The sequence below is a fragment of the Nerophis lumbriciformis genome, linkage group LG12 (assembly GCF_033978685.3).
Source record: "Nerophis lumbriciformis linkage group LG12, RoL_Nlum_v2.1, whole genome shotgun sequence".
NCBI lineage: Eukaryota > Metazoa > Chordata > Actinopteri > Syngnathiformes > Syngnathidae > Nerophis > Nerophis lumbriciformis.
The window spans coordinates 193425-265513 of NC_084559.2; positions in this window are offsets into that span (position 1 = coordinate 193425).

A 72089-nucleotide genomic window follows, 5' to 3' on the forward strand; every position below is an offset into this window, starting at 1 on the left:
ATTAGAGGGGAAACAAAATATTGTCTCATAAAAGTCAAGGAGGAAGGGGATCAAGCCTCGCAGGCCAGCGGGAAACGATGGCTGTCACTTGGTTTTCATCGGCCAATTATTGACGCTTTTTCAGTAATCAGTGGCCACACCCGGCCTGCTTCTGGACATCACGTTGGAACTGGGTGGCTAAACTTTTACGGAGGTCCAAGCCCGTATCATGCAGGGGGAACATCTGCACAAGCAAAGTAGATAACGCTCGTTAGTCCGGGCTCTTCTGTACCAGGTCTGAGGTGACAGCCTGAGAGCGCCGCTGCTGACACGGGCAGCGTGGGCTTCATTTGACTTCATTAGTGCAGACCCGCTAAGCCCGGGATGCCCGCGGAGATTGCTGGGAGGCGGGAAGTCGCGGCGAAGGCGTTTGAGTGACATCAACTGCTGCGCTGTGAGGAGAGCGAACACATGGCGCTGACAGGCCGAATATGGCCCCCAGTTGTTACGCCGGGCCTCGTGCCAAAGGAGGGGAGCCGTGCGTCACACACCCATTCGCTGCATGAATGCCATGTGCACTGTGGCACATCATGGAGAAGGCCTGAGATCGCCCTAAATCACGTCGTGATACTGTACGATACTGCCGTCCTCTTCGTGTCCGCCGCCAGAGGGACTTTGAGTCGGGATTCGTTTTGTGCCTTGTTATCAAGGGCTTGCTGCTCCGCCGCTCCCAGTCTGTGGAACGCTCTCCCTGACCACCTGAGGGCACCACAGACTGTGGACGGCTTAAAAACCCTTCTTTTTTTTAAAAAAAGCCTTTTTTTTAGTTCTAGCTATTAGGCCAGTTGTCTCCAACCACCAGTACCGGTCTGTGACGCATTTCAGAATCAGAATCAGAATACCTTTATTGTCATTGTATGGAGGCTTAGACTGAATTTTTTTTTCCTCAACCCCGCCCAGCGTTTACCTGTTTCTCACCTTTTTTGCAAAGGGCGCCGGAAGTTGGCAGACCCGTCAGCGATCCGGTTCTGGCTCCCTGTAATGTTTGTCTGATCTTGAATGAGATTGTGCTGAAAATCTTAATTCCCCCCAAGGGATTGGGGTGTAACGGTACACAAAAATTTGGGTTCGGTACGTACCTCGGTTTAGAGGTCACGGTTCGGTTCATTTTCGGTACAGTAAGAAAACAACAAAATGTAAATTTTTGGGGTTATTTATTTACCAAATTTGCTAAATCTTCCACCAAAAATATTTTTCTTAGTGGAATATTTGATGTGAAGTAATGGGAACCTTGGATAGGTCAATAATTCATAATAACATTGATTTTGATTCAATATTATGTTTTGAGCAATGACAGTTTGAAAGAAAAAAAAACATCTTTGTTTTATTAGTCAACATTGCAACTTTTTCTAAATTACATTTAACCTTTAAGCTTTTTTATTTCACTTTTGTTATGTTTTTTTTTTTTTTTATAGTATTTTTAGAATGTGCCGTGGTCCTTTAAAACATTAGCTGTGGGCCGCAAATGGCCTCCGTGGCACACTTTTGACACCCCTGCTATGGATAATAAAAAATTAAATGTGATAAATCTATGGATAAAAAGCAGAGCCTGGCGACGCATGCGCGTTTATCATAACTCTCTCTCTCTCTCTCTGTCTCTGCCCCTCCCTCACCAATGCTGCTGTTTGTTTTGTTTTTAACCCCTTCTCAACCCTGAACGTACATTGAAAATACACGCAACCCTAACTCAAAATGCCGGACATTTGAGGCATTTAAGGAACTCCGCCCTGACAGCTCCGCAAAAGAGGACATGTCCGGTGAAAAGAGGACGTATGGTCAGTCTATCCTAGCCCGTTAGCTGCTAGCATGCCGTGTGCATACCTGCCAACTACTCCGGTTTTCCCGTAATTAGTACGGTTTTCATCAACCTATTCCGGGTTACGGTTGCAGTGATAAAAAATACGGTTTTTCATTAATTAAAAAAAATAATTTTTTTTAAAGTTTTATTCACGAAATCGCGTAACAACAATGACAATCGACACTGTTTCCCGTAACTTCCTATCGAGCCATTCCGAATGCCATGCGCGAGGCTATTTATAGCACCGCTGCCAAGCACGAGGCACCAGTTGCCATTGTTTCCAAACGAGCGAACGATCATGGAATCAGCCGGAGAAAAATCGCATACGAGTCTTAAACCGAAAAGAAAACTGCAGTCATTCCGTGATAGAATATTCAAAAGTCTATCCGGGAATAATTATCCGTTCCAAAAAGGGTGAAAACTACGCGAATTGCACCTTGTGCAGACAAGATTTTTCGATCGGACACGGAGGAATTAGCGATGTAAAAGACCACGTTGGGACAAAAAAACACAAGTCTAATGCCGTTGCTAGCGATACAAGTGGAAAACTTTCAACGTTTTTCGGATTTTAGCCACAAAAAGCTATTGACACCAATGTTATCTATTGGAATTGTTTAGTACTGTTATACTGTTAAAAGTGTTTATACTATTTATGCTTTCAAGTCCAAGTTGAAGAAATCTTGTTAAATGTTGACAGCCTAACTACCAAAATACAGAAGTATGTCCTTAATATTTTTGCAGTGCTATTTCTGTTGAAAAGTTCAAATGATTACATTAGAGATGTGATGTGCCACTTTTCAAGTGTCTGATGGCTTAAATTAATTTTCATGAATTTTTCATATTTTGAATTCTTTTGAAAGGCTTACAAAAAAACGACATTTGAATTGTAATTCCATGCTATTGACAGGACTTTTAATTTTAATGAAGTTAGCTTACCATGTTTACAGTATGATAATTGTGATAGAAAATGTGAATTTTAGGCACAGAATATTTTTTACAATTGAACAAGGCAGTAGATTATACAAGCTTGGACAGAAAGTTAATAATGACACCAATTTTTTTTTTTTTATGGAATTGTTTAGGACTGTTTTACCATTTGTTTACTGTAAAAAGTGTTTATACTTTCAATTAACAAATTGAAGTCTTGTGAAAGGTTGACAGGATAACTGGCATTAACTGTCAAAATAATTTCAAACTATTGAAGTTAGCTTACAGAATAAACATGTCAATCAACCCATATGATTTTTGCTGTAATATTTTTGTTTTGAAAAGTCACTGTGACTGATAGAAAAGTGATGGTTTTAGCAACATTTTAACCTGTCTGAATGCTAATAATCATTTTGCGTCGGGGGGCGAAGCCTGAACCCCCCACCAGGACTTTGTCCTGGACCTACCGGGGCCTGCGGCCCTTGGACCCTGGCTACTAGGTTTTTTTTATTTCAAAAGTTGGCAGGTATGCGTGTGTTGTGCCTCGGTGTGCATTGTTTACGCAACTTACTTAATATGTCCGTATGGAAACTCGTCCGGTACACCTCCGAACCGAACCGGAACCCCCGTACCGAAACGGTTCAATACAAATACCGTATTTTCCGCACCATAAGCTGCCCTGGGTTATAAGCCGCGCCTTCAATGAACGGCATATTTCAAAACTTTGTCCACCTATAAGCCGCCCCGTGTTATAAGCCGCATCTAACTGCGCTAAAGGAATGTCAAAAAAACAGTCAGATAGGTCAGTCAAACTTTAATAATATATTAAAAACCAGCGTGATGTGGGTGCGCATGGAGTCGTATATCAACATGGACGGAGCTGCGTGAAAAAAGCCACCCGGCCTCTTCACGTAAACTTACCTTAACCACTCGCTCATCTTTTCTTCATCCATCCATCCCTTCGAGTTAGCTTTTATGATGACGCCGGCTGGAAAGGTCTCTTTTGGCAAGGTCTTCCTTTTGAATATCACCATGGGTGGAAGTTTCTGGCCATTAGCATGGCAAGCTAGAACCACAGTGAAGGATGACTTCTCATTCCCTGTGGTGCGAATATTCACCGTACGTGCTCCCGTTGTATCCACAGTGCGGTTCACAGGAATATCAAAAGTCAGTGGAACCTCGTCCATGTTGATAATGTTCTCTGGCCGGATCTTTTTTTCAGCTATCTTGTTTTTACAATATGCACGGAAAGTAGCCAGCTTTTCTTGAAAGTCTTTAGGCAGTTGCTGTGAAATAGTAGTCCGTGTGCGGATGGAGAGATTGCGTCTTTTCATGAACCGGAAACCTGTCGCTTAGTAGGAGCCATTTTGTGGTCTTTACAGATGTAAACACACAAAGGAAATGAAACGTAATATCCGTGCGCTTCTTCTTCTTCTATGGGGGCGGGTGGTTGCTTACAGTAGAAGAAGAAGCGCTTCCTCTTCTATGGGGGCGGGTGCTTACCTTGGCGGTTGCTTGCGTAGAAGAAGAAGCACTTCCTCTTCTACGGGGAAAAAAGATGGCGGCTGTTTACCGTAGTTGCGAGACCGAAACTTTATGAAAATGAATCTTAATATTAATCCATATATAAAGCGCACCGGGTTATAAGCCGCACTGTCAGCTTTTGAGTAAATTTGTGGTTTTTAGGTGCGGCTAATAGTGCGGAAAATACGGTACACGGACCGTTACACCCCTACCAAGGGATTATTAAAATATTTCTGATTCTGATTCTGATGCAGGCAGACCACGTCTTTAGTTACATTGCTAGAACCTGCAAGAATGCATCCGGCAGACATATTCGATAATTGCATCCAATGCTCTGCGCGATTGGGGAATGAAGATGTTAGGCGATATGAAATGCGCCTTCAATCTTCCGTAGGTGACGTCAGCACGCTTATGAAAAATGTGCTGAGCCTATAATCATTACCACATCTATCTTGGGGGGGGGGGGATTTTTATCTGTGGACATCAATTCTAGGTCCAGGCCTATTAAAAAAGTGTCAGCATTAGAAGGGCCTTTCAGGTGAAGGATCTTGTTATATTTGTAAAAATGTACAGACATTTTATTATTATCCTGCAGTTATTTCCATATGTGTTCCTGTCCATGCCTTAGTTTATAGTAACTGTACTTAATCTGTCCTGAACCTTATTCAGGCAAGTATGCCAAAAAGGAATATTCTGAAACACAGAAAAAATGACCTCCATTTGCTGCTACATGGTTGTGTGAAAGAGGAAACTGGATAGGTTTGCACTTAAAAAACCGGGTCAGTCTCAGCTTGGCCTTTTCCCTTTCTCTGGTTTCCCTTTTTACTGGTAGTTAACAAACCCAGCTCTCATTACCAGACAGTATTTCATACCTGCAAGAAATATGTCATGATTTGAGGCTGGTTGTGCACTCGGTAAAGAAATACATTAATAATTGGGAGCACTGAGTCTGGGTAGGACTGGAAGGTAGCCTGAGGGTGGTAAGTGTTGTGTCTGACAGCAGCGAGCCCTTTGATCAGAGGGCCCCCCCGTCTGAAGACCGTTTCCACATCTGCACAGGGGGAACGAGCTGTAAACTGCCAAGAAGCATTTTAATGACAGTTGGATTATAAAATGAAAGCGGGCTCCAGATGGCAGGCAGTGCACGGGGTTGTGGTTCTGTGGAAGTTTCAACTCTTTCTTGTCTTTTATTATCATTGCTAAAATGTGGTGGAGAAAAAACGGCGCAAAGGCTTATTAGGCGTCCCGTTGTGACCGAGTTCGTTCCCCATGGCCGCCGTCCGAGCATGCCTCTATAAAAATTTTAGCTGTACCTTTTTAAATCATCAAGATTCACGTCGGATCAGTTCACCCAGGACTCGTCAAACCTCCACACTTGATTAGTCCTTGGAAAGCTCGCTGCTGGATGAGAGCGCTACCTACCCCCCCCTCCGACTCAACCGGAGTTAAGTCCTCGCAATTACGTAATTCCTGTATAATTTTATTAGCTGTGGTCCCTAAGTGATAGGATGAGGCTGACCTTATTAATAAAAGACTCTGCTTGTTTTCCATCTGGGTGCTGTTCGGGCAGTACAAGGAAAAGGCCATGTGGGCATTCACACTTCATAACTTGCTGCATTAATGGCCAGAAAGGAGACTCTGTTGTACTTAGTGTGAACTCACTACCAAGTTAGAGCCCTAATTCATTTAATAGGAATCTGGATTTAATAAGATCGGCCCCCACTGGAGTGTGTGTGTGTGTGTGTGTGTTCTTGTATTCCTACCCTTCTTGAGACGTCAACAAGGAAAAGTACCTTCCATATGAGGACCATTGCATCTAATAGAGAATACTAGAGTCCGTGAACATTGCTCCAAAGTCAGGATTTTTTTGTCGATTCGATGTGCATACACAAAAGTAAACATTGACAGGTGCAAAGACAGCAATATACAGGTAAAAGCCAGTAAATTAGAATATTTTGAAAAACTTGATTTATTTCAGTAATTGCATTCAAAAGGTGTAACTTGTACATTATATTTATTCATTGCACACAGACTGATGCATTCAAATGTTTATTTCATTTAATTTTGATGATTTGAAGTGGCAACAAATGAAAATCCAAAATTCCGTGTGTCACAAAATTAGAATATTACTTAAGGCTAATACAAAAAAGGGATTTTTGGAAATGTTGGCCAACTGAAAAGTATGAAAATGAAAAATATGAGCATGTACAATACTCAATACTTGGTTGGAGCTCCTTTTGCCTCAATTACTGCGTTAATGCGGCGTGGCATGGAGTCGAAGAGTTTCTGGCACTGCTCAGGTGTTATGAGAGCCCAGGTTGCTCTGATAGTGGCCTTCAACTCTTCTGCGTTTTTGGGTCTGGCATTCTGCATCTTCCTTTTCACAATACCCCACAGATTTTCTATGGGGCTAAGGTCAGGGGAGTTGGCGGGCCAATTTAGAACAGAAATACCATGGTCCGTAAACCAGGCACGGGTAGATTTTGCGCTGTGTGCAGGCGCCAAGTCCTGTTGGAACTTGAAATCTCCATCTCCATAGAGCAGGTCAGCAGCAGGAAGCATGAAGTGCTCTAAAACTTGCTGGTAGACGGCTGCGTTGACCCTGGATCTCAGGAAACAGAGTGGACCGACACCAGCAGATGACATGGCACCCCAAACCATCACTGATGGTGGAAACTTTACACTAGACTTCAGGCAACGTGGATCCTGTGCCTCTCCTGTCTTCCTCCAGACTCTGGGACCTCGATTTCCAAAGGAAATGCAACATTTGCATGGTTGGGTGATGGTTTGGGGTGCCATGTCATCTGCTGGTGTCGGTCCACTCTGTTTCCTGAGATCCAGGGTCAACGCAGCCGTCTACCAGCAAGTTTTAGAGCACTTCATGCTTCCTGCTGCTGACCTGCTCTATGGAGATGGAGATTTCAAGTTCCAACAGGACTTGGCGCCTGCACACAGCGCAAAATCTACCCGTGCCTGGTTTACGGACCATGGTATTTCTGTTCTAAATTGGCCCGCCAACTCCCCTGACCTTAGCCCCATAGAAAATCTGTGGGGTATTGTGAAAAGGAAGATGCAGAATGCCAGACCCAAAAACGCAGAAGAGTTGAAGGCCACTATCAGAGCAACCTGGCCTCTCATAACACCTGAGCAGTGCCAGAAACTCATCGACTCCATGCCACGCCGCATTAACGCAGTAATTGAGGCAAAAGGAGCTCCAACCAAGTATTGAGTATTGTACATGCTCATATTTTTCATTTTCATACTTTTCAGTTGGCCAACATTTCTAAAAATCCCTTTTTTGTATTAGCCTTAAGTAATATTCTAATTTTGTGACACACGGAATTTTGGATTTTCATTTGTTGCCACTTCAAATCATCAAAATTGAATGAAATAAACATTTGAATGCATCAGTCTGTGTGCAATGAATAAATATAATGTACAAGTTACACCTTTTGAATGCAATTACTGAAATAAATCAAGTTTTTCAAAATATTCTAATTTACTGGCTTTTACCTGTATATATTGACGCTTACATAGGTCTGGTGATAATGTTCTTCTTTAAACAAGTTGAAAAACTTATTTCCATTTAGTGGTCAATTGTACGGAATATCTACTGTGCAATCTCCTAATAAAAGTCTCAATCAATCAATCAAACAAAAGTTCTTGACAAATCCGTGCGAGCGACACGCATACCTGCCAACTACTCCGGTTTTCCCGGAATTAGTACGGTTTTCATCAACCTATTCCGGGTTACGGTTGCAGTGATAAAAAATACGGTTTTTCATTAATTACATTTTTTTTTTTTTTTAAGTTTTATTCACGAAATCGCGTAACAACAATGACAATCGACACTGCTTCCCGTAACTTCCTGTCGAGCCATTCCGAATGCCATGCGCGAGGCTATTTATAGCACCGCTGCCAAGCACGAGGCACCTGTTGCCCATTGTTTCCAAACGAGCGAACGATCATGGAATCAGCCGGAGAAAAATCGCAAACGAGTCTTAAACCGAAAAGAAAACTGCAGTCATTCCGTGAAGAATATTCAAAAGCCTATCCGGGAATAATTATCCGTTCCAAAAAGGGTGAAAACTACGCGAATTGCACCTTGTGCAGACAAGATTTTTCGATCGGACACGGAGGAATTAGCGATGTAAAAGACCACGTTGGGACAAAAAAACACAAGTCTAATGCCGTTGCTAGAGATACAAGTGGAAAACTTTGGATTTTAGCCACAAAAAGGTAATGACACCAATGCTATCTATTGGAATTGTTTAGTACTGTTATACTGTTAAAAGTGTTTATACTATTTATGCTTTCAAGTCCAAGTTGAAGAAATCTTGTTAAATGTTGACAGCATAACTACCAAAATACAGAAGTATGTCCTTAATATTTTTGCAGTGCTATTTCTGTTGAAAAGTTAAAATGATTACATTAGAGATGTGATGTGCCACTTTTCAAGTGTCTGATGGCTTCAATTAATTTTCATTGATTTTTCATATTTTGAATTCTTTTGAAAGGCTTACAAAAAAACTACATTTGAATTGTAATTCCATGCTATTGACAGGACTATTATTTTTAATGAAGTTAGCTTACCATGTTTACAGTATGATAATTGTGATAGAAATGTGAATTTTAGGCACAGAATATTTTTTTACAATTGAACAAGGCAGTAGATTATACAAGCTTGGACAGAAAGTTAATAATGACACCAATTTTTTTTATTTTTATGGAATTGTTTAGTACTGTTTTACCATTTGTTTACTGTAAAAAGTGTTTATACTTTCAATTAACAAATTGAAGTCTTGTGAAAGGTTGACAGGATAACTGGCATTAACTGTCAAAATAATTTCAAACTATTGAAGTTAGCTTACAGAATAAACATGTCAATCAACCCATATGATTTTTGCCGTAATATTTTTGTTTTGAAAAGTCACTGTGACTGATAGAAAAGTGATGGTTTTAGCGACATTTTAACCTGTCTGAATGCTAATAATCATTTTGCGTCGCGGGGGGGCGAAGCTGAACCCCCCACCAAGACTTTGTCCTGGACCTTATTATTATTAGCCTTTATTTAACCAGGTAAAATCCCATTGAGATCAAAGATCTCTTTTCCAAGGGAGACCTGGCCAAGAGGGCAGCAGCAAGGTTACATTAAAAACAGTAAACAAATACATAAAACATCACATTTACAACATTAAAACTTGCTCACATGACACATGTGCATACAGACAAGGTAGACTGCAGTCCTTTCACAGAAGCTTTAAACTCATTCAACGTAACTAGGGTTTGAAGTTTAATATTCGATTGTAGGTTATTCCAAGCCTTTGGTGCTGAAAACCTAAATGCTTTCTTGCCCAGTTCAGTTCTTACTTTGGGGACGACAAATTGCAGAACATTCATTGAACGAAGATTGTGACGTCCTTGTTTCTTTGTTAAAAGACAAGACAGATAAGATTGAGTGATACCCAGAATGGTTTTGTAGATGAAAACATACCAATGATTGAGGCGTCGAGCACATAAAGATGTCCAGTTAACCATCGAGTATAACACACAATGGTGAGTAAGTTGGTGATGAATCTCAGTGCCCCGTGGTACACACTATCCAGCTTGTGGAGACAAGCAGCAGTAGCATTCATGTACAACACATCTCCATAGTCAATAACAGGTCAAAAGGTTGCTTCCACCAATTTCTGTTTCACAGTAAAAGAAAAGCAAGACTTGTTTCTATAATAAAATCCCAGTAAAAGTTTCAGTTTTTTTACAACATACTGAATGTGCTCCTTAAAACTCAAGTGGTCATCAATTAAAAATCCTAAATATTTAAAAGCAGATACCGTATTTTCCGCACTATAAGGCGCACCGGATTATTAGCCGCACCTTCAATGAATTACATATTTCATAACTTTGTCCACCAATAAGCCGCCCCGGATTATAAGCCGCGCCTACGCTGCGCTAAAGGGAATGTCAAAAAAACAGTCAGATAGTTCAGTCAAACTTTAATAATATATTGAAAACCAGCGTTCTAACAACTCTGTCCCAAAATGTACGCAAATGTGCAATCACAAACATAGTAAAATTCAAAATGGTGTAGAACAATAGCAACATAATGTTGCTCGAACGTTAATGTCACAACACACAAAATAAACATAGCGCTCACCTTCTGAAGTTATTCTTCATTCGTAAATCCTTCGAATTCTTCGTCTTCGGTGTCCGAATTGAAAAGTTGGGCGAATACGGGATCCAAAATGGCCGGTTCCGTCTCGTCGAAGTCACCGGAGTCAGTGTCGCTGTTGTCCAGCAGTTCTGTGAATCCTGCCTTCCGGAAAGCTCGGACCACAGTTGTGACCGAAATATCTGCCCAGGCATTTACGATCCACTGGCAAATGTTGGCGTATGTCGTCCGGCGCTGTCTGCCCGTCTTAGTGAAGGTGTGTTCGCCTTCGGAGCTGTGTGAAAAAAGCCACCCGGTCTCTTCGCGTAAACTTCCCTTAACCACTCGCTCATCTTTTCTTCATCCATCCATCCCTTCGAGTTAGCTTTTATGATGACGCCGGCTGGAAAGGTCTCTTTTGGCAAGGTCTTCCTTTTGAATATCACCATGGGTGGAAGTTAGCATGGCAAGCTAGAACCACAGTGAAGGATGACTTCTCATTCCCTGTGGTGCGAATATTCACCGTACGTGCTCCCGTTCCACAGTGCGGTTCACAGGAATATCAGTTGCTGTGAAATACGGTAGTAATCCGTGTGCGGATAGAGAGATTGCGTCTTTTTATGAACCGGATCGCTTAGTAGGAGCCATTTTGTGGTCTTTACAGATGTAAACAGGAAATGAAACGTACGGTGATATCCGCGCGTTTTTTCTTCTTCTTCCGGGGGCGGGTGGTTGCTTACAGTAGAAGAAGAAGCGCTTCCTGTTCTATGGGGGCGGGTGCTTTCCTTGGCGGTTGCTTGCGTAGAAGAAGAAGCGCTTCCTGTTCTACCGGGAAAAAAGATGGCGGCTGTTTACCGAAGTTGCGAGATCGAAACTTTATGAAAATGAATCGTAATAAAGCGCACCGGGTTATAAGGCGCACTGTCAGCTTTTGAGAAAAATTGTGGTTTTTAGGTGCGCCTTATAGTGCGGAAAATACGGTACTAACATAATTTGTTGCCCATTTCTTGTTAAAATGTTCTCACACAGTGATGATCTTACAGTTTTTGATGTGGTAAAGAGCATACACTTTGTTTTCTCTGCATTTAAAACCAGTTGAAGATAGCAAAGTTGTTCTTGTACTCTGTCAAATGCATGTTGTAGATATTTAAAAGCCTCAGCAAGAGTGGGTGCTGTGCAGTATATGACAGTATCATCAGCATAGAAATGGAAAGTTGAGTTCGGAATATTCTGTCCAAGATTATTTATGTAAATAGTGAATAATAAGGGGCCCAACACAGAACCTTGAGGGACACCCTTTTTCACTTGCAGTACGTCCGAGGAGGGACCTTCTATCTGAACAGCCTGAGTTCTACTTGTGAGGTAATTTGCAAACCATCCAACTGCTTGCTGAGAAAAACCAATAGCTGAAAGACGTTTGATTAAAATGACATGATCAACAGTATCAAATGCCTTTGAAAAGTCAATAAAGAGGGACAGACAGCACTGCTTCTTGTCAAGAGCTTCAGTTACATCATTTATAAACTTCATAGCAGCAGTAACAGTACTGTGATTTCTACGAAAACCTGACTGAAATGGTGACAGAATAAAATTGGTGTCCAAAAAGTCTGGACCCTGGCTACTAGGTTTTTCTGATTTCAAAAGTTGGCAGGTATGGACACGTGTATCCGCCGTCTCAGCTGTGATGTGTCCTTAGCTCTCGCTGCTAATTCAAGATCCATTTGAACTGACGGGGCGTGGACTTAAACACCGTGGTGATAGCCTCCTCCTCCAACGCGAGCTGTGTTATTTTCTCCTCTCAGAGAGCGGGCGAAAGCCAATTTAGATTCCATAACCAGCCGCGCGCCGCGGCCCACTTCCACCCTCCTCGCGCCCCCGCCCGTGACATGGAACACAATTACTGTCTACGTCACATCAAATTACAAGTGTTTGCTTTGTTTGTTTGGCTCATTATGTGATGTGAAAACTGCCATCTCCCCACCCAAGCTACGTCCCGTCCCATTTGCTCAGCTCACGCGGCGCCCACGGGCCAGACGGCCGCCTAATGGACTCGTTTGTAATTGCGATGGGAAGAATGTGAGTTGTTGGATGTGTTATAATTTGACAGACGGTAGCCACTTTGCTTGGGACCTTGACTCCTCCACAACAAATCCCGCCTCCGCCTTTGCTACGCCGTCATTTTCTTCTCGTCTTCCCTCCGTGGAGAATAGTCAAAAAGAAAAGGTGATTGGGAGAGATGCTTTCGGCTCAAAGCTCCTGTTTCTGTCATATTTCTTTCCTCTTTACCTTCGCGTGGATCCCATAGGATGGAATAGAGAAAGTATCTCAGATGTGTTTGAAGTGCAGGACAGATGGGGGTGGGTGGAGGATGTCTAGGGACTGTAAAAAATGAATGGAGACGAGTAATAGGAGAGATGTTTTGAATCCTCTCTCCCATAACTTATTTATCAGGGGCCCTGGTGATGCAGGGAGGCTTCAGAGTGGTGCCTTAATGTAGCGTGGAATGAGTGGTAGGGGGCTGTTCCGGGAAGCGCTGCTGTAAAACAGGAGGGGAACATTAGCAGGAGAGTCTCTTAAGGCTCCTGCAAAAGGAGAGGAAACAATACGCACGGCGTCCCTTTGCCGACACGCAACACAGGGCGTCTGATAGCCAGGGACATACTTGCCAACCCTCCCGAATTTTCCGGGAGACTCCCGGATTTCTGTGCCTCTCCCGAAAATCTCCCGGGACATCCATTCTCCCGAATTTCTCCCGATTTCCAGCCGGACTTAAGGCACGGCCCCTCCATCAATCAATCAATCAATGTTTATTTATATAGCCCTAAATCACAAGTGTCTCAAAGGGCTGCACAAGCCACAACGACATCCTCGGTACAGAGCCCACATAAAGGCAAGGAAAAACTCACCCCAGTGGGACGTCGATGTGAATGACTATGAGAAACCTTGAAGAGGACCGCATATGTGGGTAACCCCCCCCTCTAGGGGAGACCGAAAGCAATGGATGTCGAGTGGGTCTGACATAATATTGTGAGAGTCCAGTCCATAGTGGATCTAACATAATAGTGAGAGTCCAGTCCATAGTGGATCTAACATAATAGTGAGAGTCCAGTCCATAGTGGATCTAACATAATATTGTGAGAGTCCAGTCCATAGTGGATCCAACATAATAGTAAGAGTCCAGTCCATAGTGGATCTAACATAATAGTGAAAGAGTCAAGTCCATAGTGGATCTAACATAATAGTGAGAGTCCAGTCCATAGTGGATCTAACATAATAGTGAGAGTCCAGTCCATAGTGGATCCAACATAATAGTAAGAGTCCAGTCCATAGTGGATCTAACATAATAGTGAGAGTCCAGTCCAGAGTGGATCCAACATAATAGTGTGAGAGTCCAGTCCATAGTGTATGTAACATAATAGTGTGAGAGTCCAGTCTATAGTGGATCTAACATAATAGTGTGAGAGTCCAGTCCAAAGTGGATCCAACATAATAGTAAGAGTCCAGTCCATAGTGGATCTAACATAATAGTAAGAGTCCAGTCCATAGTGGATCTAACATAATAGTGAGAGTCCAGTCCATAGTAGATCTAACATAATAGTGAGAGTCCAGTCCATAGTGGATCTAACATAATAGTGAGAGTCCAGTCCATAGTGGATCTAACATAATAGTGTGAGAGTCCAGTCCATAGTGGATCTAACATAATAGTGAGAGTCCAGTCCATAGTGGATCTAACATAATAGTGAGAGTCCAGTCCATAGTGGATCTAACATAATAGTGAGAGTCCAGTCCATAGTGGATCTAACATAATAGTAAGAGTCCAGTCCATAGTGGATCTAAAATAATAGTAAGAGTCCAGTCCATAGTGGATCTAAAATAATAGTGAGAGTCCAGGAGTCAAGGTCCCAAGCAAAGTGGCTACCGTCTGTCAAATTATAACACATCCAACAACTCACATTCTTCCCATCGCAATTACAAACGAGTCCATTAGGCGGCCGTCTGGCCGTGGGCGCCGCGTGAGCTGAGCAAATGGGACAGGACGTAGCTTGGGTGGGGAGATGGCAGTTTTCACATCACATAATGAGCCAAAATATATAAACAAGGAAAAGGGGAGCAGAGGAGAAAAGAAAAGAAACGGCAGATCAACTGGTCTAAAAAGGGGGTCTATTTAAAGGATAGAGTATACAAATGAGTTTTAAGATGGGACTTAAATGCTTCTACTGAGGTAGCATCTCTAATTGTTACCGGGAGGGCATTCCATAGTACTGGAGCCCCAATAGAAAACGCTCTATAGCCCGCAGACTTTTTTGGGGCTCTGGGAATCACTAATAAGCCGGAGTTCTTTGAAGGCAGATTTCTTGCCGGGACATATGGTACAATGCAATCGACAAGATAGGACGGAGCTAGACCGTGTAGTATTTTATACGTAAGTAGTAAAACCTTAAAGTCACATCTTAAGTGCACAGGAAGCCAGTGCAGGTGAGCCAGTATAGGTATGTTTATAAGTATATAAAGGTATATACAGTATAGGTATGTTTATAAGTATATAAAGGTATATACAGTATAGGTATGTTTATAAGTATATAAAGGTATATACAGTATAGGCGTAATATGATCAAACTTTCTTGTTCTTGTCAAAAGTCTAGCAGCCGCATTTTGTACCAACTGTAATTTTTTAATGCTAGACATAGGGAGACCCGAAAATAATACGTTACAGTAGTCGAGACGAGACGTAACGAACGCATGAATAATGATCTCAGCGTCGCTAGTGGATATAATAGAACGAATTTTAGCGATATTACGGAGATGAAAGAAGGCTGTTTTAGTAACACTCTTAATGTGTGACTCAAAGGAGAGAGTTGGGTCGAAGATAATACCCAGATTCTTTACTGAGTCGCCTTGTGTGATTGTTTGGTTGTCAAATGTTAAGGTGGTATTATTAAATAAATGTCGGTGTTTAGCAGGACTCAGGTCCATGCGGACCTGAGTCTGTCACGTCCGCTTGGCCAACCAAAAAGTAACCACAGAACACTATACCGTACAGTGTTCTGTGGTTACTTTTTGGTTGGTCAACGGTTTACGTTGTATTGCGCACCCTGACGGCAAGTGTGGGAGTCGGTTCTGAAGTATGAAGTAAAGAAACGTAACTTCGTCACCTCGCGTGGTTATTGACTCCAACCCAGAATATTGCACTGCCCATACCTATGCTCCTTCAAAGGCTGTGCTACTGGCTGCAAAGTATTGCACTTTCAAATACAACAATGAGTAGAGAGGAGTGTTGTGTGTGTATATGTGTAAATAAATGAACACTGAAATTCAAGTATTTATTTTATTTATATGTATATATATAATAAAATACACATACATATATATATATATATATATATATATATATATATATATATATATATATATATATATATATATATATATATATATATATATATATAAATTCAAGTATTTATTTTATTTATATGTATATATATAATAAAATACACATACATATATATATATATATATATATATATATATATATATATATATATATATATATATATATATATATATATATATATATATACTGTATATATATATATATATTTTATATATATATATATATATATATATATATATATATATGTATGTGTATAAATAAAATAAATACTTGAATTTCAGTGAATTCTAGCTATATATATATATATATATATATATATATATATATAGCTAGAATTCACTGAAAGTCAAGTATTTATTTTATTTATATATATATATATATATATATATATGTGTGTGTGTGTGTGTATTTTATTATATATATACATATAAATAAAATAAATAGTTGAATTTCAGTGAATTCTAGCTACATATATATATATATATATATATATATATTTATATATATATATATATAGCTAGAATTCACTGAAAGTCAAGTATTTATTTTATTTATATATATATATATATATATATATATATATATATATATATATATATATATATATATATATATATATATATATATATATATATCCATCCATCCATCCAGGATGAGAATCTGTATTGATCCGTTGTGGTGAAGAAGGAGCTGAGCCGGAAGGCAAAGCTCTCAATTTACCGGTCGATCTACGTTCCCATCCTCACCTATGGTCATGAGCTTTGGGTTATGACCGAAAGGACAAGATCACGGGTACAAGCGGCCCAAATGAGTTTCCTCCGCCGGGTGGTGGGTCTCTCCCTTAGAGATAGGGTGAGAAGCTCTGCCATCCGGGGGGAGCTCAAAGTAAAGCCACTGCTCCTCCACATCGAGAGGAGCCAGATGAGGTGGTTCGGGCATCTGGTCAGGATGCCACCCGAACGCCTCCCTAGGAAGGTGTTTCGGGCACGTCCGACCGGTAGGAGGCCACGGGGAAGACCCAGGACACGCTGGGAAGACTATCTCTCCCGGCTGGCCTGGGAACGCCTCGGGATCCCCCGGGAGGAGCTGGACGAAGTGGCTGGGGAGAGGGAAGTCTGGGCTTCCCTGCTTAAGCTGCTGCCCCCGCGACCCGACCTCGGATAAGCGGAAGAAGATGGATGGATGGATGGGTTTCATATTTCGGTGTGTAAAGGCTTTTGATGGTGTTCGAAAACATCGACACAGAACAAGTAACAACCTGTTACAATATCCCGACCTGTTGCATCTCACTGATCAATGATCGCTATCCTTTGTGACTTGGAGAAGAAGAAAGCGTAAGGTTGACTTGAGGTCAGTGCCATGGTGAACTGCAGTAATGGGTGGAGTTGTCCGGAGACATGTCTGATCACAGGAGACTAATGACTTCTGAACTGATCACTGAGGCTAATAAAGACTAGCTAATGACACAGCCTCTTCGTTTGTGCTAATTGCTCCCACTGGACCTCCTTCGTGGACTGTCTCATGAGCATCTGGTGCAGTTGCAAACACAGCCCAGACCCAGGCTTCAGCCTCAAAACTGGGCACAACACCATGAACTGTTGTCCTCCGGAGTCTGTTTGAAGACTCTGCTTAGATATGTTGTTTGTTGGTATTCAAAGGCTCCATACAGCGATGACCTGACCACCAGCTAAAAGAAGTACAGTCGTACTTCAACACACCAGCTTAATTGCTTCTGTGATGAGCTGGACTTCAAGAAAAATAACATACCGTAATAGAATGTTCTACAAACAACTGCAGTAGTTTCATGAAGTCCGTGGAGAGAGGACTTCTACAGTATCTCCTTCCAGCTGATTCTACGTTTTCTCCATTTTTTCATGGATAAATGTTGGACATAATTTCGATATCCTCGGCTGGCGTTACAGACTCTTCCGGCTTCAGTACGACGCATAGTAGCCGTGTTATGGTTGAACTGCTTTGCCGAATTGGCTACTCATGGTCGGTCATGTTTTGGATGATTTTTTACTTTAGTCCAGGGGTCGGCTAACCACAATGTTGAAAAAGCCATATTGGACCAAAAATAAAATCTGTCTGGAGCCACAACAAATTAAAAGCCTTATATAAGTGTTATAATGAAGGCACCACATGATGTAAGTGTCTATATTAGCTATGTTAGCCTACTATCAAAATGACTTTAAAAGTCTTGTTATAATGAAGGCAACACATGATGTAAGTGTCTATATTAGCTATATTAGCCTACTATCAAAATGACTTTAAAGTCTTATATAAGTGTTATAATGAAGGCAACACATGATGTAAGTGTCTATATTAGCTATATTAGCCTACTATCAAAATGATTTTAAAAGTCTTATATAAGTGTTGTAATGAAGGCAACACATGATGTAAGTGTCTATATTAGCAATATTAGCCTACTATCAAAATGACTTTAAAAGTCTTATATAAGTGTTGTAATGAAGGCAACACATGGTGTAAGTGTCTATATTAGCTATATTAGCCTACTATCAAAATTACTTTAAAAGTCTTATATAAGTGTTATAATGAAGGAAACACATGATGTAAGTGTCTATATTAGCTATAATAGCCTACTATCAAAATGACTTTAAAAGTCTTATATAAGTGTTGTAATGAAGGCAACACATGATGTAAGTGTCTATATTAGCTATAATAGCCTACTATCAAAATGACTTTAAAAGTCTTATATAAGTGTTATAATGAAGGCAACACATGATGTAAGTGTCTATATTAGCCTACTATCAAAATGATTTTTAAAAGTTTTATATACGTGTTTTATTGAAGGCAACACATGATGTAAGTGTCTATATTAGCAATATTAGCCTACTATCAAAATTATTTAAAAAGTCCTTTATATGTGTTGTAATGAAGGCAACACATGATGTAAGTGTCTATATTGGCTATATTAGCCTACTATCAAAATTATTTTAAAAGTCTTATATAAGTGTTATAATGAAGGCAACACATGACGTGTCTATATTAGCCTACTATCAAAATGACTTTAAAAGTCTTATATAAATGTTATAATGAAGGCAACACATGACGTAAGTGTCTATATTAGCTATATTAGCCTACTATCAAAATGACTTTAAAAGTATTATATAAGTGTTATAATGAAGGCAACACATGATGCATTTGACCCATCACCCTCGATCACCCCCTGGAATTTGAGGGGAGCAGTGAGCAGCAGCGGTGGCCGCGCCCGGGAATAATTTTTTTGGTGATTTAACCCCCAATTCCAACCCTTGATGCTGAGTGCCAAGCAGGAAGGTAATGGCTCCCATTTATATAGTCTTTGGTATGACTCACGATATCAAATGTGATTTCCCGTGCATATGCGAGGCAGAACGCTAACATTGTGTCGTGATGAAGCCGCAGTACGAAGCGGTCGCCATTTTCGAAGCAGCGAGGCCTGATGCGGCATTACAATGGACGGCAATTTGCATATCATTTCATGTTGGAGATATTAGATTAATGGCTCTCCGCCGGCGTGATGAATACTAATTTAGCCTTAAATCACGACACCGTGCAGACGTCAAACAACAGACAGGCAGCAGAGAGCAGCCAGACATTTTATAAGGTCAGCACACTGCAAAAAGTCAGTGTTCAAAAACAAGAAAAAAAAAATACAAAAATGAGGGGTATTTTATTTGAACTGAGCAAAATTATCTGCCAATAGAACAAGAAAATTTGGCTTGTCAAGACTTTACAAAACAAGTCAAATTAAAGCTGCAAGCAGCATTGGTCGGGCCCGCGTATTTGGCAGGTGCTAGTCCTAAATGTCCCAATACTTTTGTCCAGTGATAGTCCTAAGTGTCCCAATACTTTTGTCTACTTTTAGTCTGAAGTGTCCCAAGACTTTTGTCTATTGTACCTACCTTGTCTGCATTGTGTGGGCACGTTGGTGCTTCCTGCTTTTAAGCAGCCATCTTAAAAAAAACAGCAGCGCAGCAGCATCAGCGCAGCGGGTCTTTGAAGGGTCATAAAATCAAAACCGGAGCAGCGCTTCTGTCATTGTAATCACAAGGGTTCAATCTCTCTCCTGTGTTAGTTTAAAGGCGAAACGACAAACGCGCTCAGAGGAGATCGTTTTTGAAGGAAGGTGACCGGTTTTTACAAAAAATCTGTTTTGAAGGGGGAATAGCAAACTTCTTGTTGATTTTTGCTGGGGGTTGTTAATTGATGAAATGTAGGTCTAAGTGAGACCTACATAGAGATTTTTGTTTCATGTCTCTCTGACCTTCCCAGTGGGAGTTACAGGCAGTTTTGTCTTTTTTTTTTCTTCAGAGGAGCAGTTTTTTTTGCGTTTTATTAAAAAATTGCAGTAGAGCGCAATTTTGAGATTTGGGGTTAGGTTTTTTTATTAGATCGCAATTTTTGCCAGTCCTGATGTGTGTGTGATCGCTTCACCTGCCATCATGGAAAGAAAAAAAATTAAAAAAAAAATTTTTTTTAATTAAATTGTTATATGTATCCAGTGATTATACTATAAAGTTATTTTCCATTTAACTTCACCCGTTTTAGATTATTTTTATTCAAAATCGCTGAATTTTCACATTTGCCGTTCAAATACTGAGAAGAGACGGTGCGGTGAACAGCAGCCAGTTGAGGCACGTCACTCAGTGCCTCAACATGGATTGCGGACTCGGCTAACTGCTGGCCTGCTGTGCAGTGAGACTGTATTGCTATATGAATTATATTATACATTTCCATAGTTTAGTTAGCTGAGGTATATAATGTACAGTGTATTTTGTCAACAACTGTATGTGTGTAAAGTATTTCTTGTGCTGAGCGATCATAAAACGGCTGCAAAAGACGCACTGGCTGAGGCTCGCCTCGTACACCCCCGCCGTAGAATGCACGGCAACCCCTGACGGGAGTGTTGTATCAACTAAAGCCCACACTTAAACTTTCCACGTGCAAGATTGAATCTATTTAAAAAAGTTATTTCATAAGAAGCCAAAAAGTGCAAAAACAATAATGTTCGTGTTAGAGGAGTTGTGAATGACTGCAGGGCCACAACATTAGGTACACCTGCAGACTGCAGGTGTACCTTATTCACAACTCCTCCAACACGAACATTATTGTTTTTGTTTTGGCTTCTTATTAAATAACTTTTGTAACCTATTTTCATGGGCTTTCCTCTTTGTGATGTTAAGTTCCTGTTATGCGCTGTTATACAGTATATGCCTTGAGCTCTTATTTTGAAGGCGCTAAGAGCGGAAGTGATGACACGTTGGAGTGGAGCGGAAGTTTTTGAAAGAAGGTAAATAAAGTGGTCCTGGTGTAAACTGGAGCCTCCGTGTTTGTTATTTTGTAGTTTCATACAGTATAGGCGACATATATAAACCCTCGGTTACACTTTTTTAAATAGATTCAATCTTGCACGTGGAAAGTTGAAGTGAGGGCTTTAGTTGATATAACACTCTCGTCAGGGGGTGCATTAATCCAGCACAACAGCGGCTCATGGACTTATTTTATAAGTAAAGGTAAGACCATAATAACGTTTTTTTTATTATTAAATGTGCTTTTTTGTGTGCTACAGTTTGTATGTGTAAAGTTAAAGTTAAGTTAAAGTAGCAATGATAGTCACACACACACTAGGTGTAATGAAATTTGTCCTCTGCATTTGACCCATCCCCTTGATCACCCCCTGGGAGGTGAGGGGAGCAGTGGGCAGCAGCGGTGGTCGCGCCCGGGAATCATTTTTGGTGATTTAACCCCCAATTCCAAGCCTTGATGCTGAGTGCCAAGCAGGGAAGAATGCTGGTATGAGCTTTTAAACATAACCCGTTAACTGCTGCCAATCAAATGGTGAATAAGATACTCTTTAGGGTTCATATGTTTGTACCGTATTTTCCGCACCTTAAGGCGCCCTGGGTTATAAGCCGCGCCTTCAATGAACGGCATATTTCAAAACTTTGTCCACCTATAAGCCGCCCCGTGTTGTAAGCCGCATCTAACTGCGCTAAAGGAATGTCAAAAAAACAGTCAGATAGGTCAGTCAAACTTTAATAATATATTAAAACCAGCGTGATGTGGGCGCGCATGGAGTCGTATATCAACATGGACAGAGCTGCGTGAAAAAAAGCCACCCGGCCTCTTCGCGTAAACTTAAACTTACCTTAACCACTCGCTCATCTTTTCTTCATCCATCCCTTCGAGTTAGCTTTTTATGATGACGCCGGCTGGAAAGGTCTCTTTTGGCAAGGTCTTCCTTTTGAATATCACCATGGGTGGAAGTTTCTGGCCATTAGCATGGCAAGCTAGAACCACAGTGAAGGATGACTTCTCATTCCCTGTGGTGCGAATATTCACCGTACGTGCTCCCGTTGTATCCACAGTGCGGTTCACAGGAATATCAGTTGCTGTGAAATAGTAATCCGTGTGCGGATGGAGAGATTGCGTCTTTTCATGAACCGGATCCCTGTCGCTTAGTAGGAGCCATTTTGTGGTCTTTACAGAAGTAAACACACAAAGGAAATGAAACGTACGGTGATATCCGCGCGCTTTTTCTTCTTCTACGCGGGCGGGTGGTTGCTTACAGTAGAAGAAGAAGCGCTTCCTGTTCTATTTGGGCGGGTGCTTACCTTGGCGGTTGCTTGCGTAGAAGAAGAAGCGCTTCCTGTTCTACCGGGGAAAAAGACGGCGGCTGTTTACCGTAGTTGCGAGATCGAAACTTTATGAAAATGAATCGTAATATTAATCCATATATAAAGCGCACCGGGTTATAAGGCGCACTGTCCGCTTTTGAGAAAATTTGTGGTTTTCAGGTGCGGCTTATAGTGCGGAAAATACGGTAAATCTGACTGTGGTGAAGTCAGTGCCTTAACCTCACCGCACGTCACTGGAGTATACGGACCCACCCTGGGGTTAACAATCTCCATTTGCCCCCCGGCAGACAATAAAATGGGATTCTTTGTCTGGTCAGCAGTTGTTCCTCCCCAATGAGCACGTACTGTAGATATATTACTAATTTTATTGGTTTGTCAGGAGGAAAAAAAGTAAGTATATGTTGACCTGTAATAGTACCGAGGTGGATGACATGGTATAGGTCCCGGCGGTGCAGTGAGGGTTGCTGTGTGTGCCTTTATTCCGCCGCATTAGCGCCCCTATTAATATTGCATGAGTTCCTTAAACGTTATGCAAAATAACTTCATTATTGTATGGAGGATACTGTATGTGTGGGTGTGGGCTGTCATACCTCTCCTGAGAGTAGATGGCTAGCCGGGAGTGTGGAGGGAGGCGGTGGGGAGGGAGTGTCCGGAGGGAGCCGTTTTGATTGATGTGTTTGGGGGAGTGGAGGAGGGGCGTCGGAGGATGCGGAGGGGACAGGAGCTTGATGGGACGCCGCTGCGGGAGAGTAGGCAGGCCTCTTAAGTGGGGGGAGGACGGGTACGGGCTGGGGGGGGGGGGGGGGGGGGGGGGGGGCTTTAACAAGGCCTAGATTGTTAGTGACAGGCAGATACTTCAACACTTAAAGGAGAAGGTTTGATTTAATCACAGAGCTGTCATTTGTTATTTGTCTGGCTTGCTCCAGCGGGGCCGCGGCTGATCAACTGCTGCTCCCCAGAGAGCCCCCTTCCCCCCCTGTTATGTCTAAATCCCCCCCGCACAAATTACAAACACGCACCACCTCCCCGTCACCAATACTCCCACTCCACCCTCCCTGCCACGTTAAGGGACCGCGGCCGTTTTCGCCGGGAGAAAGGTAGCGAGGGCTGATAGGAACGGAAACCCCCCCCCCCCAGGCCTGCAGTCCAGTCAGAAAGTGCTTTAGCGTCCTATAAATAAGAAATTAGCTCCTCCTTCTTCCCCGTTCCAGGTGGTTAATGTTTGCTGTGGTTGTTTTGTTGTGTCTTCCCTCGAGGGGCGGGGAGCCGTGGCGGGAGGATGGAAGGCGTCACTTCCCCCCAATCTTGTTGATAACGTGAAAGTAACATGTGTTGCCATCCAAGCGACGTTATCATGGACGCCCCTGCTTATTTCAGCAAAACGATGCCAAGCTGAGTGTTACAAATCAATCAATCAATCAATCAATGATTATTTATATAGCCCTAAATCACAAGTGTCTGAAAGGGCTGCACAAGCCACAACGACATCCGCGGTACAGAGCCCACATAAGGGCAAGGAAAAACTCACAACCCCAATGGGACGTCGATGTGAAAGACTATGAGAAATCTTGGAGAGGACCGCATATAGACGTCGATTGGGTCTGACATAATATTGTGAAAGTTTAGTCCATAGTGGATCTAACATAATAGTGAGAGTCCAGTCCATAGTGGGTCTAACATAATAGTGTGAGAGTCCAGTCCTTAGTGGATCTAACATAATAGTGTGAGGGTCCAGTCCATAGTGGATCTAACATAATAGTGAGAGTCCAGTCCATAGTGGATCTAACATAGTAGTGAGAGTCCAGTCCATAGTGGATCTAACATAATAGTGAGAGTCCAGTTCATAGTGGATCTAACATAATAGTGAGAGTCCAGTCCATAGTGGATCTAACATAATAGTGAGAGTCCAGTCGATAGTGGATCTAACATAATAGTGTGAGTCCAGTCCATAGTGGATCTAACATAATAGTGAGAGTCCAGTCCATAGTGGGTCTAACATAATAGTGAGAGTCCAGTCCATAGTGGATCTAACATAATAGTGAGAGTCCAGTCCTTAGTGGATCTAACATAATAGTGTGAGAGTACAGTCCATAGTGGATCTAACATAATAGTTAGAGTCCAGTCCATAGTGGATCTAACATAATAGTGCGAGTCCAGTCCATAGTGGGTCTAACATAATAGTGAGGGTTCAGTCCATAGTGGATCTAACATAGTAGTGAGAGTCCAGTCCATAGTGGATCTAACATAATAGTGAGAGTCCAGTCCATAGTGGATCTAAAATAATAGTGAGAGTCCAGTCCATAGTGGATCTAACATAATAGTGAGAGTCCAGTCCATAGTGGATCTAACATAATAGTGTGAGAGTCCAGTCCATAGTGGATCTAACATAATAGTGTGATAGTCCAGTCCATAGTGGATCTAACATAATAGTAAGAGTCCAGTCCATAGTGGATCTAACATAATAGTGAGAGTCCAGTCCATAGTGGATCTAACATAATAGTGTGAGAGTCCAGTCCGTAGTGGATCTAACATAATAGTGAGAGTCCAGTCCATAGTGGATCTAACATAATAGTGTGAGAGTCCAGTCCATTGTGGATCTAACATAATAGTGAGAGTCCAGTCCATAGTGGATCTAACATAATAGTGAGAGTCCAGTCCATAGTGGATCTAACATAATAGTGAGAGTCCAGTCCATAGTGGATCTAACAGAGTAGTGAGAGTCCAGTCCATAGTGGATCTAACATAATAGTGAGAGTCCAGTCCATAGTGGATCTAACATAATAGTGAGAATCCAGTCCATAGTGGATCTAACATAATAGTAAGAGTCCAGTCCATAGTGGATCTAACATAATAGTGAGAGTCCAGTCCATAGTGGATCTAACATAATAGTGAGAGTCCAGTCCATAGTGGATCTAACATAATAGTGTGAGAGTCCAGTCCATAGTTGATCTAACATTATAGTGAGAGTCCGGTCAACATATGTTGCCATCCAAACAACGTCATCATGGACGCCCCTGCTTATTTCAGCAAGACGATGCCAAGTGTCATTGTATTCTGTTTGTATTTACCATTTACACAATGTGCCAACTTCCCTGGTTTTGGGTTTTGTAAAACCGAAATGGAAAAGCAGAGACAGATAAATTAATTTTCGGAGGCTTGCGTTCAACATGAACCCGTCCGACATATTCATGGGATCTCAAGTCAGAGTAAAGACTCTGGACTATGGAATGAGGAAAATGGGAGGTTGATTGTTAGAGAGCTGTAGGCACTGGGTTCAGAAGGGTCAAACTCCAGATAAAACCATTGCCTTTTAATTAGGGTGAAAGATATGATTCTTTCATAAAGGCCAGGGGCCTCGGCACTGGAGAGGCTGATAGCAGTCACCGCCGCTCATTAACCCACCTTCTCACGACATGACTCCATCTGAGAGGGCATATTATGAGAGGCTTAGCCCGGCCGCCAATGGCAAAAGGGTGCTTCACTTCCAGGCTCATGTACTTATTCCAACTCCGTACATTTCCTCCTCGGTTCGTGCGAGTCTCGCATCGAGGATTTCTATATTAAGTCGGCTTCTTTTTCAATATCAAATATAGCGCCCGCGTGCCGGTCGACGAATTATCAAGGATCCCTCTGGAATGTTGGCATGAAATACTGTCATGTCTGTGTAATCATGTTTTGTTTTAGTCATGTTTTGTTTAGTTAATGGACTCTTTAGTTTCTGGCTTTTCACTCCTTTGTCTTGTTTCCATGATTACCCATTAGTTTCACCTGTTTCACGTTTGGACTCATTGTGCACTCTTGTTTGTCACCATAGCAACCCATTAGTTTTCACCTGTCACGTCACGCACCTGTTTCACGTTTTGAGTCACGCACCTGTTTTGGTTAATCATGTCTGTAGTATTTAAGTTCATTGTTTTCAGTTTGTCTTTCTGGTGACATCCCGCATTCTTACCCCTGTCTACCTCTGCGCACTTCATGCCATGTCCAAGTAAGTTTTTTCTATTAATGCCACAGTTAGTGTTTTTGTTTACCGTATTTTCCGCACTATTAGCCGCACCTAAAAACCACAAATTTTCACAAAAGCTGACAGTGCGGCTTATAACCCGGTGCGCTTTATATATGGATTAATATAAATATTTATTTTCATAAAGTTTCGGTCTCGCAACTACGGTAAACAGCCGCCATCTTTTTTCCCCGTAGAAGAGGAAGCGCTTCTTCTTCTATGGTAAGCAACTGCCAAGGTAAGCACCCGCCCCCGGTAGAAGAAGAAGAAGCGCGCGGGTATTACGTTTCATTTCCTTTGTGTGTTTACATCTGTAAAGACCACAAAATGGCTCCTACTAAGCGACACGCGTATAACGCAGAATTTAAACTTAAGGCAATAAGTCATGCCGAAGAACACGGAAATAGAGCAGCAGCAAGAGAATATAACATAAATGAATCAATGGTGGGTAGGTGGAGGAAGCAACAAGATGACCTGCGCCAGGTAAAGAAGACAAAACAGAGTTTCCGAGGGAACAAAGCAAGATGGCAACTGTTGGAGGACAAACTGGAACAGTGGGTTGTTGAGCAGAGAGCAGCAAGCAGAAGTGTCAGCACCATCACTATTCGAATGAAGGCAACAGCGCTAGCAAGCGAACTTCACCTGGATGATTTTAAAGGTGGTGCTTCTTGGTGTTTCCGGTTCATGAAAAGACGCAATCTCTCCATCCGCACACGGACCACTATTTCACAGCAACTGCCTAAAGACTTTCAAGAAAAGCTGGCTACTTTCCGTGCATATTGTAAAAACAAGATAGCTGAAAAAAAGATCCGGCCAGAGAACATTATCAACATGGACGAGGTTCCACTGACTTTTGATATTCCTGTGAACCGCACTGTGGATACAACGGGAGCACGTACGGTGAATATTCGCACCACAGGGAATGAGAAGTCGTCCTTCACTGTGGTTCTAGCTTGCCATGCTAATGGCCAGAAACTTCCACCCATGGTGATATTCAAAAGGAAGACCTTGCCAAAAGAGACCTTTCCAGCCGGCGTCATCATAAAAGCTAACTCGAAGGGATGGATGGATGAAGAAAAGATGAGCGAGTGGTTAAGGGAAGTTTACGCGAAGAGGCCGGGTGGCTTTTTTCACGCAGCTCCGTCCATGTTGATATACGACTCCATGCGCGCCCACATCACAGATGGTGTCAAAAAACAAGTGAAGCACACAAATACAACACTCGCCGTCATTCCGGGTGGATTAACCAAAGAACTCCAACCGCTCGATATTGGTGTCAACAGGGCATTTAAAGCACGACTGCGAACGGCGTGGGAACAATGGATGACCGAAGGCGAACACACATTCACTAAGACAGGGAGACAGCGCCGGACGACATACGCCAACATCTGCCAGTGGATTGTAAATGCCTGGGCAGATATTTCGGTCACAACTGTGGTCCGAGCTTTCCGGAAGGCAGGATTCACAGAACTGCTGGACAACAACAGCGACACTGACTCCGATTACTTCGACGAGACGGAGCCGGCCATTTTGGATCCCGTATTCGCCCAACTTTTTAATTCGGACACCGAAGGAGAATAATTCGAGGGATTTATGAATGAAGAATAACTTCAGAAAGTGAGCGTTATGTTTATTTTGTGTGTTGTGACATTAACGTTCGAGCAACATTATGTTGCTATTGCTCTGCACTATTTTGAATTTTACTATGTTTGTGATTGCACATTTGCGTACATTTTGGGACAGAGTTGTTAGAACGCTGGTTTTTAATATATTATTAAAGTTTGACTGACCTATCTGACTGTTTTTTTGACATTCCTTTAGCGCAGTTAGATGTGGCTTACAACACGGGGCGGCTTATAGGTGGACAAAGTTTTGAAATATGCCGTTCATTGAAGGCGCGGCTTATAACCCAGGGCGGCTAATAGTGCGGAAAATACGGTAATTGTTCACAGTTTTTTTTGCCCACGTGCAATTCTTTTTGTTTCGTTAGTCAAGTTTGTACATCCGCCTTGAGCGCGCTTTTTGTTCCTTTGAGTGTTATTATTAAAATATGTATTTACCTTCACGCCATGACCAGTCCAGCTTTACTTGCATCTCGGGAAAAACAAACACACCATAGTCCACGTCTTGACAAATACAATCTAACGAGTAACTCGGTTTGAGTGTCCGCCCTGAGATGGGTAGGTTGTGAGTTCAAACCCCGGCCGAGTCATACCAAAGACTATAAAAATGGGAGCCATTACCTCCCTGCTTGACATTCAGCATCAAGGGTTGGAATTGGGGGTTAAATCACCAAAAATTATTCCTGGGCGCAGCCATCGCTGCTGCTCACTGCTCCCCTCACCTTCCAGGGGGTGATCAAGGGTGATGGGTCAAATGCAGAGGACACATTTCACCACACCTAGTGTGTGTGTGACTATCATTGGTACTTTAACTTAACTTAACAAAGGTAGAATCAGTCCGTTTAGTCCTTAGGGACGGTCATGTGACAAATTTGAACACTATTGCTCGTGCACATTCTTGTGCCCTAGGCTTTGTTTGGCCCTAAATAAGATTGTTAGGGCACCACACAAAACTAAATGAGATACTAAAAGAATAAAAGTAAAGGATACTAAATGAGCTCAAATATACCTACAAATGAGGCATAATGATAGTGGATCTAACATAATAGTGTGAGAGTCCAGTCCATAGTGGATCTAACATAATAGTGAGAGTCCAGTCCATAGTGGATCTAACATAATAGTGTGAGAGTCCAGTCCATAGTGGATCTAACATAATAGTGTGAGAGTCCAGTCCATAGTGGATCTAACATAATAGTGTGAGAGTCCAGTCCATAGTGGATCTAACATAATATTGTGAGAGTCCAGTCCATAGTGGATTTAACATAATAGTGTGCGAGTCCAGTCCATAGTGGATCTAACATAATAGTGTGAGAGTCCAGTCCATAGTGGATCTAACATAATAGTGAGAGTCCAGTCCATAGTGGATCTAACATAATAGTGAGGGTCCAGTCCAAAGTGGATCTAACATAAAAGTGAGAGTCCAGTCCATAGTGGATCTAACATAATAGTGAGGGTCCAGTCCAAAGTGGATCTAACATAATAGTGAGAGTCCAGTCCATAGTGGATCTAACATAATAGTGAGAGTCCAGTCCATAGTGGATCTAACATAATATTGTGAGAGTCCAGTCCATAGTGGATCTAACATAATAGTGAGAGTCCAGTCCATAGTGGATCTAACATAATATTGTGAGAGTCCAGTCCATAGTGGATTTAACATAATAGTGTGAGAGTCCAGTCCATAGTGGATCTAACATAATAGTGTGAGAGTCCAGTCCATAGTGGATCTAAAATAATAGTGAGAGTCCAGTCCATAGTGGATCTAACATAATAGTGAGAGTCCAGTCCATAGTGGATCTAACATAATAGTGTGAGTCCAGTCCATAGTGGGGCCAGCAGGAGACCATCCCGAGCGGAGACGGGTCAGCAGCGCAGAGATGTCCTCAACCGATGCACAGGCGAGCGGTCCCGACTCTGAACAGCCAGCATTTCATCCAAGGTTACCGGACCTGTTCCCCCCTCCACAAGGGAGAGGGGGGCAGAGGAGAAAAGAAAAGAAACGGCAGATCAACTGGTCTAAAAAGGGGGTCAATTTAAAGGCTAGAGTATACAAATGAGTTTTAAGATGTGACTTAAATGCTCCTACTAAGTACTGAATATGATTCATTAGTATGGCGGTACTATACTAATACCGGTATACCGTACAACCCTACTGCATACTAAAAGTAATCAAAACCACTTCAAGTGATTCACTAAGCCAGCACAGTTTCCGTAACACAATTTTGTATAATGAAGTGGTGGCACACATAAACAGGCCAAAGCCTGAATGCGGCGAGCACCGAGCGGGTAGAGAATGGGAATCGTTGCCACGTCTGGCGAGGTTAAAATGGCCCAGTGTGAGTGCGCTCAAAGAGAGACCGACATCTAGGCCGGTAGCCAAAGACCCATAATGTAGGATTTTATTCATGTTCCCCTCTCTGGTACTGATTAGGGGCCTTTGAACGAACAATTGATTGTCTCGACGACCGAGCGTCCAATCAAAGCCAGGTACTGTCCAGGGCGAGTGAGAGGGAAACATGAAGGCATTGACGGCATGAGGGTCTGGGGTTGCACAGCGAGAGGTTGATTCACTCGGTGCAGACCAGCTCGGGAATATGACAATGGGGAGGATGCCATGGGGTGATAAAAGGCTGTGGCAAGCGTGCCCGCTGACAGACATAAATGAGTCACTGCACTTGTCTTGTCTGTAGGTCACTAAGTGGTCCAGGGCAGTTCTGTGCAGGTTGTGCCTTCCAACAGGAAGCCAACCACCAACCCCAGATGTGTTAAGTCCATACTTGTCCAACCTTGAGACCTCCGAATTCGGGAGAGGGTTAGGGTTAGGGTTAGGGTTAGGGTTAGGGTTAGGTTAGGGTTAGGGTTAGGGTTAGGGTTAGGGTTAGGGTTAGGGTTAGGGATTTGTTCTCCCAGGATGCAAACGGACTAGACTGGACAAGGCTTGAAGGTAGGAACATATTTTAATCTCTACTCAAAAACTCAACGAAGTACAAAAAAAAGGCGCACAAGGCGAAGGCAGGCTTAACTCAGGAAACAAAAGCTAAGACTTAGCATAAACTATGGACATGAATCATGAAACTAAAAACATGAAAAAAAAAATCGAAATAAAGGGAAGGTGGGACACACCATGAGGTCAGGATCAAGGTTAGGTCTTTTGAGCAGAGGATGAATAACCGCTTTCTTGAATGCTAGGGGAACAGTGCCAGAGGAAAGTGATAAGTTTATAATATTTAGCACTGATGGACCTGGGGATAAGTTGATTGGCAACACTAAATTGGCCCTAGTGTGTGAATGTGAGTGTGAATGTTGTCTGTCTATCTGTGTTGGCCCTGCGATGAGGTGGCGACTTGTCCAGGGTGTACACTGCCTTCCGCCCGATTGTAGCTGAGATAGGTTCCAGCGCCCCCCGCGACCCCAAAAGGGATTAAGCGGTAGAAAATGGATGGATGGATGGACCTAATAATACAAAAAGCTCCTTGATAAGTTTCCCAGGAAGTGGGTCAAGTAAACATGTTGTTTGTTTTATCCCACTTACACGCCGTAATAGTTCCTCTAATGTTATTTCATCAAAAAGAGAGAGACTATTTTTGTATTGCAGTATCCGTCGTAGATACAGTTGTATCTGTGTTAATAGAACCCAGTTGTAGCTGGGATGCGTTGTCTTTAATCTCCTTTCTAATGAGTTCAATTTTCTTATTAAAGAAATTCATAAAGTCATCTGCCGAGTGGGTGGGGCTATTGGGAGGAGTCCCTTGTTGGGTTAGCGATGCTACTGTACTAAACAAAAATTTAGGGTCGTTTTTGTTGAGGCGGATGAGATTTGAGTAATATTTAGCTTTAGCTAAGGTAAGCATGCGTTTATACGATATTAAACTATCACTCCATGCTTGATGGAAAACCTCAAGCTTGGTCGCGCGCCATTTGCGTTCCAACTTTCTACATGATAATTTATGAGCTCTGGTTTCTTCTGTAAACCATGGGGTGCGCCTTTTAGGGGCCCTTTTTTGTTTTAGCGGTGCTATACTATCAATGGTTTCGCGCAGGGCATTGTCAAAGTTGTTAGTGAGGTTATCAATAGAGCCGACATAATTTGGGAATGGTGCCATTACCGAAGGCAGTAGGTCAGCAAGAGTCATCGTTGTGGTAGCATTAATGCTGCGGCTGCTATAGCAGTTATTATTATTATTAGTTTGTTGACAATGAGTCAGAACTTCGAATTTTATAAGGTAATGATCGGACATTACTTTAGTATACGGGAGTACCATAACTTTGGAGGTGGTGACACTCCTGACCAGCACTAGATCTATCGTATTACCGTTGCGATGCGTAGGTTCATTTATTATTTGTGTAAGACCACAGCTATCAATTATAGTCTGGAGCGCCACGCACTGAGGGTCCGATGGGGTATTCATATGGATATTAAAGTCCCCCAATATGATTATATTGTCTGCGTGCGTCACTAGATCAGCAACGAACTCTGAGAATTAATTGATAAAGTCCGAGTAGGGCCCTGGGGGGCGGTAGATAACAGCCATATTGAGAGGCAGCGGTGCGACAGACCTCATAGTAAGCACCTCAAACGATTTGTATTTATTATTTAGGTTAGGGGTAAGGTTAAAGTTTTCATTGTATATTAGTGCGACCCCCCGACCCCTTTTGAGGGGACGGGCAATATGTGCATTCGTATAGTTAGGAGGAGATGCCTCATTTAGCGCAAAAAAATCGTCTGGTTTGAGCCAGGTTTCGCTAAGACCAATGACGTTAAGATTGTTGTCTCTAATGACCTCATTAACTAATAACGTTTTGGGAGACAATGATCTTATGTTTAAAAAGCCCATATTATAAGTATTGGGCTGTTTTGACGAGTTTTTGTTTGAATTATCCGTAGTAGCAATATTAATAATGTTGCGTTTATTATACGTAGTGCACTTTAAATGAGTAGTCATGGAAACCAAAAAAGGGAGCGCAAACAGGAACTATTGAATTCTTAAACAAACAGAACTAAACTAAACAAAACATGATCTAGACCACAGATCATGACAGTAACAGTGTTAAAGTTGTTTATACGGCCACCCTCTGTGTGACCTGTATGGATGTTGACCAAGTATGCCTTGCGTTATTATTAAACCAGTTATAAGGTCATACAACGTGTCAGCATTTCTTTACATCTTCGAGTAAAGACCATTGTTAAACCCGTCCAACGCTACATTATATGGAGGAAAAGCGGACGCCTGGACAGCATGCGGCTGTTAAGGGGTGAAGGTTTCAGGTGAGAGAGGACGCTAAAGGCAGTGCCTTTAAGGCACGAACCCAATATTGTTGGGGAGAAATTTGGGAGATTGGTTGCCCCGGGAGATTTTCGGGAGGGGCACTGAAATTCGTGAGTCTCCCGGGAAAATCGGGACAGTTGGCAAGTATGGTTGAGTCCCTATCCCTAGGATAAGGACTTCAACACATCTTCATGGGTTAGAGTTAGGGTTAGGGTTAACCCCTAAACATAACCCTAACCCTAACCCTATCCTAGGGAAAGGGACTTCAACACATCATGTTATCCAGTCCAACAGTTTTTCATCGATGTAAAGAAATGTCAGCATTTCTTTACATCTTCGAGTAAAGACCATTGTTAAACCCGTCCAACGCTACATTATTATGTGGCTGGGCCGGCACGCTGTTTATATGGAGGAAAAGCGGACGCCTGGACAACATGCGGCTGTTAAGGGGTGAAGGTTTCAGGTGAGAGAGGACGCTAAAGGCAGTGCCTTTAAGGCACGCCCCCAATATTGTTGGGGAGAAATTCGGGAGATTGGTTGCCCCGGGAGATTTTCGGGAGGGGCACTGAAATTCGGGAGTCTCCCGGGAAAATCTGGGACGGTTGGCAAGTATGGTTAAGTCCCTATCCTAGGGATAGGGACTTCAACACATCTTCATGGGTTAGAGTTAGGGTTAGGGTTAACCCCTAAACATAACCCTAACCCTAACCTTATCCTAGGGAAAGGGACTTCAACACATCATGTTATCCAGTCCAACCGTTTTTCATCGATGTAAAGAAATGTCAGCATTTCTTTACATCTTCGAGTAAAGACCATTATTAAACCCGTCCAACGCTACATTATTATGTGGCTGGGCCGGCACGCTGTTTATATGGAGGAAAAGCGGACACCTGGACAGCATGTGGCTGTTAAGGGGTGAAGGTTTCAGGTGAGAGAGGACGCTAAAGGCAGTGCCTTTAAGGCACGCCCCCAATATTGTTGGGGAGAAATTCGGGAGATTGGTTGCCCCGGGAGATTTTCGGGAGGGGCACTGAAATTCGGGAGTCTCCGGGGAAAATCGGGACGGTTGGCAAGTATGGTTAAGTCCCTATCCTAGGGATAGGGACTTCAACACATCTTCATGGGTTAGAGTTAGGGTTAGGGTTAACCCCTAAACATAACCCTAACCCTAACCATATCCTAGGGAAAGGGACGTCAACACATCATGTTATCCAGTCCAACCGTTTTTCATCGATGTAAAGAAATGTCAGCATTTCTTTACATCTTCGAGTAAAGACCATTGTTAAACCCGTCCAACGCTACATTATTATGTGGCTGGGCCGGCACGCTGTTTATATGGAGGAAAAGCGGACGCCTGGACAGCATGCGGCTGTTAAGGGGTGAAGGTTTCAGGTGAGAGAGGACGCTAAAAGCACGCCCCCAATATTGTTGGGGAGAAATTCGGGAGATTGGTTGCCCCGGGAGATTTTCGGGAGGGGCACTGAAATTCGGGAGTCTCCCAGGAAAATCGGGACGGTTGGCAAGTATGGTTAAGTCCCTATCCCTAGAATAAGGGGTGAAGGTTTCAGGTGAGAGAGGACACTAAAGGCACGCCCCCAATATTGTTGGGGAGAAATTCGGGAGATTGGTTGCCCCGGGAGATTTTCGGGAGGGGCACTGAAATTCGGGAGTCTCCCGGGAAAATCGGGACGGTTGGCAAGTATGGTTAAGTCCCTATCCCTAGGATAAGGGGTGAAGGTTTCAGGTGAGAGAGGACGCTAAAGGCACGCCCCCAATATTGTTGGGGAGAAATTCGGGAGAATGGTTGGCCCGGGAGATTTTTGGGAGGGGCACTGAAATTCGGGAGTCTCCCGGGAAAATCGGGACGGTTGGCAAGTATGGTTAAGTCCCTATCCCTAGGATAAGGGGTGAAGGTTTCAGGTGAGAGAGGACGCTAAAGGCACGCCCCCAATATTGTTGGGGAGAAATTCGGGAGATTGGTTGCCCCGGGAGATTTTCGGGAGGGGCACTGAAATTCGGGAGTCTCCCGGGAAAATCGTGACGGTTGGCAAGTATGGTTAAGTCCCTATCCCTAGGATAAGGGGTGAAGGTTTCAGGTGAGAGAGGACGCTAAAGGCACGCCCCAATATTGTTGGGGAGAAATTCGGGAGAATGGTTGCCCCGGGAGATTTTCGGGAGGGGCACTGAAATTCGGGAGTCTCCCGAGAAAATCGGGACGGTTGGCAAGTATGGTTAAGTCCCTAGCCCTAGGGATAGGGACTTCAACACATCTTCATGTTATCCAGTCCAACAGTTTTTCATTCAACACCCTCTCCCCTTTTCACAGCCTCCATACACTTGAGATTAGCCACAGTCTTGAAGAGATGATCACACTACTAACAATTTATGATGCCTTGGATCTGGCCTCCATACTTTGGGGAGTTTTTTTTTTCTTTCTCTTTTTTCCTTTGGGGTGCTGCCAAGAGAACATTCTGATATATAATCTCTGGCTGGAGGAATAGCAGACAGACACATGTGCTCAGCACACATTTGTTCTCCTACTCTTGACCCAGGATTGACTGTAGAGTTGTGGCAAGAGGGAGAGAACAGATGGTTCTTCTTAAGGAGCTGAGATGAAACTCTTTGTGTTACAAGTGCTCTTTGGTCTTTTCTGAGACTCTGATCCGTTCAGGCTTCCCTGCTGGGCTTTCTTCCAATGTGCGTAGGGCCAAATGGCATCGGCATGCATGAACTTACACATATCTAATGAACGGTTCGCCCAATCTTGCTTCACATTTTTGGTCAGGCTATGAAATTGTTCTTGGAATGACGTTTGAATGTAATTATAAGTGTTATTGTTTGACATATGTTATGGTTTCATTAGGACCATGTCTTTTCAATATAGCCATCTCAAATCTGACAGCGCAGAAAGTCGATAAAAAAACTTACAATAAACCCTCAGAGCTCAAACACAATCTCTTCCAGGTGGCTGTTCAACCCTTGATTTATACCAGGGGTCGGCAACCTTTACCAGTCAAAGAGCCATTTTGACCAGTTTCACAAATTATAGAAAACAATGGGAGCCGCAAATTTTTTTTGAAATTTTAAATGAAATAACACTGCATACAAAGTTTTTTTTTGCTTTGTGCTACGTATAAATCAGTGGTCTCAGATACACTGCCCACACCTTTATGTAGAATTTGAAAGCTGGTGCGTGATGGTACAGCATATAGCACCCACTACAGTCAGCGTGCCTGATCAGCCACACGTTGTATAGGGCTTCCGCTTACTCACGTAGGTAACAGCAAGGTCAACAACCACACAGGTCACACTGACGGTGGCAGTATAAAAAAACAAAAAACTTTAACACACTTACTAATAATGCGCCACACTGTGAACCCACACCAAACAAGAATGACAAACACATTTCGGGAGAACATCTGCACCGTAACACAACATAAACACAACAGGACAAATACCCAGAATCCCATGCAGCCCTAACTCTTCCGGGATACATTATACACCCCCCCCTCCCCCCGCTACCAAACCCCGCCCACCTCAACCGACGCACAGGGGGGGTTGATGTGTGAGGGAGCAGGGTTGCGACTCTTGTTGACAAATGATACAATATGTTACTGCATATGTCAGCAGACTAATAAGGAGACTTTGTTTACTTACTACTAAAAGACACGTTGTCTTGTATGTTTACTATTTTATTTAAGGACAAACTTGCAATAACAAACATATGTTTAATGTACCCTAAGATTTTTTGTTAAAATAAAACCAAGAATGCAATTTGTTGTGGTCCCCTTTATTTAGAAAAGTACCGAAAAGTATAGAACTAATTTTGGTACCGGTACCAAAATATTGGTATCGGGACAACACTAGTCCCCATAGGTCAAATGTTGTCATTATTAAACTTTTAAATATTTACTTAGCTCCATCTATCAATTTTAAGCCGCTTATCCAGTTCACGGTCACAAGTAGCGCTAGGTAAAAAAAAAAAGTTTTTAATCCATTATGGATCGATACATTTTACATTTTGCAGGGCGACAGGTGATTAAATAATCAGCCCCAGCTGGGCAATCTACTCACCTGCCGCTGGCTTCGAGGCCGGTCCACACACACCCGATTCCTGCAGGAGGCGCCCCGACCACGCCATCCTCCACAACCATGTACCAAATAAAATAGCTTCAAGGTTGGTAAGCGCAACAAAAATTATTCCGTATATTAGAAATACCGGGTTAAAAGGCGCACTGTCGATTTTTGAGAAAAATTAAAGGATTTTAAGTGCGCCTTATAGTCCGGAAAATACGGTAGATTTCCGAGGGTGTTCTGTACAGTATATTGAAGTATTTGCTTTGCTTATGTGTAATACAGTGTAAAGGCATCTGTTGATCTATACAGTTTATATGGAACCCTGCCATCAGGGAGAAGACTCCGGGTCCCACTATGCAAATCTAACCGCCTTAAATTATCATTTGTTCCAGCCTCCATTAAGCTGACCAACAATGTGCAATAGAATTTTAATACATAGGTTAGCACTTTTTTAGCACATAGCACTTTAGCACATAGCACTTTAGAACTAAGCACTTTAGCACACAGCACTTTATCCATGAGCTCTAGTGCAATGCACATTGGTACTTTATCTTTATCTCCATACTGTAGATTTTATGCCTACATCAAAGTGCCACCTATGTCTATCAAGCTCCATGTTCTGATGTTTAAATGTTAGTTGTATGGTTGTGGTTGTGTCTGTGCTTGTGTTTTTGTTCTGTTGTTTTTGGGTATGTTAAGAAAGCAATGATGCACTGTGCCCAAGACAAATTTCCCCGCGGGGACAATAAAGTTGAACCTTGACCTTGACCTTGAGTTTAATCCTATGGTGATAACAATTTTATCAAGAATAGAATAGAATAGAATAGAATGGACTTTATTGTCATTATATGTGCATATAACGAGATTAAGGACTCCAATTTAAGGTGCGGGAGTGGGAACAAATATGGGGTAAAAATAAATAAATAATAAAATAAAATAAATTACACAACAGGCAATAAAGAAACAAACTAACAATTGAAATAAACAGACTACTATCCAATAAGAATAATAAGCAATCCTGTACAATATACACAACACTATAGAAATACAAAATACTGTACAATATACAGAACAAGACAAGAGTACCGGAGTAATAAATAACAATCAGTGTCGGACGTATTGTACTCGTAGGGTAATATTGCACAGTAGGGTATTAGGGTATGATATTGTATAGGGGTGAATTATTATTATAAGTTAGAGTTCAAGATGGTGACAACTCTGGGAAAGCTGTCTCTGAGCCTGTTTGTTCTGGCTCTGATGCACCTGTAGCGCCTGCCCGATGGTAGCAGGTCGAACAGGTGGAAGCCAGGGTGTGTGCTGTCCTCAGTGATGCTTTTTGCTCTGTTGAGGCAGCGGGAGTTGTGTAAATCCTTAAGGGAGGGGAGGGGGCAGCCGATGATTTTTTGTGCAGACTTTATGACCCTAGAATCCGTCTCCTTTACCCCCCCTTTTCGGCGCCCCTGTTCGGTATTATACCGCCTCTGAAACGTACCGGTCCACCACCACCTCCGCGCCCACGTCACGTCGTGTCATTGCTGGTTTACGAGCAGAGGAGCATGTTCGGCAGCGCACAATCCCGGAGTACTTACAAGCAGACACAGTGTGTCGACAGAAAAGGGAGAACGGACGCAAAAACTGAAGATAAAGGTGAAGTTATAACACTGAAACTGTCATGATCTGTGGTCCAGATCATGTTTTGTATTTTCTGTTAGTTTTGGACTCCTTTAGTTCCTGTTTGTGCATCTCTGAGCTTGTTTTGGTTGCCATGGTTGCTCATTGTGTTCACCTGTCTCTGACTAGTGTTCCCGAGCACTAATCAGAGGCATTATTTTAGCCTGGCGTCATTGTTTGCTTCATGCAACCTGTCTACAAAAGTTTTGCTTGTCTCCTAGCCAATGCTAAGTGGTAGCCTTGTCTTCGTGAGTATTACTTGTCTCAAGTCCATGCTAAGTGATAGCGATAGCTCCAAGTGCAATCAGCAGCCTGTCGGACGTATTGCACTCGTAGGGTAATATTGCACAGTAGGGTATTAGGGTATGATATTGTATAGGGGTGAATTATTATTATTATAAGTTAGAGTTCAAGATGGTGACAGCTCTGGGAAAGAAGCTGTCTCTGAGCCTGTTTGTTCTGGCTCTGATGCACCTGTAGCGCCTGCCCGATGGTAGCAGGTCGAACAGGTGGAAGCCAGAGTGTGTGCTGTCCTAAGTGATGCTTTTTGCTCTGTTGAGGCAACGGGAGTTATGTAAATCCTTAAGGGAGGGGAGGGGGCAGCCGATGATTTTTTGTGCAGACTTTATGACCCTAGAATCCGTCTCCTTTACCCCCCCTTTTCGGCGCCCCTGTTCGGTACTATACCGCCTCTGAAACGTACCGGTCCACCACCACCTCCGCGCCCACGTCACGTCGTGTCATTGCTGGTTTACGAGCAGAGGAGCATGTTCCTGTTTGTGCACCTCTGAGCTTGTTTTGGTTGCCATGGCTGCTCATTGTGTTCACCTGTCTCTGATTAGTGTTCGCCCGCTCACCTGCTTCCCGAGCACTAATCAGAGGCATTATTTAAGCCTGGCGTCATTGTTTGCTTCATGCAACCTGTCTACGAAAGTTTTGCTTGTCTCCTAGCCAATGCTAAGTGGTAGCCTTGTCGTCGTGAGTATTACTTTTCTCAAGTCCATGCTAAGCGATAGCGATAGCTCCAAGTTCAATCAGCAGCCGTTTTTTGTACCTCTTTGAGTTTTGATAATGAAATCATGTTCCTACCTGCACGTGGTCCGTCTGCATTTCGGGAGAACGAACCCCGCAGTAAGCTGCGAAAACCCCGTCGTGACAGAAACGCCCTCAGGAAGAGGTGCTTTAAGACATGGCTAGCTAGCTATCGGCTAAAGTCCAGCCGCAGTCTGCAGTGTTTTAGCTACTTCTAAATCACTAATCCTTGTCTCCATGGCAACAAATAAAGTAAGTTTCTTACAAATATCATCCCTATGAACCCTAAACATGCTTCACTACACACCGTAGCTCACCGACGTCACAATGTAAACAAACGCCATTGGTGGATCTACACCTAACATCCACTGTAATGATACCAAGTACAGGAGCGTATCTAGTCGATACTACTATGATTACTTCGTTTTTCAAATTTGTGGTATCATCCAAAACTAATGTAAAGAATCCAAAGAAGAGAAGAATAAGTGATTATTGCATTTTAACAGAAGTGTAGATAGAACATGTTAAAAGAGAAAGGAAGCATATATTAACAGTAAATGAACAAGTAGATTAATAATTAATTTTCTACCACTTGTCCTTAATAATTTCGACAAATGACACAATATGCTACTGCATATGTCAGCAGACTAATTAGGGGGGCAGCCGATGATTTTTTGTGCAGACTTTATCACCCTCTGAATCGCCTTTTTGTCTGCTTCAGTGCAGCTGGCGTACCACGCTGTTATGCAGTACGCTGGCTCAAACTGGGTATCAGAGTTTTCTTGATGAAAACAATACGGTAAAACTTGACATTTTCAAAGCGAGATCCCGACGTTATGTGACACCCATATGAACATGGATATGGTAAGTATGTAGGAGTTTCACAGATTTTTGTTAACACCAGAGTGGGACAAACATCTCTGTTTGTGTGGACATGGCACGAGTAACCCCCCCCGTTTTTTTTATGACGGCGTTAATAAATGATGACCGCACATCTCACCGAGCAGCTGCTTAGGACAGGTATTAGAAGTCCTTGATAGATTGAAGTGGAATTGCAAGAGGAAATGGAGTGCCAAGGCCCCCGCCATCAAAAGAGAAGGGGGTGTGTATGAAGAGGAGCAATTGCATCCCCAGCAGAGTGATGGCATCAACTTCTCAAAGCACACATGTTCCAGACAAGTAAACTGAAATCATCATTGATGTTATTTATTTTCAAACGCTCGCCGCTTGACAGGCGACATCTTGTTCGACACTTATCCCACGGGAGGCCGCCGTGCTCGGCGCGTCTCGGCTCTGTCTGGCGGAGACAGCCGCTCGCTGTCGACACCAAAGCGGTGCCACTCGCGAGAGACTTGCTCTGGAATTTGTCACAATCCTGCACCGCGTGAAAAAAAACATAAATGCACTCAGCTCCCTGTTTACTCACAGATCTGTCGCAATGCTCGTCTCCTGCGTCGGTATTCGCCACCTTCCTAGGTAAAAAAAAAAAAGAAGATTTGCGCGTTCCCAAAAAAAAAAGAAAGAAAATGTCAACAAACTTTTAATCAGAGGAAATCATTTGTGCAATAAGTTGAAATTGTTGACAGTCTTCCTGTTCCATGTCTGATTTTTGGAAGTGATTCACTCTCGTCAATCAATTTATTTATATAGCCCTAAATCACGAGTGTCTCAAAGGGCTGCACAAGCCACAACGACGTCCTCGGCTCAGATCCCACACCAGGGCAAGGAAAAACTCACCCCAATGGAATACAATGAGAAACCTTGGAGGGGACCGCAGATGTGGAGAACCTCACCCCGGCGACCGGTGCAAAGGGACGTGGAGTGGATCTAGTTAACAGTGTGAGAGTCCAGTCCATAGTGGATCTAACATAATAGTGTGAGAGTCCAGTCCATAGTGGATCTAACATAATAGTGTGAGAGTCCAGTCCATAGTGGATCTAACATAATATTGTGAGAGTCCAGTCCATAGTGGATCTAGTTAATAGTGTGAGAGTCCAATCCATAGTGGATCTAACATAATAGTGAGAGTCCAGTCCATAGTGGATCTAACATAATAGTGAGAGTCCAGTCCATAGTGGATCTATTTAATAGTGTGAGAGTCCAGTTTATAGTAGATCTAACATAATAGTGAGAGTCCAGTCCATAGTGGATCTAACATAATAGTGAGAGTCCAGTCCATAGTGGATCTAACATAATAGTGTGAGAGTCCAGTCCATAGTGGATCTATCATAATAGTGTGAGAGTCCAGTCCATAGTGGATCTAACATAATAGTGAGAGAGTCCAGTCCATAGTGGATCTAACATAATAGTGTGAGAGTCCAGTCCATAGTGGATCTAACATAATAGTGTGAGAGTCCAGTCCATAGTGGATCTAACATAATAGTGTGAGAGTCCAGTCCATAGTGGATCTAACATAATATTGTGAGAGTCCAGTCCATAGTGGATCTAGTTAATAGTGTGAGAGTCCAATCCATAGTGGATCTAACATAATAGTGAGAGTCCAGTCCATAGTGGATCTAACATAATAGTGAGAGTCCAGTCCATAGTGGATCTATTTAATAGTGTGAGAGTCCAGTTTATAGTAGATCTAACATAATAGTGAGAGTCCAGTCCATAGTGGATCTAACATAATAGTGAGAGTCCAGTCCATAGTGGATCTAACATAATAGTGTGAGAGTCCAGTCCATAGTGGATCTATCATAATAGTGTGAGAGTCCAGTCCATAGTGGATCTAACATAATAGTGAGAGAGTCCAGTCCATAGTGGATCTAACATAATAGTGTGAGAGTCCAGTCCATAGTGGATCTAACATAATAGTGTGAGAGTCCAGTCCATAGTGGATCTAACATAATAGTGTGAGAGTCCAGTCCATAGTGGATCTAACATAATAGTGTGAGAGTCCAGTCCATAGTGGATCTAACATAATAGTGTGAGAGTCCAGTCCATAGTGGATCTAACATAATAGTGTGAGAGTCCAGTTCATAGTGGATCTAACATAATAGTGTGAGAGTCCAGTCCATAGTGGATCTAGCATAATAGTGTGAGAGTCCAGTCCATAGTGGATCTAGCATAATAGTGTGAGAGTCCAGTCCATAGTGGATCTAGCATAATAGTGTGAGAGTCCAGTCCATAGTAGATCTAACATAATAGTGTGAGAGTCCAGTCCATAGTGGATCTAACATAATAGTGTGAGAGTCCAGTCCATAGTGGATCTAACATAATAGTGTGAGAGTACAGTCCATAGTGGATCTAACATAATAGTGTGAGAGTCCAGTCCATAGTGGATCTAACATAATAGTGAGAGTCCAGTCCATAGTGGATCTAACATAATAGTGTGAGAGTCCAGTCCATAGTGGATCTCACATAATAGTGTGAGAGTCCAGTCCATAGTGGATCTAGTTAATAGTGTGAGAGTCCAGTCCATAGTGGATCTAACATAATAGTGTGAGAGTCCAGTCCATAGTGGATCTAGTTAATAGTTATTAATAGTTAATAGTCTATTCTACAGCATTATTCACATGTGAATAATATAAATACAGTCTATTATACATTCAAGTACAGTCAAACCAGTAATACCCAGATTATTTACCGAGTCGCCTTGTGTAATTGTTTGTTTGTCAAATGTTAAGGTGGTATTATAAATAGGTGTCGGTGTCCAGCAGGACCGATAATCAGCATTTCCGTTTTCTTAGCGTTGAGTTGCAAAGAGTTAGCGGACAGCCATTGTTTAATTTCATACTAATGACAGATGCTAATGGCCGAGAGTCATAGAAAGCTTATTTTTTACCATTTGCAGTGCAAAAGATCAATCAATCAATCAATCAATCTTTATTTATATAGCCCTAAATCACAAGTGTCTCAAAGGGTTGCACAAGCCACAACGACATCCTCGGTACAAAGCCCACATACGGGCAAGGAAAAACTCACCCCAGTGGGACGTCGATGTGAATGACTATGAGAAACCTTGGAGAGGACCACATATGTGGGTAACCCCCCCCCCCCCCCCCCCCCCCCCTCTAGGGGAGACCGAAAGCAATGGATGTCGAGTGGGTCTGACATAATATTGTGAGAGTCCAGTCCATAGTGGATCCAACATAATAGTAAGAGTCCAGTCCATAGTGGGGCCAGCAGGACATCATCCCGAGCGGAGACGGGTCAGCAGCGCAGAGATGTTCCCAGCCGATGCACAGGCGAGCGGTCCACCCCGGGTCCCGACTCTGGACAGCCAGCACTTCATCCATGGCCACCGGACCTGTGCCCCCCCCCTCAAGGAAAAGGGGAGCAGAGGAGAAAAGAAAAGAAACGGCAGATCAACTGGTCTAACAGGGGGGCTATTTAAAGGCTAGAGTATACAAATGAGTTTTAAGATGGGACTTAAATGCTTCTACTGAGGTAGCATCTCTAATTGTTACCGGGAGGGCATTCCATAGTACTGGAGCCCGAATAGAAAACGCTCTATAGCCCGCAGACTTTTTTTGGGCTCTGGGAATCACTAATAAGCCGGAGTTCTTTGAACGCAGATTTCTTGCCGGGACATATGATGGGGCAGGTTGTCCCTAACCAGTGTCCCGTTGTAATCTATCTGGTACGACAATTCCCTCACCCAACTACCTGAGCCTGCCAGCATCACCTATCAGAAGGCAGCCAGGCTCCGTGCTGGTGTGCACGCTCACACACGGGTGTCTTCGGTTTCCTGACACATCCATTCATCTGCACGGGGCCTCATTATCAGTCAGTAGCTGTCATAGTGCAGAGGAGGTCGTGTAGATGAAGAAGTGAGCGGGTAAACCATCCGCGTGCCAACACCAGAGCCCGGATCCCCAGGCGCAGGCCTGCTAAAGGAGTCCATTTGTCAAATATGCCTCCACCGCGGCCCACCAGGGAGTACATCACTGGCTGCAGTCCCAGCAGGAATGACTCCCAGCCACACTTACTCACCGGGCTTGCCGCCCAAGGTGCTCCCTGGGAGCCCCGAGCTGCAGTCATTCGATTGGCTCATTAATAAAACAGCCCCGACGTGAGAGCAGAGGACACGCTCCAGTGCTCCGGACATCGCTCTCCTCAGCTAATGGGTCAGCAGGGAGAGGCCTTTGTCTGCACCCGCCTCCCTCACATCCTTCAACATGTCACGGAAGACAATGCCAGGATTGATGCAAGGTATTGTCTGTGTTAAGCCCAGATCATGTTGTATGTGAGCCGGGACCGGAGCTCAGTATTCACCACAGAGCTCCATGTGTCTTCAATCTGGACAAGTGCCTAAGCTTTGCACCATCAATTCCTCTTAGCCTCACTTGGCCAAACCCCCTCGATTGTGTCTCTTCTCTCGATGATTATGGACTATCTTGCACGTGTCACTGTCGTTACGCCAGCTGTGATTCACAAATCCTAGCACCTTTATTCTATTTTGTTTGAGAATCAGAAATACTTTAATAATCCCCGAGGGGAAATTAAGATTTTCAGCACAATCCCATTCAAGATCAGACAAACATTACAGGGAGACTGAGGCCAGACTGAGGCCAAGGGGAAAGAAACTCATAGGCCCGGCCCTAACCAATCTGGCGCCCTAGGCAAGATTTTAGGTGGCGCCCCCCCACATCGGCAGTGAAGTGTATATACTCACAAGAAACCGAATAGCTTTGTCTTTGACCTTTTTTTTACTTAAAGAAAGCAATCAGAATAGTTAACAAGATAAAAAAAATATGAATAAATAAATGAATGCAAAAAATAAAAAATGAATATATGAAATACAATATCTTTTACATACATATTGCTTAATTTACATTAATGATGTGCACTTTAACAACTAGGCTTACAACTATACCTAATATATAAAGGGGTGGAAAAGTGACTATTACCTGCAGGGCAAACATTAGCTAACCAGTTAACAATGTAAACAAAAACACCTGCTTAAAAGATCTAATACAAATGTCCCTGAGGAATGTAAGGTGGGAGTACTGTAATTACCTAACGTTACATTATTATTTTCCATAACAATTTAGCCCCCTCCACAATATTAACCCGACGTTAAAACAGAACTAGCTATTTATTGATTAGCAATTGCCGAATCATGTGACATTAGCTTAATGCTAAAAAGCCAGGTTACTATCACATTCTGTAACAGACAAATAATTTCATGTAGGCTAACGTTACCTACCTGCTACCTCTGTCTTTTTCTCGTTTCTACTCCTCTTCTTTTCTCTTTTTTCTTCCCTGGGCACCTGACAGTTTTGGCCGTTTTGACATCTTGTGTTGATTTTTTGATGTGGTGACATCCAAAAAGAGTCATGATACGGGAAGGGAGGGGGTGGGGGGGGTGGGGGGGGGGGGGCGTAATGTTGTAACAAATAATATTTCTATTATATAGGCTTTACTTTGCATTTTAATTAACGTGGGATTATTTTTTGTATTTAGAAATAATAGTACCAACTTTTTTTTTCTCCAACATTTGTGGCACTGGTGTGGCGCCCCCTGATGGACGGCGCCCTTAGCATTTGCCTATACGGCCTATGCCACGGGCCGGCCCTGCATAGCACACATAAGCATGTGTGTAAGAGGGAAACATCAAAGAACACAAAGGACATTGAAGACATTAAAAGAGCAGAGCTGATGCAACCAGACATTTCTTACATACAGCTACAAAAGTAAAAACAACAACAACAACAAAAAAGCATATACACTGTGGTTGCCTCTGCGGTGGTCTGCTGGGGTGGGGGGAGCATGGCCAAAGACAGGAGCAGACCCAACAAAGCAACCAAGAGAGCCGACTCCACCCTCGGTCACTCACTAACTTTCAGCCAGTGTCCAGTCCGCATGGATGAGCGAGGATGCGTCTAAGGCAGGGGTCGGCAACCTTTACCAGTCAAAGAGCCATTTTGACCAGTTTCGCAAATTATAGAAAACAATGGGAGCCGCAAAATGTTCTTGAAATTTTAAATGAAATAACACTGCATACAAAGTACCGGTATGGTACAGCATATAGCACCCACTACAACCAGCGTGCCTGATCAGCCACACGTTGTATGGTGTGTCCGCTTACTCACGGAGGTGACAGCAAGTCATACTTGGTCAACAACCACACAGCTCACACTGACGGTGGCGGTATAAAAAAAAAATGTAACACTCTTTCTAATAATGCGCCACACTGTGAACCCACACCAAACAAGAATGACAAACACATTTCGGGAGAACATCTGCACAGTAACACAACATAAACACAACAGGACAAATACCCAGAATCCCATGCAGCCCTAACTCTTCCGGGATACATTATACACGCCCGCTACCAAACCCCGCCCACCGGGGTCACTCTCTTCCTGAAGTCAATAACCAGCTCCTTGGTCTTGTCCACATTAAGGACCAGATGGTTCGCCTGAGACCACTCCACAAAGTCAGCGATCACTTTGAAGCTTGTCCGTCCCGGTGCTCAGCGCCAGCTCCGCAGCCATGTCTCTTCATCCGCATCTCCTCCAGTCTCTCCGAACGGACTCTGGTGTGGCAGAGACCCAGCAGCTGGTTTCCGTGGCCAAAAAGCTCCCTGGAGGCAGATTGTCCATGATGGCCAGCAGTTTGTCCAGAGTCCTCCTGTCCCTCACTGACACAAACGCCTCCAACTGCGTGCCAATAGTTTGGCCGGCTTTCCGGATCAGTTTATCAATCCAGTTTGAGTCCCTTTTGCTGGTGCTGCTCCCCCAACAAACCACTGCAAAGTACAGGGCACTGGCCACAACAGACTGATAAAATATCTCCAACACACATTAAAGGACCTAAGCTTCCTCGGGAAAAAGAGTCTGCTCATGCCCTTCTTGTAAAAAGCTTTGCAGTTGTCCTTCCAGTCCAGTCTGCTGTTCAAGTGGACTCCCAGGTACTTCTACTGCTCCACTACTGCCACCTCCCAGCCCTGGATCTTGATGGGCTCCACCGGGGTCACTCTCTTCCTGAAGTCGATGACCAGCTCCTTGGTCTTGTCCACATTAAGGACCAGATGGTTCGCCTGAGACAACTCCACAAAGTCAGCGATCACTTTGAAGCTTGTCCGTCCCGGTGCTCAGCGCCAGCGCCGCAGCCCTGTCTCTTCATCCGCATCTCCTCCAGTCTCTCCGAACGGACTCTGGTGTGGCAAAGACCCAGCAGCTGGTTTCCGTGGCCAAAAAGCTCCCTGGAGGCAGATTGTCCATGATGGCCAGCAGTTTGTCCAGAGTCCTCCTGTCCCTCACTGACACAAACGCCTCCAACTGCGTGCCAATAGTTTGGCCGGCTTTCCGGATCAGTTTATCAATCCGGGTTGAGTCCCTTTTGCTGGTGCTGTTCCCCCAACAAACCACTGCAAAGTACAGGGCACTGGCCACAACAGACTGATAAAATATCTCCAACACACATTAAAGGACCTAAGCTTCCTCAGGAAAAAGAGTCTGCTCATGCCCTTCTTGTAAACAGCTTTGCAGTTGTCCTTCCAGTCCAGTCTGCTGTTCAAGTGGACTCCCAGGTACTTGTACTGCTCCACTACTGCCACCTCCCGGCCCTGGATCTTGATGGGCTCCACCGGGGGTAACTCTCTTCCTGAAGTCGATGACCAGCTCCTTGGTCTTGTCCACATTAAGGACCAGATGGTTCGCCTGAGACCACTCCACAAAGTCAGCGATCACTTTGAAGCTTGTCCGTCCCGGTGCTCAGCGCCAGCTCCGCAGCACTGTCTCTTCATCCGCATCTCCTCCAGTCTCTCCGAACGGACTCTGGTGTGGCAGAGACCCAGCAGCTGGTCTCCGTGGCCAAAAAGCTCCCTGGAGGCAGATTGTCCATGATGGCCAGCAGTTTGTCCAGTGTCCTCCTGTCCCTCACTGACACAAACGCCTCCAACTGCGTGCCAATAGTTTGGCCGGCTTTCCGGATCAGTTTATCAATCCAGTTTGAGTCCCTTTTTGCTGGTGCTGCTCCCCCAACCAACCACTGCAAAGTACAGGGCACTGGCCACAACAGACTGATAAAATATCTCCAACACACATTAAAGGACCTAAGCTTCCTCAGGAAAACGAGTCTGCTCATGTCCTTCTTGTAAACAGCTTTGCAGTTGTCCTTCCAGTCCAGTCTGCTGTTCAAATGGACTCCCAGGTACTTGTACTGCCCCACTACTGCCACCTCCCGGCCCTGGATTTTGATGGGCTCCACCGGGTTTACTCTCTTCATGAAGTCGATGACCAGCTCCTTGGTCTTGTCCACATTAAGGACCAGATGGTTTGCCTGAGACCACTCCACAAAGTCAGCGATCACTTTAAAGCTTGTCCGTCCCGGTGCTCAGCGCCAGCTCCGCAGCCCTGTCTCTTCATCCGCATCTCCTCCAGTCTCTCCGAACGGACTCTGGTGTGGCAGAGACCCAGCAGCTGGTTTCCGTGGCTAAAAAGCTCCCTGGAGGCAGATTGTCCATGATGGCCAGCAGTTTGTCCAGAGTCCTCCTGTCCCTCACTGACACAAATGCCTCCAACTGCGTGCCAATAGTTTGGCCGGCTTTCCGGATCAGTTTATCAATCCGGTTTGAGTCCCTTTTGCTGGTGCTGCTCTCCCAACAAACCACTGCAAAGTACAGGGCACTGGCCACAACAGACTGATAACATATCTCCAACAGCTTGCTGCACACATTAAAGGACCTAAGCTTCCTCAGGAAAAAGAGTCTGCTCATGCCCTTCTTGTAAACAGCTTTGCAGTTGTCCTTCCAGTCCAGTCTGCTGTTCAAATAAACTCCCAGGTACTTGTACTGCTCCACTACGGCCACCTCCCGGCCCTGGATCTTGATGGGCTCCACCGGGGGTCACTCTCTTCCTGAAGTCGATGACCAGCTCCTTGGTCTTGTCCACATTAAGGACCAGATGGTTCGCCTGAGACAACTCCACAAAGTCAGCGATCACTTTGAAGCTTGTCCGTCCCGGTGCTCAGCGTCTCTTCATCTGCATCTCCTCCAGTCTCTCCGAACGGACTCTGGCGTGGCAGAGACCCAGCAGCTGGTTTCCGTGGCCAAAAATCTCCCTGGAGGCAGATTGTCCATGATGGCCAGCAGTTTGTCCAGAGTCCTCCTGGCCCTCACTGACACAAACGCCTCCAACTGCGTGCCAATAGTTTGGCCGGCTTTCCGGATCAGTTTATCAATCCTGTTTGAGTCCCTTTTTGCTGGTGCTGCTCCCCCAACCAACCACTGCATTGTACAGGGCACTGCATGGCAACAACAGACTGATAAAATATCTCCAACACACATTAAAGGACCTAAGCTTCCTCAGGAAAACGAGTCTGCTCATGTCCTTCTTGTAAACAGCTTTGCAGTTGTCCTTCCAGTCCAGTCTGCTGTTCAAATGGACTCCCAGGTACTTGTACTGCTCCACTACTGCCACCTCCCGGCCCTGGATCTTGATGGGCTCCACCGGGGTCACTCTCTTCCTGAAGTCGATGACTAACTCCTTGGTCTTGTCCACATTAAGGACCAGATGGTTCGCCTGAGACCACTCCACAAAGTCAACGATCACTTCGAAGCTTGTCCGTCCCGGTGCTCAGCGCCAGCGCCGCAGCCCTGTCTCTTCATCCGCATCTCCTCCAGTCTCTCCGAACGGACTCTGGTGTGGCAAAGACCCAGCAGCTGGTTTCCGTGGCCAAAAAGCTCCCTGGAGGCAGATTGTCCATGATGGCCAGCAGTTTGTCCAGAGTCCTCCTGTCCCTCACTGACACAAACGCCTCCAACTGCGTGCCAATAGTTTGGCCGGCTTTCCGGATCAGTTTATCAATCCGGTTTGAGTCCCTTTTGCTGGTGCTGCTCCCCCAACAAACCATTGCAAAGTACAGGGCACTGGCCACAACAGACTGATAAAAGATCTCCAACACACATTAAAGGACCTAAGCTTCCTCAGGAAAAAGAGTCTGCTCATGCCCTTCTTGTAAACAGCTTTGCAGTTGTCCTTCCACTCCAGTCTGCTGTTCAAATGGACTCCCAGGTACTTGTACTGCTCCACTACTGCCACCTCCCGGCCCTGGATCTTGATGGGCTCCACCGGGGGTAACTCTCTTCCTGAAGTCGATGACCAGCTCCTTGGTCTTGTCCACATTAAGGACCAGATGGTTAGCCTGAGACAACTCCACAAAGTCAACGATCACTTTGAAGCTTGTCCGTCCCGGTGCTCAGCGCCTCTTCATCTGCATCTCCTCCAGTCTCTCCAAACGGACTCTGGTGGGGCAGAGACCCAGCAGCTGGTTTCCGTGGCCAAAAAGCTCCCTGGAGGCAGATTGTCCATGATGGCCAGCAGTTTGTCCAGAGTCCTCCTGTCCCTCACTGACACAAACGCCTCCAACTGCGTGCCAATAGTTTGGTCGGCTTTCCGGATCAGTTTATCAATCCGGTTTGAGTCCCTTTTGCTGGTGCTGTTCCCCCAACAAACCACTGCAAAGTACAGGGCACTGGCCACAACAGACTGATAAAATATCTCCAACACACATTAAAGGACCTAAGCTTCCTCGGGAAAAAGAAACTGCTCATGCCCTTCTTGTAAAAAGCTTTGCAGTTGTCCTTCCACTCCAGTCTGCTGTTCAAATGGACTCCCAGGTACTTGTACTGCTCCACTACTGCCACCTCCCGGCCCTGGATCTTGATGGGCTCCACCGGGGTCACTCTCTTCCTGAAGTCGATGACCAGCTCCTTGGTCTTGTCCACATTAAGGACTAGATGGTTCGCCCGAGACAACTCCACAAAGTCAGCGATCACTTCGAAGCTTGTCCGTCCCGGTGCTCAGCGCCAGCTCCGCAGCCCTGTCTCTTCATCCGCATCTCCTCCAGTCTCTCCGAACGGACTCTGGTGTGGCAGAGACCCAGCAGCTGGTTTCCGTGGCCAAAAAGCTCCCTGGAGGCAGATTGTCCATGATGGCCAGCAGTTTGTCCAGTGTCCTCCTGTCCCTCACTGACACAAACGCCTCCAACTGCGTGCCAATAGTTTGGCCGGCTTTCCGGATCAGTTTATCAATCCGGTTTGAGTCCCTTTTGCTGGTGCTGCTCCCCCAACAAACCACTGCAAAGTACAGGGCACTGGCCACAACAGACTGATAAAATATCTCCAACAGCTTGCTGCATACATTAAAGGACCTAAGCTTCCTCGGGAAAAAGAAACTGCTCATGCCTTTCTTGTAAAAAGCTTTGCAGTTGTCCTTCCACTCCAGTCTGCTGTTCAAATGGACTCCCAGGTACTTGTACTGCTCCACTACTGCCACCTCCCGTCCCTGGATCTTGATGGGCTCCACCGGGGTCACTCTCTTCCTGAAGTCGATGACCAGCTCCTTGGTCTTGTCCACATTAAGGACCAGATGGTTCGCCTGAGACCACTCCACAAAGTCAACGATCACTTCGAAGCTTGTCCGTCCCGGTGCTCAGCGCCAGCTCCGCAGCCCTGTCTCTTCATCCGCATCTCCTCCAGTCTCTCCGAACGGACTCTGGTGGGGCAGAGACCCAGCAGCTGGTCTCCATGGCCAAAAAGCTCCCTGGAGGCAGATTGTCCATGATGGCCAGCAGTTTGTCCAGTGTCCTCCTGTCCCTCACTGACACAAACGCCTCCAACTGCGTGCCAATAGTTTGGCCGGCTTTCCGGATCAGTTTATCAATCCAGTTTGAGTCCCTTTTTGCTGGTGCTGCTCCCCCAACAAACCACTGCAAAGTACAGGGCACTGGCCACAACAGACTGATAAAATATCTCCAACACACATTAAAGGACCTAAGCTTCTTCAGGAAAAAGAGTCTGCTCATGCCCTTCTTGTAAACAGCTTTGCTTCCAGTCCAGTCTGCTGTTCAAGTGGACTCCCAGGTACTTATACTGCCCCACTACTGCCATCTCCCGGCCCTAGATCTTGATGGGCTCCACCGGGGTCACTCTCTTCCTGAAGTCGATGACCAGCTCCTTGGTCTTGTCCACATTAAGGACCAGATGGTTCGCCCGAGACCACGCCACAAAGTCAGCGATCACTTTGAAGCTTGTCCGTCCCGGTGCTCAGCGCCTCTTCATCTGCATCTCCTCCAGTCTCTCCGAACGGACTCTGGCGTGGCAGAGACCCAGCAGCTGGTTTCCGTGGCCAAAAAGCTCCAAGGAGGCAGATCCGGAAGTTCACAAAAAGTGCCACCTTTTGTCACACAGTCCCAAAGGGTCCCGAAACAAAAGGCAAAAATGAAAACAAGAGGGAAACACCAGGATCACAAAAGGACGACACAAGAGCACAGATTTGGCCACACATTTAGAGTTTGGCTGGGATTCTTTATTTTTTTTGCTCCCATCTTCCAGTTGGATAGAATTTGCTCAGATTCACAGCCAGAATCCTTTGAGATGAACATGAGTTTTGTTTCTGTTGTTATACAACATACATTTTGTGCAGAGGGAGAACCGAGGCTTACAGTTCCCCGTGGGGTCTTGCAGAGTCCCTCACTGAATAAATTCTAAATGGAAAATACATATGGACTTGTAAACCGTCCGTATAAAGAGGGATGTCGATCTTTCGACTGGATTCCGCCGTCAACACATTAACGCGGGAGAGCCGCCTGGGAGGAATAAGGTGAATGTGCGTAAAGTTCAACAACTGGAATGTTTTTGTTATGGAGTTTATGTGAAGTCAAGCGCATTGCAAGAAAAAAAAAAGCCCTGTTTTGACATCCTTCATTGAACCTGTGCACGAGGCGGTGGTCGACATGTTCTGGAAATCAGTAGCAGGGTTTTTCCCTAAACCAAACCTCCAGGGGACCTCAGCCAGGGGGGTTGTTTAGAGAGCAATTTTCTTACCACTATTATCAAGGGTATCTACTTCCTGCTAGGCAAGGAGAAGTAAAATTGGTGTCACCGGTGTCAGACGCAACATAGGTTGAGAGGTGGTTTTTCCCCCCCAACCCCCGAATCATTAGCTTAAGGAAACAGCCACGAGATTTATGAATCTCCCTTGGTGATTTAGAACAGGTCTAGTCACTTCCATATGTGACCCTGAAACTGAGTGGCTGACAGGGCCTTTCCAGGCAGATTAGCCCTGCAGGCATTAGCTGAGAGGCCCTGCGTCGTTGGCAGCTGGGGGGGGGGCCAGGGGAAGCAGAGCCTCTTGAGCTCAATTGGTAAAGATCGCAGATGTAGACGCTCAATAAGCACAGTGAGGCCCTCCTCTTTGACACTGGCTTTACTGTTACCGCCAGTGCTTTTATAAGGGGAAATAACAGAGGTGCCAATTAAAGCTTAAAGACGTTAAATAAAAAGCCGCCGGTGTTGCCTTTAAAACGTCCTTTTCTCTTTATGATGGAACCTCAATCACGGGCCGCCTTTCTGTTGTCTATTAAAGTTAAGTATGTTCCTTGCCTACTTTTCACCTGCTTACCCCCGGTACAAACAACCGTTTCATTGCTAAAATACATAACGAGAGACGTAACGCACCAGAGTTGGCAGACCTCCGACTGTAGGCAGTACGGGGCTTGAAAGTGTGACGCGGAAACGCAATGCATCGTGGGTCTTACTGCATTGGAATAGCGTCTTCTCATTGGTTCATACCAGGGGTCGGCAACCCAAAACGTTGAAAGAGCCATATTGGACCAAGAATACAAAAAAAACGAATCTGTCTGGAGCCGCAAAAAATTAAAAGTCTTATATAAGTGTTATAATGAAGGCAACACGTGATGTAAGTGTCTATATTAGCCTACTATCAAAATGACTTTAAAAGTCTTATAGAAGTGTTATAATGAAGGCAACACGTGAGGTAAGTGTCTATATTAGCCTACTATCAAAATGACTTTAAAAGTCTTATATAAGTGTTATAATGAAGGCAACACGTGAGGTAAGTGTCTATATTAGCTATATTAGCCTACTATCAAAATGACTTTAAAATCCTTATATAAGTGTTATAATGAAGACAACACATGATGTAAGTGTCTATATTAGCCTACTATCAAAATGACATTAAAAGCCTTATGTAAGTATTATAATGAAGACAACACATGATGTAAGTGCCTATATTAGCTATATTAGCCTACTATCAAAATGACTTAAAAAGTCTTATATAAGTGTTATAATGAAGGCAACACGTGAGGTAAGTGTCTATATTAGCTATATTAGCCTACTATCAAAATAACTTTAAAAGTCTTCTATAAGTGTTATAATGAAGGCAACACATGATGTAAGTGTCTATATTAGCCTACTATCAAAATGACATTAAAAGCCTTATGTAAGTATTATAATGAAGACAACACATGATGTAAGTGCCTATATTAGCTATATTAGTCTACTATCAAAATTACTTTAAATGTCTTATATAAGTGTTATAATGAAGGCAACACGTGATGTAAGTGTCTATATTAGCCTACTATCAAAATAACTTTAAAAGTCTTCTATAAGTGTTATAATGAAGGCAACACATGATGTAAGTGTCTATTTTAGCCTACTATCAAAATGACTTTAAAAGTCTTATATAAGTGTTATAATGAAGACAACACATGATGTAAGTGTTCATATTAGCTATATTAGCCTACTATCAAAATTACTTTAAAAGTCTTATATAAGTGTTATAATGAAGGCAACACGTGAGGTAAGTGTCTATATTAGCTATGTTAGCCTACTATCAAAATGACTTTAAAAGTCTTATATAAGTGTTATAATGAAGGCAACACATGATGTAAGTGTCTATATTAGCCTACTATCAAAATGACTTCAAAAGTCTTCTACAAGTGTTATAATGAAGACAAACATGATGTAAGTGTCTATATTAGCTATATTAGCCTACTATCAAAATGACTTTAAAAGTCTTATATAAGTGTTATAATGAAGGCAACACGTGAGGTAAGTGTCTATATTAGCTATGTTAGCCTACTATCAAAATGACTTTAAAAGTCTTATATAAGTGTTATAATGAAGGCAACACGTGAGGTAAGTGTCTATATTAGCTATATTAGCCTACTATCAAAATGACATTAAAAGCCTTATGTAAGTATTATAATGAAGACAACACGTGATGTAAGTGTCTATATTAGCTATATTAGCCTACTATCAAAATGACTTTAAAAGTCTTATATAAGTGTTATAATGAAGGCAACACGTGAAGTAAGTGTCTATATTAGCTATATTAGCCTACTATCAAAATGACTTTAAAAGTCTTATATAAGTGTTATAATGAAGGCAACACATGACGTAAGTGTCTATATTAGCCTACTATCAAAATGACTTTAAAAGTCTTATATAAGTGTTATAATGAAGGCAACACATGATGTAAGTGTCTATATTAGCTATATTAGCCTACTATCAAAATGACTTTAAAATCCTTATATAAGTGTTATAATGAAGACAACACATGATGTAAGTGTCTATATTAGCCTACTATCAAAATGACTTTAAAAGTCTTATATAAGTGTTATAATGAAGACAACACATGATGTAAGTGTCTATATTAGCCTACTATCAAAATGACTTTAAAAGTCTTATATAAGTGTTATAATGAGGACAACACATGATGTAAGTGTCTATATTAGCCTACTATCAAAATGACTTTAAAAGTCTTATATAAGTGTTATAATGAAGGCAACATGTGATGTAAGTGTCCATATTAGCTATATTAGCCTACTATCAAAATGACTTTAAAAGTCTTATATAAGTGTTATAATGAAGGCAACACGTGAGGTAAGTGTCTATATTAGCTATGTTAGCCTCCTATCAAAATGACTTTAAAAGTCTTATATAAGTGTTATAATGAAGGCAACACGTGAGGTAAGTGTCTATATTAGCTATGTTAGCCTCCTATCAAAATGACTTTAAAAGTCTTATATAAGTGTTATAATGAAGACAACACATGATGTAAGTGTCTATATTAGCTATATTAGCCTACTATCAAAATGACTTTAAAAGTCTTATATAAGTGTTATAATGAAGGCAACATGTGATGTAAGTGTCCATATTAGCTATATTAGCCTACTATCAAAATGACTTTAAAAGTCTTATATAAGTGTTATAATGAAGGCAACACGTGAGGTAAGTGTCTATATTAGCTATGTTAGCCTCCTATCAAAATGACTTTAAAAGTCTTATATAAGTGTTATAATGAAGGCAACACGTGAGGTAAGTGTCTATATTAGCTATGTTAGCCTCCTATCAAAATGACTTTAAAAGTCTTATATAAGTGTTATAATGAAGACAACACATGATGTAAGTGTCTATATTAGCTATATTAGCCTACTATCAAAATGACTTTAAAAGTCTTATATAAGTGTTATAATGAAGGCAACACATGATGTAAGTGTCTATATTAGCCTACTATCAAAATGACTTTAAAAGTCTTATATAAGTGTTATAATGAAGGCAACATGTGATGTAAGTGTCTATATTAGCTATATTAGCCTACTATCAAAATTACTTTAAAAGTCTTATATAAGTGTTATAATGAAAGCAGCACCTGAGGTAAGTGTCCATATTAGCTATATTAGCCTACTATCAAAATGACTTTAAAAGTCTTATATAAGTGTTATAATGAAGGCAACGCATGATGTAAGTGTCTATATTAGCTATATTAGCCTACTATCAAAGGCTGACGTAAATCTTTGTTGACAGAAATGTTGTATTTAAATTTTTATTCTACACATTTTAACAATATTGTAAATCATTAGTCAATCAGAGGCTACTCAGAAGGTGAGATAACTCCTGGAAATGACTGTCTTAGAATGGCCAAAGGTATAGATGTGTGTGTGTCCAAGTGGATTTATTACAATCTTTGCAAGCTGGGTAACATTTGCTGTGGTCTGGAACAACATGTCACACAAACAACTATGATAAATGCAGCCAATATTACATACAGATAATGTGTCATGAGACATGCAAATATAAATTAAAGACATAGAGGACATAATTAAAGGAAATTAAATGAGCTCAGATATACCTACAAACTGTCATGTCTGTGTAATCATGTTTTGTTTTAAGTCATGTTTTGTTTAGTTATAGGACTCTTTAGTTTCTGTCTTTTCACTCCCTTGTCTTGTTTCCACGATTACCCCATTAGTTTCACCTGTTCCACGTTTGGACTCATTGTGCACTCTTGATTGTCACCATAGCAACCCATTAGTTTTCACCTGTCACGTCACGCACCTGTTTCACGTCTTGAGTCACGCACCTGTTTTCACTAATCATGTCCATAGTATTTAAGTTCATTCTTTTCAGTTTGTCGTTCTGACGACCTCACCACATTTATGCTCTGTCCATTCTTTCCATGTTACATTCTTCATGCAACTATTTTTGTCCAAGCCAAGTAAGTTTTTGTTCCATGTTTATAGTCTTTTTGGTTTCATAGTTTGTTCTCCGCCATTGTGCGTGTTTTTTCGTTTGTACTTTTTTGCTAAAGTCTTTAGGTTTCATAGTTTATTCTCCGCCACTGTGCGCGCTTTTTTTTGATATATTAAATAAATCATGTACCTTCATTCCCGTCTCGCCCGTGCCAACTTTCCGTTGCATCCCGGAAAAGCAAACACCCTGGATCAAGTCATGACTAAGGCTGAAACGACGCGTCGACGTAGTCGACGTCATCGGTTACGTAAATACGTCGACGCCGTTTTTGTGCGTCGGCGCGTCGCATATTTACGTCACTCTACTTTACTGTCATGGCGGAGCGCAAAGCAGACGATGCGAGCGAGGGGAAAAAAGCACGCCAAAAGTCGTCAAAAGTGTGGGAGTATTTCAATAAACGGCCTAATAATGTTGTTGTATGCACACTGTGTCGAGCGGAAATGGCCTATCATAGCAGCACAACGGCTATGAACGAACATTTGAAAAGAAAACCCCCGACAGCGTTCTTGCCATCACCATCAACAAGTCAATCGTCCGCGTGCGTATACGTTGTCATCATTACACAAAAACATGAATGTGTCATTTGTATCTGCGTTGTAAATTCATAAACTAAAGCACCGTTTCGCTCTGAGAGGCGCGTTTGGCGTGCCTGTTTGGCGCTCCTCTTTAACGCTGTGGAGAGGCGGCGGCGGCGAGCGAGCGGCGAGGCGGGGCGCGCCGGGAGCGACGCCGCAATCGTGCCCAGGTGCGCGATCCGCGCAGTTGGAAGAGAAAAGACTTTGTGTAAAATTAAAAGATTGTAAACCTGGCAAAGCAGTCTGGCGTTCAGTCTGTCGGTCCTGAAAGAACCCCACGGCACAAGACGTGTCACAAACGCTAACGTTAATTAGTTGTGCAAATACCTTTTACAACATTAACAGTTACATATACTATGTACAAACCAACAATTAACTTTCACTTTAATCATACTATCATTGTTGTGTTATTAAGCAAAATAAGCAATACTTTTACTTTTGTTGAAATGTTTACACTGTACACTTTTTTGTATTGGATGTTTAGCTTTATTTTTGCACATTTTAGCAAATAAGCAATACTTTTACTTTTGTTGAAATGTTTACACTTGTTACAGAATATTTCCGTTTTGCACTTTTTTGTATTGGATGTTTATCTTTATTTTTGCACATTTTAAAGCAAAATAAGCAATACTTTTACTTTTGAAATGCTTATACTATTCCAGAATATTAAGATGTTTACTTTTATATTTGCACATTAAAAAGCAAATAAGCTACTTTTAATTTTGTTAAATGTTAAAAGTTTTAAATGTTTACATTGTTACAGAATATTTTGTCATGTTGTTGTCAATGTTGACTGAGTGGCCATACTTTTTTTTTTGTAAATAAAAGCCATGCCTTTTGAAAAAACTGGCCTACATTTATTTTTTCCTCTTCATTTTAAATTAAAAAAAAAATCGGTAAAAGGAAAAAATAATCTATAGATTAATCGAAAAAATAATCTATAGATTAACCGATTAATCGAAAAAATAATCTATAGATTAATCGATAGAAAAATAATCGTTAGCTGCAGCCCTAGTCATGACACAAACGAGGCATAATGATGCAATATGTGCATACAGCTAGCCTAAATCAATCCCTTTTAAGACAGCTGTGAAGCATGTAAAAGTTTGTTTTTGTTTTTATTTTGTACGATGCATTTTAATCCAGTTTGTTGCTCGTTTTCACATTGTAAACAAAGCCTTTATCCAAGAAGTATGTCTACTTTTCCCCCACGATGCATTGCAAAATCATGTGGCCTTTCAAGCCCTATTCAGAATACTTTTGCACACCAAAGTCTGAAATATTATTTATTTGACAAATTATTATGTTTCTATCTTTTGCATCTGAGCAGCAAATGTTTGTTTGTGTGTGCGTCTATTCCCCCGTCATGTTCAGTCTAATGCAATGCAGCGTGCACTTAGTTTGAGCATTTCACTGTTATTTAATTTAGATCATTTGCAGTGTGGAATGGCTTAATGGAGAGGGCACATTGTGTTGTTTGGTCTTTGAGCAAGCAAGTAATAAGCTCAACTCAATTACAATCATTTGAAATTTAAACAGCTCGAAGAGGAAATACATAAAGGTACCGTATTTTCCGGACTATAAGGCGCACTTAAAAATAATTTTTTCTCCTGTGTGCCTTATAACCCGGTGCGCCTAATGTACGGAATAACTCTGGTTTTGCTTACCGACCTCGAAGCAATTTTATTTCGTACATAGTGTAATGATAAGTGTGACCAGTAGATGGCAGTCAAACATAAGAGATACGTGTAGACTGCACTATGATGGCAATATGACTCAAGGAAACAACACCAACATTTTATATGTTCCATTGAAAATATAGACCATTACAGATGACTCTGCAGCATCGCGTGGACATCGGGGGCAGAACCACTGGATTGGTTCCTCTCTTTAAGAAGGGGAACCGGAGGGTGTGTTCTAACTATCGTGGGATCACACTCCTCAGCCTTCCCGGTAAGGTCTATTCAGGTGTACTGGAGAGGAGGCTACGCCGGATAGTCGAACCTCGGATTCAGGAGGAACAGTGTGGTTTTCGTCCTGGTCGTGGAACTGTGGACCAGCTCTATACTCTCGGCAGGGTCCTTGAGGGTGCATGGGAGTTTGCCCAACCAGTCTACATGTGTTTTGTGGACTTGGAGAAGGCATTCGACCAGTCGCTTCACACTCGGCTGCAAACCGATCCAGTGAGAGCTGACGATCTTTGCCAGATGAAGCCATCAGGACCACATCATCTGCAGAAAGCAGAGACCTAATCCTGCAGCCACCAAACCTAATCCCCTCAACGCCTTGACTGCGCCTAGAAATTCTGTCCATAAAAGTTATCAACAGAATGGGTGACAAAGGGCAGCCTTGGCGGAGTCCAACAATCACTGGAAACGTGTCCGACTTACTGCCGGCAATGCGGACCAAGCTCTGACACTGATCATACAGGGAGTGGACCGCCACAATCAGACAGTCCGATACCCCATACTCTCTGAGCACTCCCCACAGGACTTCCCGGGATTCCAGAATCTTACCCAACTTCCCGTTTCTTACTGACCATCTGTGTCCAAGCACAGTTTCCCCTGACTTCCTCTTTTCTTGGCCACGACAACGTGACTCTAGTCACTTACGCCTTAGAGGGTCATTCCTCGGCTATATCTTTGCTTTCCCCTCTTTCAGTCCTAAGTACTTTTCTTTTATCATACTAGGATAATACACATTATCCTCAGTACCTTCCCGGTAAGGTTTATTCAGGTGTACTGGAGAGGAGGCTACGCCGGATAGTCGAACCTCGGATTCAGGAGGAACAGTGTGGTTTTCGTCCTGGTCGTGGAACTGTGGACCAGCTCTATACTCTCGGCAGGGTGCTTGAGGGTGCATGGGAGTTTGCCCAACCAGTCTACATGTGCTTTGTGGACTTGGAGAAGGCATTCGACCATGTCCCTCGGGAGGTCCTGTGGGGAGTGCTCAGAGAGTATGGGGTATCGGACTGTCTGATTGTGGCTGTCCGCTCCCTGTACGATCAGTGTCAGAGCTTGGTCCGCATTGCCGGTAGTAAGTCGGACACGTTTCCAGTGAAGGCTGCCCTTTGTCACCGATTCTGTTCATAACTTTTATGGACATAATTTCTAGGCGCAGTCAAGGCGTTGAGGGGATCTGGTTTGGTGGCTGCAGGATTAGGTCTCTGCTTTTTGCAGATGATGTGGTCCTGATGGCTTCATCTGGCCAGGATCTTCAGCTCTCACTGGATCGGTTCGCAGCTGAGTGTGAAGCGACTGGGATGAGAATCAGCACCTCCAAGTCCGGGTCCATGGTTCTCGCCCGGAAAAGGGTGAAGTGCCATCTCCGGGTTGGGGAGGAGACCCTGCCCCAAGTGGAGGAGTTCAAGTACCTAGGAGTGTTGTTCACGAGTGGGGGAAGAGTGGATCGTGAGATCGACAGGCGGATCGGTGCGGCATCTTCAGTAATGCGGACGCTGTATCGATCCGTTGTGGTGAAGAAGGAGCTGAGCCGGAAGGCAAAGCTCTCAATTTACCGGTCGATCTACGTTCCCATCCTCACCTATGGTCATGAGCTTTGGGTTATGACCGGAAGAACAAGATCACGGGTACAAGCGGCCGAAATGAGTTTCCTCCGCCGGGTGGCGGGGCTCTCCCTTAGAGATAGGGTGAGAAGCTCTGTCATCCGGGGGGAGCTCAAAGTAAAGCCGCTGCTCCTCCACATCGAGAGGAGCCAGATGAGGTGGTTCGGGCATCTGGTCAGGATGCCACCCGAACGCCTCCCTAGGGAGGTGTTTAGGGCACGTCCGACCGGTAGGAGGCCGCGGGGAAGACCCAGGACACGTTGGGAAGACTATGTCTCCCGGCTGGCCTGGGAACGCCTCGGGGTCCCCCGGGAAGAGCTGGACGAAGTGGCTGGGGAGAGGAAAGTCTGGTTTTCCCTGCTTAGGCTGCTGCCCCCGCGACCCGGCCTCGGATAAGCGGAAGAAGATGGATGGATGGATGGAAGATGCGTGATTAACTATGTTGTGATTACAATCATTAATTACACTCTGGAGTATATAACTGATTATATATCTGGGCCCTTCGGTTGTGCCGTGCATAGGTGGTTATAGGTGTTAGGACCCGAGGGTTTTTACTAAACTCAACAACGGTCGAATGCCTTCTCCAAGTCCACAAAGCACATGTAGACTAGTTGGGCAAACTCCCATGCCAATATAAAGAAAAGGGAGAAAAATATAACAACTTTAGACATTTTCATGTTAATGTTACAGATTGCCAGCTTCTGTCTCTTGGGTATACTGTGGTAATTAGCATGGAGGTTTCCCTCCCCCTGCACCACACACCCATCCCTGCTGGGCTTGGAAAAAAGGGGAGTTGCCAGGGCACTTCACTTTGGGGAATAGGAGGAGTGGTGATGATATCCCAAGAGAGGACTGGGGTTAGAAGTCACAGCGGGCTTGCGGCCAGATGAATGTGACGCAAAGAAGCTTTTCTGGCATCATGGATGAGCTCCCAGAGCTAAAGTGACTAATCCATATTACACGCACAAGGACCCCCAAAGATTAGCAGACACCGCCATCAAAATGAATTTAAACTTATTAGAAAGTAAGCGTCCAAAAAGGACATTTTCTTTGCAGGTTAAAATATTTCCGGGCAAGAACCTTAACCCCTGGTTTGGAAGCCATTAGTCTGGAGGGCAGGGGTCTTCTGGTTAAGAATATTGGATTTAAGGAACTGACACACTAACGTGGGCTAAAATGGAAACCATCTGACTGGTGTTAATGTCTAAACTCATTTGAGGTGACTCGTTCCAGATGGCCCTGGGGTTTAATAACGAGCCTGGAAGTTACACATGTTCTCCCTGCTTGTCGTTTCCTGAAGTCGTCAACCGGAGATGTACGTACTACCAAAGTATGAAAAGTATAGCAGGCTGCCTCTTCTCACATACAACAATTTCTAGGATTTGTTTGTTTTATGTGAATGATAACATGCCATACCCTGAACTCTATTTAGCATTTTATTTCACATGAGTTGTTCAGTGCTGCATATGTTTAAGACAGGAAGATGGGATATCAGGCCCCCAATTTTAACTTTTTAAGGTCAAAGCAAGTGTTGCCTTAAAAAAAGGGCTCCTATTTTAGGGCACTAAGGCAAGTTGGAAGGGCACCAAGGCAAACGTTATTTTTATTCGAGACATCTTTCAACATTATATATATATATATATATATATATATATATATATATATATATATATGTATAATGTTGAAAGAAGCACGTGTAACAACAGCGTGGCTTTGTAAAAAAAATAGTGCGGGTACTTTCCTGGCCCGCCTGCAGTCCAGACCTGTCTCCCATCGAAAATGTGTGGCGCATTATGAAGCGTAAAATACGACAGCGGAGACCCCGGACTGTTGAACAACTGAAGCTCTACATAAACCGTGAAACGAGCTGTTTTCAAATATGACTAATAAATGAAAGAAGTACAACTTAAATTCGGATATATGTAAATATCTGCCTCCGACAATATATATATATATATATATATATATATAATGTTGAAAGATGGCACCTGATGGCCATAAGATGTAACTGTACTTTTTGTCCATATGGATAAAAATAGTGTTCATGTATGAGATCTCGGGCGGCCTTCTTTCAACATTATATGTATATATATATATATATATATATATATATATATAATAAATAAATGGAAAAGACGAGCTGTTTTCAAATATGACTAATAAATGAAAGAAGTACAACTTAAATTCGGATATATGTAAATATCTGCCTCCGACAATATATATATATATATATATATATATATATATATATATATATATATATATATATATATATATATATATATATATATATATATATATATATATATATAATGTTGAAAGAAGGCCGCCCGAGATCTCATACATGAACACTATTTTTATCCATATGGACAAAAAGTACAGTTACATCTTATGGCCATCAGGTGCCATCTTTCAACAATATATATATATATTAGAGATGCGCGGATAGGCAATTATTTCATCCGCAACCGCATCAGAAAGTCGTCAACCATCCGCCATCCACCCGATATAACATTTGATCAGAACCGCAGCCGCCCGCATCCGCCCGTTGTTATATATCTAATATAGACGATGCAAGGCATTAGTGAGGTTATAAAGCTTTTGCCTGTTAAAGAAAGGAGACTGATCCAATGCAGTGCAGACATTCGCGTGCCACGCTGTCACGACCCAGACGCACACCAGTGCGCAATCATATGGGAGCCGCGCTGAGCGCACCTCCAAGCGCGTCTCGCTGCCGGCGACGGCCGGGTATATGGGCCCGACGCTCCAGCGCCATCCATTTTCAGGGCTAGTTGATTCGGCAGGTGGGTTGTTACACACTCCTTAGCGGGTTCCAACTTCCATGGCCACCGTCCTAGCTGCTGTCTATATCAACCAGGGTGAGCCCCACCCCTTTCGTGAGCGCACTGCGCGCGGAGTGACCCCTGTTACAAGCCCCCGGCCACGGGGGTGGCGGGCAGGTAAGCTGCTTACCTGCTGCGCATGACGCCGGCCGCGGCGAAGGCGGACGAGGCGGGGTGTCGGTGCGGTGGGCGCGGTGGCGACCCTGGACGTGAGTCGGGCCCTTCTCGTGGATCGCCTCAGCTACGGCTCCCGGTGGGGCCCTCTCGGGGGAAGGGGCCTCGGTCCCGGACCCCGGCGAGGCGTCCCTTCTCCGCTCCGTAAAAGTGTCCATCTCTTTTTTTTTTTTTTCTTCTGTTGTGGCATATGCAGCAGGTGCCTGCTCGTTTTTCGTATGTGGGTAACAACATTTAACTATGTATATATATTTCCCAATTGGTTTAACTGCCACCCGCCTGAATCTATTTAAAATCTAATTTTTTTTTATTTAAACCGCCCGACCCGACCCGCGGATAAAATCTAATTTTTTTAAATTTCATCCGCCCGATCCGCGGATAATCCGCGGACTCCGCGGTTGTGCCCGCAAACCGCGCATCTCTAATATATATGTATATATATATATATATATATATATATATATATATATATATACACAAACCTCGTTTCCATATGAGTTGGGAAATTGTGTTAGATGTAAATATAAACGGAATACAATGATTTGCAAATCCTTTTCAACGCATATTCAGTTGAATATGCTACAAAGACAACATATTTGATGTTCAAACTCATAAACTTTTTTTTTTTTTTTTGCAAATAATAATTAACTTAGAATTTCATGGCTGCAACACGTGCCAAAGTAGTTGGGAAAGGGCATGTTCACCACTGTGTTACATGGCCTTTTCCTTTTAACAACACTCAATAAACGATTGGGAACTGAAGAAACTAATTGTTGAAGCTTTGAAAGTGGAATTCTTTCCCATTCTTGTTTCATGTAGAGCTTCAGTCGTTCAACAGTCCGGGGGTCTCCGCTGTCGTATTTTACGCTTCATAATGCGCCACGCATTTTCGATGGGAGACAGGTCTGGACTGCAGGCGGACCAGGAAAGGACCCGCACTATTTTTTTTACAAAGCCACGCTGTTGTAACACGTGCTGAATGTGGCTTGGCATTGTCTTGCTGAAATAAGCAGGGGCGCCCATGAAAAAGACGGCGCTTAGATGGCAGCATATGTTGTTCCAAAACCTGTATGTACCTTTCAGCATTAATGGTGCCTTCACAGATGTGTAAGTTACCCATGCCTTGGGCACTAATGCACCCCCATACCATCACACATGCTGGCTTTTCAACTTTGCGTCGATAACAGTCCGGATGGTTCGCTTCCCCTTTGGTCCGGATGACACGATGTCGAATATTTCCAAAAACAATTTGAAATGTGGACTCGTCAGACCACAGAACACTTTTCCACTTTGCATGAGTCCATCTTAGATGATCTCGGGCCCAGAGAAGCCGGCGGCGTTTCTGGGTGTTGTTGATAAATGGCTTTCGCTTTGCATAGTAGAGCTTTAACTTGCACTTACAGATGTAGCGACCAACTGTATTTAGTGACAGTGGTTTTCTGAAGTGTTCCTGAGCCCATGTGGTGATATCCTTTAGAGATTGATGTCGGTTTTTAATACAGTGCCGTCTGAGGGATCGAAGGTCACGGTCATTCAATGTTGGTTTCCGGCCATGCCGCTTACGTGGAGTGATTTCTCCAGATTCTCTGAACCTTTTGATGATATTATGGACCGTAGATGTTGAAATCCCTAAATTCCTTGCAGTTGCACTTTGAGAAACGTTGTTCTTAAACTGTTCGACTATTTGCTCACACAGTTGTGGACAAAGGGGTGTACCTCGCCCCATCCTTTCTTGTGAAAGACTGAGCATTTTTTTGGGAAGCTGGTTTTTATACCCAATCATGGCACCCACCTGTTCCCAATTAGCCTGCACACCTGTGGGATGTTCCAAATAAGTGTTTGATGAGCATTCCTCAACTTTATCAGTATTTATTGCCACCTTTCCCAACTTCTTTGTCACGTGTTGCTGGCATCAAATTCTAAAGTTAATGATTATTTGCAAAAAAAAAAAATGTTTATCAGTTTGAACATCAAATATGTTGTCTTTGTAGCATATTCAACTGAATATGGGTTGAAAATGATTTGCAAATCATTGTATTCCGTTTATATTTACATCTAACACAATTTCCCAACTCATATGAAATGAAAACGGGGTTTGTATGTATATATATATATATATATGATGGCTTTTGTCCATATAAATAAAAGCTACAGTTTGTAGTTAAATAAAGGATGAGTGAACATCCCAGTCAACAAAGTAAAGACTTTATAAACAACGTTCGCGACACATCATTTTCCACTTTCTTCTGCTGCACACCAAGAAGATTAACCAACAAGGTTCCATCCATCCATCCATCTTCTTCCGCTTATCCGAGGTCGGGTCGCGGGGGCAGCAGCCTAAGCAGGGAAGCCCAGACTTCCCTCTCCCCAGCCACTTCGTCCAGCTCTTCCTGTGGGACCCCGAGGCGTTCCCAGGCCAGCCGGGAGACATAGTCTTCCCAACGTGTCCTGGGTCTTCCTCGTGGCCTCCTACCGGTCGGACGTGCCCTAAACACCTCCTTAGGGAGGCGCTCGGGTGGCATCCTGACCAGATGCCCGAACCACCTCATCTGGCTCCTCTCCATGTGGAGGAGCAGCGGCTTTACTTTGAGCTCCCCCCGGATGACAGAGCTTCTCACCCTATCTCTAAGGGAGAGCCCCGCCACCCGGCGGAGGAAACTCATTTCGGCCGCTTGTACCCGTGATCTTGTCCTTTCGGTCATAACCCAAAGCTCATGACCATAGGTGAGGATGGGAACGTAGATCGACCGGTAAATTGAGAGCTTTGCCTTCCGGCTCAGCTCCTTCTTCACCACAACGGATCGATACAGCGTCCGCATTACTGAAGACGCCGCACCGATCCGCCTGTCGATCTCACGATCCACTCTTCCCTCACTCGTGAACAAGACTCCGAGGTACTTGAACTCCTCCACTTGGGGCAAGATCTCCTCCCCAACCCAGAGATGGCACTCCACCCTTTTCCGGGCGAGAACCATGGACTCGGACTTGGAGGTGCTGATTCTCATCCCAGTCGCTTCACACTCAGCTGCGAACCGATCCAGTGAGAGCTGAAGATCCTGGCCAGATGAAGCCATCAGGACCAAATCATCTGCAAAAAGCAGAGACCTAATCCTGCAGCCACCAAACCAGATCCCCTCAACGCCTTGACTGCGCCTAGAAATTCTGTCCATAAAAGTTATGAACAGAATCGGTGACAAAGGGCAGCCTTGGCGGAGTCCAACCCTCACCGGAAACGTGTCCGACTTACTGCCGGCAATGCGGACCAAGCTCTGACACTGATCATACGGGGAGCGAACTGCCACAATAAGACAGTCCGTTACCCCATACTCTCTGAGCACTCCCCACAGGACGTCCCGAGGGACACGGTCGAATGCCTTCTCCAAGTCCACAAAACACATGTAGACTGGTTGGGCAAACTCCCATGCACCCTCAAGGACCCTGCCGAGAGTATAGAGCTGGTCCACAGTTCCACGACCAGGACGAAAACCACACTGTTCCTCCTGAATCCGAGGTTCGACTATCCGGCGTAGCCTCCTCTCCAGTACACCTGAATAGACCTTACCGGGAAGGCTGAGGAGTGTGATCCCACGATAGTTAGAACACACCCTCCGGTTCCCCTTTTTAAAGAGAGGAACCACCACCCCGGTCTGCCAATCCAGAGGTACTTCCCCCGATGTCCACGCGATGCTGCAGAGTCTTGTCAACAAGGTTAAATGGATTTTATTTTTTATTTCTAAGCATTTAGGCTGTCAAAAAGGTTTTTCATTTCAAACTGTGAGTGCGCCACAGGGCTAGTTGCAATGTGAGTGCGTGTTGGCAGTATGGCTGTAAAATGAGGACAGTTCAACTTGTTGTTTTAGTTTTTTTTTGCTATACAGTACTGTACAGCACTTAATATTGTGTTCATAGTTCACAAACTTTTACTAAAATATGGACCTTTGTCGACACTGCAACGCAGTGTTTATTTTTACATTTTTTCGTCTGGAGAAATTTGCTTCAATATACAAACTTGTTCATGTACAAACCCTGTTCAAGAACCAGTTAAGTTTGTAAATTGAGGTCAAACGTAATATTTGGGGGGGAAAAAACACGATTATAGGGCGTGCTTATGTAATAATGTACATGATATCTGTTGCGTTTTGGACCAGTTGTTCCTCCCAGGGAATTCAAGTCACAATTCGCTCCCAAGTTCTTTCCGACACTTAAAGCTGAGTTGAAAAACCACCAGAGACAGAATCAGAATCAGAATCAGAATCAGAATCAGCTTTATTGTCATTACGCAAGGTAACGAGATTGAGGCCATTCCATACAGTGCGATGTGTGCATGCTAGAAAAACAATGTGTAAATATATAAAAATTTAAAAAATGTAGAAGTGCAATGAATATGGTGTGAAATGAATATATACATGAAAAAACAAAACAAAAACAGGGTGGTTGGTGGAATGGGTTATTGCACCGAAGAGAAGGCAGTTATGAGGGACAATGGGGCAGTCCGTTCAGGATGGTTATGGCCCTGGGGAAGAAGCTGTTCTTTAGCCTGTTTGTTTTGGTTTTAATGCACCTGTAGCGCTTCCCAGAGGGCAGCAGGTGGAACAGGTCAGAGCCAGGGTGGGTGCTGTCTTTGATGATGGCACTGGCTCTGTTGAGGCAGCGGGAGGTGTAGATGTCCGTCAGAGAGGGGAGAGGGCAGCCGATGATCTTCTGAGCCGTCTTGACCACTCTTTGCAGCCTCTCCCTGTCTGCTGCAGTGCAGCTGCCGTACCATACCGTAATACAGTAGGTCAGCAGGCTCTCGATGGATGAGCGGTAGAAGGTCAGCAGCAGGTCAGGCTTCAGGTTGTACTTCCCGAGGACTCTAAGGAAGTGTAGCCGCTGCTGAGCCTTCTTGATGATTGATGTGGTGTTGACTGTCCAGGAGAAGTCATTAGAGATGTGGACTCCAAGGTACCTGAAGGTGTGGACCCTCTCTACACGCTCGGCGTTGATGTAGAGGGGGGCAGGGTCGGTGCTGCTCCTCCTGAAGTCGACGATGATCTCTCTGGTCTTGCTGGTGTTGAGAGCGAGGTTGTTCTCCGAAGACCAGGCCGTCAGCTTCAGGACCTCCTCTCTGTAGGCAGCCTCGTCACCCCTGGAGATGAGCCCGACCACTGTGGTATCGTCGGCAAACTTGACGGTAAGGTTGTCACTGTGGGCCGGACTGCAGTCATGGGTGTAAAGGCAGTAGAGGAGGGGGCTCAGCACACAGCCCTGTGGGGAGCCGATGCTCAGCGTGCGGGAGGATGAGAGGTGCGGGCCAAGTCTCACATTCTGGGGTCGGTCCGTTAGGAAGTCCCTTATCCAGGCGTTTGTGAGAGGGGGGAGGCCAAGAGTGTCCAGTTTATTGCAGAGTCTGTCCGGGATTATTGTATTGAAGGCAGAGCTATAGTCCACAGGTATTTTGTTGTATATTCTCAAAGCTTTTCCAATATACATTTTGGTTGAGACCAGTCTAACCATAGAACATTCTATATCGCCTCCCCAAAATGGTCTGTCTTCCCGATCCCACTACCCTCTCTCTCGTCCCATCTCTGTAGCCAAAACAAAATGCTAGTCTAAACACATTCCAAAGAACTCAAGGTTAACACACACAGTATGCTTGCTGACAGAGCATCAAGAGAATAAATGGAAAACTCGAACTGTTTTCAAATATGACTAATAAATGAAAGAAGTACAACTTAAATTCGGATATATGTAAATATCTGCCTCCGACATATCCTAGCCTGGTCTCTATGTAGCTGTTGATATTTGTTCTGTCTTTTGCACTTGTCTTGGCAGGATTTTCAATTCCTTTGAATAAAGTTACAGACCTGTCGGTAGTTTCTCCAAGAGGTTTTCCTCATAGGCTGATTTCAGCAAAGTTTTCAGCAAATCTATGCTAACGTTAGCATGACAGTAATTGTAATTACATTAACTGCGGCAAATTGTATTTGGGGATGATAATAAGGTATTGGTAATTCAGTTATTTGTTGATTTGTTTTTGTAAAAGGGACTTTCTGACCACTTTACTTTGCGAGGGCTTGTTTTCTGACATGAATACCAGTTGATCCAACTTCTTCTGCTATACTCTGCACAATACTGCAAATAACATTGATTGATCGATTGAAACTTCTATTAGTAGATTGCACAGTACAGTACATAGTCCGTACAATTGACCACTAAATGGTAACACCCCAATAAGTTTTTCAACTTGTTTCATACCTGCCAACTTTTGAAATCAGAAAAACCTAGTAGCCAGGGTCCAGGGGTTGCAGGCCCCGGTAGGTCCAGGACAAAGTCCTGGTGGGGGGTTCAGGCTTCGCCCCCCCGACGCAAAATGATTATTAGCATTCCGACAGGTTAAAATGTTGCTAAAACCATCACTTTTCTATCAGTCACAGTGACTTTTCAAAACAAAAATATTACAGCAAAAATCATATGGGTTGATTGACATGTTTATTCTGTAAGCTAACTTCAATAG